At 44.9% G+C, this 72,089-nt stretch overlaps 1 protein-coding gene across 1 annotated transcript; it reads left to right on the top strand.

The window, feature by feature from the left end:
* Positions 1-53,794: 53,794 nt before the first annotated feature.
* LOC125521389 (beta-carotene isomerase D27, chloroplastic) lies at positions 53,795-55,545 on the top strand. Its single transcript, XM_048686448.1, has 5 exons — positions 53,795-54,508; positions 54,587-54,648; positions 54,733-54,839; positions 54,987-55,082; positions 55,196-55,545. Exons 1-5 carry the CDS (start codon positions 54,029-54,031, stop codon positions 55,243-55,245), a joined length of 795 nt encoding a protein of 264 aa, XP_048542405.1. The 5' UTR covers positions 53,795-54,028; the 3' UTR covers positions 55,246-55,545.
* The last annotated feature ends 16,544 nt before the right edge of the window (positions 55,546-72,089 follow it).

Raw genomic sequence — 72,089 nt, 5'->3', positions numbered from 1 at the left:
TTGCCATGCCATGCATATTTAAACCGGACATGCATCATACTTGGTTGTGCATCATGCTATGTTATGTGATGGTTGTTTACTATGTTGTTTTCTTCTTTCCGGTGTTTCTTCTTCAGGTTAGTTCCGTTAACGTCGGATTTGTGAGGATCCGTTCGACTACGTCCGTTTGTCTGCTTCAGGGAATCGTTCTTATTCCTTGCGGGATCTCAGGCAAGATGACCATACCCTCGAAATCACTTCTACCTTTGCTTGCTAGTTGCTCGCTCTATTGCTATGCCTATGCCGCGATACCTACCACTTGCCTTATCATGCCTCCCATATTGCCATGTCAAGCCTCTAACCCACCTTGTCCTAGAAAACCGTTGTTTGGCTATGTTACCGCTTTGCTCAGCCCCTCTTATAGCGTTGCTAGTTGCAGGTGAAGATGGAGTTTGTTCCTTATTGGAACATGGATATTTGTTGGGATATCACAATATCTCTTATTTAATTAATGCATCTATATACTTGGTAAAGGGTGGAAGGCTCGACCTTATGCCTGGTGTTTTGTTCCACTCTTACCGCCCTAGTTTCCGTCATACCGGTGTTATGTTCCTTGATTTTGCGTTCCTTACATGGTCGGGTTATAATGGGAACCCCTTGACAGTTCGCCTTGAATAAAACTCCTCCAGCAAGGCCCAACCTTGGTTTTACCATTTGCACTAACAACCTACCACCTTCCCTTGGGTTCTGCAGACTCAAGGGTCATCTTTATTTTAACCCCCCCGGGCCAGTGCTCCTCTGAGTGTTGGTCCGAACCGAGCTGCCTGCGGGGCCACCTCGGGGAAACTTGAGGGTTGGTTTTACTCGTAGCTAGTCTCATCCGGTGTTGCCCTAAGAACGAGATACGTGCGACTCCTATCGGGATTTGTTGGCACATCGGGTGGCTTTGTTGCTATTATTTTAGCATTGTCGAAATGTCTTGTAACCGGGATTCCGAGTCTGATCGGGTCTTCCTGGGAGAAGGAATATCCTTCGTTGACCATGAGAGCTTGTGATGGGCTAAGTTGGAACACCGCTGCAGGGTTTTGAACTCTCGAAAGCCGTGCCCGCGGTTATGGGCAGATGGGAATTTGTTAATGTCTAGTTGTAGAGAATTTGACACTTAATTTAATTAAAATACATCAACCGCGTGTGTAGCCGTGATGGTCTCTTTTCGGTGGAGTCCGGGAAGTGAACACGGTGTTGGAGTTATGCTTGAACGTAAGTAGTTTTAGGATCACTTCTTGATCACTTCTAGTTCACGAACGTGCTTTGCCTTCTCTTCTTGCTCTCTTTTGTGTATGTTAGCCACCATATATGCTAGTGCTTGTTGCAGCTCTACTTCATACCTTTTCCCCAACCCATAAGCTTAAATAGTCTTGATCGCGAGGGTGTAAGATTGCTGAGTCCCCGTGACTCACATATTACTTCCAAAACCAATTGCAGGTGCCGATGCTACCAGTGCAGGTGACACAACCGAGCTCAAGTGGGAGCTCGATGAAGATCGTGTTCATTATGTTGTTTCATTTCCAGTCGATCAGTAGTGGAGCCCAGTTGGGGCGATCGGGGATCTGTAGCATTAGGGGTGGTCTTCTTTTATTTTGGTTCCATAGTCGGACCTTGATTGTATCTGATGATGTATTGTTTTATTCATGTATTGTGTGAAGTGGCGATTGTAAGCCAACTCTTTATCCCTTTCTTATTCAGTACATGGGATGTGTAAAGATTACCCCTCTTGCGACATTGCCTTCAATGCAGTTATGCCTCTAAGTCGTGCTCCGACACGTGGGAGATATAGCCGCATCGAGGGTGTTACAAGTTGGTAATCAGAGCCTTCCCTGACTTAGGAGCCCCCTGCTTGATCGAATCGCTGGCGTTGTTGAGTCTAGAAAAATGTTTTGAGTCTTTTAGGATTATATATATCGGAGAGTAGGATTCTTTTTACTCCTGGAATCCTTTCGTCGCTCTGGTGAGGCATCCTGACGTAGAGTTTTGACTCTTCTCTCCTCAAATTTCCCGAAATTTGTTTTAGGATCACGCGGGTATCTTGGAATCGTTCCGATGGTTTTGTGAAGAGAACATTGTTCTTGGTGCCTCCTGACATTTAGGGGTTGTGGCAGTGTCCCGGGGAGTTGAGCTCCAAGGTGTTGTCATCACAATTTTATCGTTGCAATTCTGGAATACCTGAGTTCGTCGACATCGAAAATCTCTTTTATGCAGTTGTTGGTGTGATAACCTCGACGCCACCCAGTACTAGGGAGGGAGTTCGGTTGTATTGCCATAACTCGTATAACGGATGCTTTTTGAAGGTTGAGTCAAACAATTTCCGAAGGTTTCTTGGTTATGTGTTGAAGGATGGATACAGCTGGATGTAGGATTTGTTAGTTTTGGGTGAGATATTATGCTTCCCCTGTATCCCCAACACCTGATTGCATAACCAGAAAGTTTCGGGAGTTTATAAGTGGGAATTCAAGTAGCTCTTTGGATATCTTTCCGTCAGATGCATGATATGAGATTGGGGTTCGACGTCTAGTGGTCCGCCTATCCACGGTTGGTTTTACAGTGGTCTCGTTGTGTCTTAAAGAGTCATTGGCTATGCTGACTCGGGGATGCTTCGTATGTCATGTGCACTGCCTTGTACATGATGGTGCTGTACGATGCCCCACCATGAAAACTTCGGACGAAATCTCTATCATATGTTTGTTCCGGCTTATTTTGCAAGTCAATCCTTTGTTTGTTTTGAGTTGTGGTATTCGAGTCGCTTCAATGTCAAGTGTTGATCCCATACCTTTCCTAAGCGATGTTCTCATATTTCTATGTGGATACTAATCCTTCTTGATCATCGAGATTGTCATGTCAATCCTTTCAACCGACGTGTTTCTCTTCAAGTGGATCCGATCATTTAAACATCAGCAAGATCAATTATCATTTCTTCTCAACGGTGTTTGTTTCATCCGTCCCAAGTTGCCTTTGTTTTCCCACCCTCCCACCCTTTTTCTTTGAGGACTCAGATTTCTAAATCAGCTATCCATTTTATTCATGTGAAGCCTCTTCATCCTTTTTCTTTCAAGTTTCGATCCGGTGATTTATCGTGCAGTTGCTAAGGAAGCTTCAAGTTCATCATTATTCGTTCTCTTTCTTCTCCGGTGGATTCAAGTCAAGCCTTGTCGATCATATCTTTTCCTCGTTCCAAATGTTTTATCTTGCCAGTGCACCTCTTAATCATTCACCTCTCGCTATTCATTTGTTCCGGAGTGCTGAAGATTTCTCAGAAGATTCGTTCCCATTCTCAATCCGTTGAGAGATATTTTGTGGTTTTTATCGCATTCGAACCATTTAATTAAACCGGTGCATTCTCCTTTTCAAGTAATCATTTCAACGGTGTATCTTTTGAGTGGGCCCTAACCCACATGTCTTTTTCCAGGATCTTACCTGACTCTTCTAATTTTCCCGGAGCTTCTCAATTTCTTTTCCAAGTTTGACATAAGAATGAGTTATCATCAGTCAAATGCCTTCTCCAAGATCTGTCACATTCTTTTCATCATTAGTTCAACCTTTCTAATTTTCGTTCCAGAGTGTCTCAACAAATCATGATGGTGTTTCTCGTCGTCATTCTCGCGTTTGTGAAGACCGAAGAAGAGTTTTTCATCCAAATCTTATCCGTTCTATCAAAGATTGTAGTTCAAGCTCCATGTCATCCTCTCATAATTATTTCCGATTGTGAGAATTCTTTTCACCTATCCGGAGCAATTCAAGATTCTTTTCAATTTGATTCTCCGAAGGCCACCATTTCGGGTTATTCATACTCAGCTTTCAGCTATTGTTCTCCAAATCTTACCGGTGCATCATTCAAGTATTCTCTAATCAGTTCGCGATCTCTTCGTTCTCTTGCATCTAGATTCACTCAAGTGTCTTCGTCATTTTCAATTCTTACGGTGGTTCTTCCAAGATTCTTCTTCCTTCGTTTATCATATCAATTTATTCGTTCTTGCAAATCCTAATGGTGTTTCATTAAAGACCTTATCAAGTTATCGATATCTCTCTTAATCCTTTCTACCGGAATAAGTTGTATGCAATCCATTGTGTGCCATCAATTTAAATTGGTGAAGGATAAGCATGATGTAACTATTATTCTTGTTTCATCAAGGGTATTCAATTCCTTATTCCGGAGGTTCATCAAATTCTCGGTTGCAATTGTGTCAGCTTTTCTTTTACCGGAGTTCCAAGCTCTTTCAATTATATCATTTCAAAGTTTCATCTAATCATTGCACGGCTTCTCCCGGAGTTCTTTTCAATTTTACCCTTCCTTTTGATCATACTTTTGTTGTCGGAGTTCTTTCATGGAGGCTCTACATGATGGTTCATAAAGGATTTAATTCCTTCTCGAAGTTTTCATCGAGATTCTTTTCTAAGGAGCTCAAGTATTCTTCATCTTGCAATCCGGAGTGCAATTCTTTTACCTTATCTTTTGAGGTGGTGTTATGTCATTCTAGAAAATTTTCCCTTCGTGTTTCATGATTCAGTAGTTTTTCAAGAGTGACATATCTAAATCCATCATTTTCTCTTCGCTCAAGACATCTTTTCAATACCATCAATCTCTTCATTGGAGTATCTTGGGTTATATTTCACCTAAAGCTTTCCCTAAGGATTGTTGCTATTTATGGTGCTTATAAATGATCCAAGTTCTTCATCTATCTTACCGGTGAAATAAGTTTCTCTTCTTCTTGCTCATATCAATCCAATCTATTGTTTTCCGTTAGTGGCAGAATTTCAACTAATAATTTTGAGATGTCTTCCATAAGCCCACATCAAGCTTATCCTTTCGTTGTTGATAATCCAACAACTCCGTTCGAGAATATGTTGTAAGCGTGTGTAACGCCCCGGACACACCCGCCGGTGGTCGTTAATCCTGGCGGGATCTAGACTGGCCCCACATATCAATACTAGTCTTTTCTGCGCACTTTGTCCTCACTCATGCGCACCCGGGAGCAACTTCCCGGTCGGTCACCCATCCTGACACTACTCCAAGCTGAGCACGCTTAACTTTGGAGTTCTGTCCAAATGGGCTACCGGAAAAGAAGGAATTCCTTATTGATATGAGTAGTCTATCATCCCCAGTAAGCCAGGCCATCACATACACCCCCACTCAGAGGAACCGACGTCCTCGTCGGGCCACAGGAACGTTCCCTCTTGGCACATATGTCTGTGCTTCCAGTCCAGTACATGTGCCATGCCGTGTGCCACGACGGGTCACAAACGTCATGAACAACATGACCATGCACCTGTCCGCAACCATCCGTGTAACCGCGAGGGTCGACTCTGATACCAACTTGTAATGCCCCGGACACACCCGCCGGTGGTCGTTACTCCTGAAGGGATCTAGACTGGCCCCACATATCAATACTAGTCTTTTCTGCGCACTTTGTCCTCACTCATGCGCACCCGGGAGCAACTTACCGGTCGGTCACCCGTCCTGACACTACTCCAAGCTGAGCACGCTTAACTTTGGAGTTCTGTCCAAATGGGCTACCGGAAAATAAGGAATTCCTTATTAATATGAGTAGTCTATCATCCCTAGTAAGCCAGGCCATCACAACGTGCTCTCCCAAGATCTTGTTTCCTTGTTCATTCCATTCCATTCTTTCATTAATCCCGGAGGCATTGTGATGTTGCTCTCTTCAACCCATCTTCTTGTTTTGTCAACATCATTTTCTTTCCTTTGCTTATCCATTTATCCGAAGTGTTGTGCACTCTGCTCAAGTTCTTTTCTACTTATCTATTCTTGCATCTCTTTTCTATCGGAGTGTTGTCCGAATTTGTTCTTCCTTGTTCCTCTTTTCTAACGGAGTGTTCTCAACTTTGTTCATCTCTGTTGTATTCTTTCTTTCAAGTTGTTCAACCTTTCAAGGTTCTTTGGTTTCACTCGTTTGTCAAAGAAGCAACTTAGTTTTACCTCTCCTCTTCCTCTTCCGTTTTCCCTCCGGTGCCATCCTAGATCTCGGGATGAGATCCTCTCTAGTGGTGGAGTGTTGTGACGCCCCAAGACCGGAGCTTCAGATGCCTTCCAGGGTTTCCGGGTTTCGTCGTGTGAATTGTTTGGTTCTTTGCATTCATCCTTGCATCATGTGCATTGCATCATGTCATCATGCCATCATGTCATTTCTTTTCTTAACTCAACTAAATAAATGACATGGATCTTTGATCCATTTAAATCAAGGGAGTTCACATGGTGACTTCTCTTTATAACATATCCTCCCGATATTAGGGAGCTATTATAAATATTTCCGTTCTTTTGGAATTTACCTTAACACACTTGCATATTAATTCCCTTGGCCTTTTCTTCTTCAAGTGTTGACACTCTAACCTTGCCTTATATCCTTTCGTCATTTTCCGGAGCTCCACCTAAAATTTCAACATTTTTGGATACTCCTAAAACCTCGTCCTAGTTCAAACCCATTTGAATTAAATTCAAATGAGTTTGAATTCTTATCGTTCGATCTGGCCATTCCTAATTTTCTCGGACCGAGCATATTTTTGTGAGTCCAAGAAAATTACCCGCATGTTCACATTCGTTCCCTAAATCCCTCTTCTTCTTTTTCTTCTCTCTATTTTTTTCTTTTCTTTTTCTTGTCTCCCTCTTTCTTCTAAGGAGTGTAAGTGAGAGAGGTTAAGAGAGCAGAGCCCAGCGGTCAGGCGGCCTGCTTCCCCGTGGCCCATTTGGCCAAGGCCTCTCACGCCCGGCCCAACCTTCCCTCAGCCAGCTAGGCCTCCTGCTTGCACCTAGGCCCATTTGCCCCTTGGCCCAGCCGCCCTAGCTAACCCTAGCGCCAGGGGAGAGCTTCCTGCTCGATCCCCATCTCCCTCCCAAGCGCCGTCATCTCTCCTCCTCGTGTGCACCCTTCATCCCGACCCACTCGTTGAGATCCTCGATCCCCATGGTCTCTCCCTCCTCTTGATCTCTTCCTCGTTGCCAGCCCGCGACCTCCGCTGCCCCGCAAGCACCACCAACCTCCGCCGCCGCTCAAGTCCGAGAGCCCCGCGCACCCTGCCCCAGCGCCGCCCTTCTCCATGGCTGCTGCCGGCCGAGCTCAAAGCTCCGCCCCGGAGCTGCTCCGCCCCGAGGCCCTGGCCTCGACCTCTTGTTGCCTCCTCCTCCCTCCCACCGGAGCCCAAGTCCAGCGCCTCCCCATGCCAGCGCGACCCCATGCACCATCGCCGAACCTTGCCGTCCTTCTGCACAACATCACCGGCCCCGCTTCACCTCGTTCCTGCCCTGCCGGCGAGTCCCTACTCCTGCTCGACCCTGCCGTCTGTCGCGCCACCGGCAACCAGTTCCTCGGAGCAGAGCTCCTCCTTCGCCACCTCATCATCCTTCGTCGCCGGCGCGCCAAGCCCCGATGACCTGCAGGCCCCTTCTCGCCAGCCCCCTACATCGAGTAGCAGTTCCTCGACCGCTGCGCACGACCCTGAGTTTGACTCCGGGAGCACTTTCGGGTCTTCCCCCAACGCCGTGTCTTCTTTTTGGATCATGCCAAGATCAGGGCCTAGTACCACGACGACCGACGCAAGTTCCACTACCGCCGGTGTGCATTTTGACAAGTCCGACTACGACATGAACGGCTACATGAAGACCCTCGAAGACTTTGGATTCGACAAGTCCGATGACGCTCTTGTACAAGTACGTTGCCAAGTCCGGGACCGGCAAGACCGATGACACGGAAATGCCAAGTACCCCTACGCGCGAAGACGCCTAAGACCGTTTCGGGATTCATCAAGTACCGCTACCGATGACTTGAACCCCTACGAAAGCGTCTTCCACTACCGTCGCCGAGATTGCGAGTACCTCTACCGACGACCTCGGAGTGCGAACGACGACCATCGTCGAAGACCCGTGTAACGCATGCGTCAAGTACCTCTACAGAAGACCTGAACGCCTACGGACGTGTACGACTACCGTTGCCCGAAGAACCGTGATTCACAAGCATCGTGAATGACTACCGTTGAATGTGGATTCATCAAGTTCCTCGATCACCATGTACCACTACCGCTTCGCGAACAAAAACGACTACTTCCTCACTGAGATGTGTACCACTACTTCCACTACCGTCACGAGAACGTCTACTTCCACTACTTCCTCTACACCGACTTGATCCGTTTCGATAATGCATGCTTCAAAGGTATAACCACCGAGACGACGCCCGTGAACGAATGTTGTGTGTTGTACGAAATGCTCGCGTTTGCATCGTGCCCGACGTGTTTCTTGCATGTTCCCCGTTGCCATGCCATCGTCTCGTGGGACACCCGGAATCCGGGAGCGCCCCACCATATTTTGCACGCATCCGCACACTTCTCCTTTGCATCGCTATCTCAATCGAGTTACCGGAACCGGAACGCTGCAGTGGCAATGTTTTCGTTATTGTTGCCGTGGCACCCCTTTTCCTTTCCACCACGGTGACAATTGCTTCATAATGCTCTTGTCAAGTTTTTATAAGAATTGCATCAACTTGTACATGTCATCCGCATCATGTTAACAACTTTAAGATGTTTAAAATTGTTGTTTGCTTTAAATTGCTAATCCACATGGGGTTTTACCGGATTTGTTGTTGGTTATATCCGGCCCCATTTAAATTGTTTAGATGGTATAGTTTTGTTATGCTTCACCTCTTGCCTTGTTAACTAACCTTTAATATTGTTGAGTACCTAACTGGGAGAGAACTAAATAATTGATGTGGTGTTTCGTCAATATGCAACTCGTTGCATATTGAGCTCCACTTAACTTGTAGAGTTGTTTGTGCACTTTGCCATGCCATGCATATTTAAACCAGACATGCATCAAACTTGGTTGTGCATCATGCCATGTTATGTGATGGTTGTTTACTATGTTGTTTGCTTCTTTCTGGTGTTGCTTCTTCGGGTTAGTTCCATTAACACCGCGTTTGTGGGGATCCGTTCGACTACGTCCGTTTGTCTGCTTCAGGGACTCGTTCTTCTTCCTTGCGGGATCTCAGGCAAGATGACCATACCCTCGAAATCACTTCTATCTTTGCTTGCTAGTTGCTCGCTCTATTGCTATGCCTATGCCACGATACCTACCACTTGCCTTATCATGCCTCCCATATTGCCATGTCAAGCCTCTAACCCACCTTGTCCTAGCAAACCGTTGTTTGGCTATGTTACCGCTTTGCTCAGCCCCTCTTATAGCGTTGCTAGTTGCAGGTGAAGATGGAGTTTGTTCCTTATTGGAACATGGATATTTGTTGGGATATCACAATATCTCTTATTTAATTAATGCATCTATATACTTGGTAAAGGGTGGAAGGATCGGCCTTATGCCTGGCGTTTTGTTCCACTCTTGCCGCCCTAGTTTCCGTCATACCGGTGTTATGTTCCTTGATTTTGCGTTCCTTACATGGTCGGGTTATAATGGGAACCCCTTGACAGTTCACCTTGAATAAAACTCCTCTAGAAAGGCCCAACCTTGGTTTTACCATTTGCACTAACAACCTACCACCTTCCCTTGGGTTCTGTAGACTCAAGGGTCATCTTTATTTTAACCCCCCCAGGCCAGTGCTCCTCTGAGTGTTGGTCCGAACCGAGTTGCCTGCAGGGCCACCTCGGGGAAACTTGAGGGTTGGTTTTACTCGTAGCTAGTCTCATCTGGTGTTGCCCTAAGAACGAGATACGTGCGACTCCTATCAGGATTTGTCGGCACATCGGGCGGCTTTGCTGGTCTTGTTTTACCATTGTCAAAATGTCTTGTAACCGGGATTCCGAGTCTGATCGGGTCTTCCTGGGAGAAGGAATATCCTTTGTTGACCGTGAGAGCTAGTGATGGGCTAAGTTGGGACACCCCTGTAGGGTTTTGAACTTTCGAAAGCCGTGCCCGCGGTTATGGGCAGATGGGAATTTGTTAATGTCCGGTTGTAGAGAATTTGACACTTAATTTAATTAAAATACATCAACCGCGTGTGTAGCCGTGATGGTCTCTTTCCGGCGGAGTCCGGGAAGTCGGTGTTGGAGTTATGCTTGAACGTAAGTAGTTTTAGGATCACTTCTAGTTCACGAACGTGCTTTCTCTTCTCTTCTCGCTCTCTTTTGCATATGTTAGCCACCATATATGCTAGTGCTTGCTGCAGCTCCACTTCATACCTTTTCCCCTACCCATTAGCTTAAATAGTCTTGATCGCGAGGGTGTGAGATTGCTGAGTCCCCGTGACTCACATATTACTTCCAAAACCAATTGCAGGTTCCGATGCTACCAGTGCAGGTGACGCAACCGAGCTCAAGTGGGAGCTCGATGAAGATCGTGTTCGTTATGTTGTTCCGTTTCCTGTCGATCAGTAGTGGAGCCCAGTTGGGGCGATCGGGGATCTGTAGCATTAGGGGTGGTCTTCTTTTATTTTGGTTCCATAGTCGGACCTTGATTGTATCTGATGATGTATTGTTTTATTCATGTATTGTGTGAAGTGGCGATTGTAAGCCAACTCTTTATCCCTTTCTTATTCAGTACATGGGATGTGTAAAGATTACCCCTCTTGCGACATTGCCTTTAATGCGGTTATGCCTCTAAGTCGTGCTCCGACACGTGGGAGATATAGCCGCATCGAGGGTGTTACTGGCATTCTTGTCCATCCACTTAGCAATAGAAAAAGAAACCAACCAATCAAAACAACAAGTGGATGTCCTCTAATGAGTAAATTATGCAACCAACATGCTCACCCAATAAAATGATAAATGAAATATGTGGCAAAGCATGCACAAACAATTCTAGCATCTATCAAGCAATTGGTGATGACTAGGTCATCTATATATGAGTATATTGACTTAGGAGTCAAATGAGAACATTTGATCATAGGTCATACTCATCGTTTAAGCACAAGTGGGGTTACCACTTTTACATAAAGCGTTGTTGTGTTCACACCATTAGAGTTGCTTTAGCTCAATTCTTAGAGTAAAGCTCCCCCTAGATGTGAGATCCCCCCTAAGAGGGATGAACTAACCTTGGGTTTTGTCGATGATGACTTCATGTAGGTGTTGAAGATGTGGATGCTCTAAGTTGATGTAGATCATTCGGAGCTATCCTTTGGAGTGAGTTGCACTTTCAATACCTACACGGGTTAGTCCCACAAGGAACAAACAAGGATATCCATAGACATAGAGTGATGCACACACAAGATGATGTCTATGAGAGCATTAGGTTACCTTGTCCCTTGTCTTACCAACAAGAGGGTTTGTGACTCCTTGAACTAGTGCAAGATGTGGAAGTTGATTGCACTTGTTCTTGCCAAAATGATAAGAGTAAAGTATGTTGGCGGACTCACCCTCAAGAACTCTCTAGTTCTTCTTCTTCGGGATCCACACCATCTTGATGAGAATCCTCGGAGTTGTAGTTGTACTTGATGAAGTGGAACTTGATGTAGTCTTGGGAACCCACTTGACCAAGGCCTTAGGAGCTTCTTCAAATGCATCAATTTCCTCTTGAAGCTTGTCCTTGCCTTTTTCCTTGTGGTCTTGTGGTGGAAGATCATCTTGAGCTTGTGTCCCTTTGAAAGAAGTAGGATCATACTTCTCTTGTTGAGGAACAAACTTCGTCTTGGGGTATTGATCTTCTTCCCACTCAACTCCATTGGCATTGAACTTTCGTTCAAAACCAATACCTTGATTCTTACGGTGCCTTCCTTGCTTGCATACAATTTCCTCAAATTGCTTACTCCCGGCAAGGCTCTTGTAAACACATTTCTCTATGATTCCCTTCAATAAGCTATTTTCTTTCTCAAGTGTAACTTGTCTAAGAGAATCATTAGTGGAATCAAGAGAACTACTAGAAGCAACAATATTGGATTTAGCATGATTATTGTTACTACTAGAGGAAGAATCCTTCTTGTTCTTGTTACTAGACTTGACTTGAGGCATGTAAGTGGATGAGAGTAAACGCTTGGCAATGTAAGAAGAACTTTTCTTGCGAAGATCATCATTGACTACCTTTAAGAACTCATGCTCTTGCTCAAGATTGAGCTTCTCAAAACGTAATTTCTCATGAGCCCTTAAAAGTTCTCGATGATCTCCTAAGATAGTTTCATGAGCTAACTTAAGAGTGTTTAGTTCTTTAGTTAGAGACTCAATCTTCTCCTTATCATTGTCATTCGTTTCATCTTGATTAGCATGATTAATTAATGTTTCATCATAGTATTCATCACTAGAGTTGTCAACAAGTAAATCATCATCACCTAACAAGCCATCTTCATCACTATTGAAATCAACATACTCGGGGTGTGATACCTTTGGACCTTTGGCCATGAAGCATCTTCCAATTCCTTCATTTGGTGAATCAAATATGTCGTAGGAGTTGGTTGACACAAGTGCTAGACTGGCAACACCTTCATCTTGAGTATATTCGGAGTCGGAGTGATTGTTGGAGTCGGAGCCGGATACCCATTCACCAACATGAGCTTGATGTCATCATTTTATGTAGCTTCTTGATGACTTGTCCTTCCTTTCCGAATCCTTGCTTCTCCGAGAGGGTCTTTGTTCATAACGATCATCCCTACTCCTTCTCTCCCTCGATGGTGATTCTTCTCTTCTACTTCTTCTTTTGGGAGAATCTTCTCTTCTCTTGTAGGGGGTCGTACATTCATTGGAGTAGTGTTCGGGTCATCCACAATTGTAGCAGTTTCGCTCTCGACTAGAAGATCTTTTGTCATTGTAGGACCTTGACTTGGAACTTCTCTCTTTGCTTCTACTCTTGTATAACTTGTTGAAGTTCTTCACCATTAGGCTCAATTCTTCATTGAAGATTTGTTTCTCACTTGATGATGTGGGAGCTTCACATGAGGCTTTGTAAGCACCACTTGACTTGTTATGGAGCTCCTCCTTATCCTTCAGTGACATCTCATGAGCAACAATTCTTCCAATGACTTCTGTTGGCTTGAGATCTTTGTAATTTGGCATCATTTGAATCAATGTACATACGGTATCATATTTTCCGTCCAAGACTCTAGGATCTTCTTGATGATGAATTTGTCGGTCATCTCTTCACTTCCTAAGCCGGCGATCTCATTTGTGATAAGAGCAAGCCTAGAGTACATTTCAGAGACACCTTCACCATCCTTCATTTTGAACTTGTCAAGCTGACTTTGAAGCACATCCAACTTTGATTCCTTGATGGAGTCGGTACCTTCATGCATATCAATCAAAGTATCCCAAATTTCCTTTGCATTCTCAAGACGGCTGATTTTGTTGAATTCTTCGGGGCACAATCCGTTGAAGAGGATATCACAAGCTTGCGCATTGTATTGCAGCATCTTCAACTCTTCCGTGGTAGCTTCACGATTTGGTTATGTCCCATCAAAGAATTCACCTTGCAAGCCAATACACACAATATCCCAAACGGCGGGGTTATGTCCAAGAATATGCATTTTCATCTTATGCTTCCAACTAGCAAAATTAGTACCATCAAAGTAAGGACCTCTACGGTGGTAATTTCCCTCGCTAGATGCCATACTCTCCTAGGTTGTGAAACCAAGGCTATGACTTCCAAAAGCTATGAAAATCAAGGCAAATGGAGACCAAAGCTCTGATACCACTTGTAGGATCGAAAGTATGTCTAGAGGGGGGGGGGTGATTCGACTACTTGACCAAATAAAAATCTAGCCTTTTCCCAATTTTAGTTCTTGGCAGATTTTAGCAACTTTGGACAAGTCAAGCAATCTTAACACAATTCAAGCAAGCATGCAAAGAGTATATGAGCAGCGGAAAGTAAATCATGCAACTTGCAAGAATGCAAAGGGAAGGGTTTGGAGGATTCAAACGCAATTGAAGACATGAATGTTTTTGTCATGGTTCCGATAGGTGGTGCTATCGCACATCCACGTTGATGGAGACTTCAACCCACGAAGGGTAACAGTTGCGCGAGTCCACGAAGGGTCCACGAAGAAGCAACCTTGTCTATCCCACCATGGCCATCGCCCACGAAGGACTTGCCTCACTAGCGGTAGATCTTCTTGAAGTAGGCGATCTCCTTGCCCTTACAAACTCCTTGGTTCAACTCCACAATCTTGTCGAAGGCACCCAAGTGACACCTAGCCAATCTAGGAGACACCACTCTCCAAGAAGTAACAAATGGTGTGTTGATGATGAACTCCTTGCTCTTGTGCTTCAAATGATAGTTTCCCCAACACTAAACTCTCTCTCACAGGATATGGATTTGGTGGAAAGAAGATTTGAGTGGAAGCAACTTGGGGAAGGCTAGAGATCAAGATTCATATGGTGAGAATGGAATATCTTGGCCTCAACACAAGTGTAGGTGGTTCTCTCTTAGAAAAAGTAAGTTGGAAGTGTAGGTTTGTTCTGATGGGTCTCTCCCCGAATGAAGAGGAGGTGGAGGGTTATTTATAGCCTCCACACAAAATCTAACCATTACACATAACTTGCCAAACTCTGTGGGACCGAATTGGTAAACTCGGTCGGACCGATTCAGCAAATCTAGTGACCGTTATGGTTTTCGGTGGGACCGACATGCAACTCGGTAGGACCAATATGATTAGGGTTAGGGAATAACATAATCTCGGTGAGACCGATCACACAAACTCAGTGAGACCGATTTTGGTAATAAGCTAACCAGAGAGTTGGTCAGGTAAACTCGGTGGGATCGATCGCTCATTTCGGTGAGACCGAAACGTTACGAAGGGAAAACAGAGAGTTTACATTGCAATCTCGGTGGGACCAATCGCTCATCTCGGTGAGACCAAAATGTTACGAAGGGAAACAGAGAGATTATAACCCCATCTCGGTGAGACCGAGATCCCTATCGAGGAGACCGATTTGCCTAGGGTTTGTGGGAGTGGCTATGACATTTGAACTCGGTGGCGCTGGATAGAAAGAATTGGTGGGGCCGAGTCTGACTTTTGGTTTAGGTCATATGTGGATGTGAGAAAGTAGTTGAGGGCTTTGGATCATATCACTAAGCACTTTGAGCAAGATCCTCATTAAGCAACACCTCATCCCTCCTTGATAGTATTGGCTTTTCCTATAGACTCAATGTGACCTTGGATCACTAAAATAGAAAATGTAGAGTCTTGAACTTTTGAGCTTGAGCCAATCCTTTTGTCCTTAGTGTTTTGAGGGGTCCACTTTTCTCATCCATGCCATGCCAATCATTGAAGCTTTCCTGAAATAATCATCTTGGAATAGCATTAGCTCAATGAGCTATATGTTGTTATGAATTACCAAAACCACCTAGGGATAGTTGCACTTTCATCATCTCCCCTGGTTCTGACTTGATAGGGCCGATGTATCTTGGGGCGAGCTTTCCTTTGACATGGAAACGCTGGGTTCCCTTGAGAGGTGTGACCCGGAGATAGACATGGTCTCCAACTCGGAAGGTCATGTCTCTCCGACGTGAGTCAACGTAGCTCTTCTGCCTTGACTTGGCAGTTTTCAAACGCTCTCTGACAAGCTGGACTTGCTCTTCTGCTTCACGGAGGATATCGGGCCCAAAGACTAGTCCTTCTCCGGTCTCTGACCAATTGAGGGGTGTGCGACACTTGGGTCCATACAACACCTCAAATGGTGCCATCTGGAGGCTTGACTGATAACTGTTGTTGTAGGAGAACTCGGCGAAAGGGAGGGAATCTTCCCACTTAGCTCCATATGCTAAGACACAGGCTCGGAGCATGTCTTCGAGTATCTGATTCACTCATTCTGTCTGACCTCCGGTCTGCGGGTGGAAAGCAGTGCTGAAGGACAACTTGGTCCCCATGGTCTCTTGGAACTTCTTCTAGAACCTTGAGGTAAACTGGGTTCCTCGGTCTGACACAATCTCCTTGGGAACACCATGAAGGCTTACGATTCTGTTGATGTAGAGGCTGGCTAGCTGGTTTCCCTTGTAAGTCGTTTTGACAGGAATGAAATGGGCTACTTTGGTCAAATGGTCGACTATGACCCAGATGGAGTCATGTCCCTTATTTGACCTAGGTAATCCTGTGATGAAGTCCATTCCGACTTTATCCCATTTCCATTCAGGCACCTTGAGAGGCTGTAACAATCCAGCGGGTCGCTGATGTTCAGCCTTGACCCTTTGGCATATGTCACACTTAGCGACGAAAGTAGCTATCTCTCTCTTCATGCCATGCCACCAGAATCTTTCCTTTAGGTCTTGATACATCTTGGTTCCTCCGGGGTGGATGGAATACGGGGTGTCATGAGCTTCCTGCAAGATCAAATTCTTGAGCTCAATCTTGTTGGGTACGCAAATGCGATTCCCAAACCACACAATTCCTTGCTCATCCTCTGAGAATCCTGGGGCCTTGCCTGCCTTGATCTTCCTCTTGATGCCTTCAATACTCTCGTGTCCCTTCTGAGCTTCCTTAATATCATCCATCAGGGTAGGCTTGACTTCAAGGTTGGCTAAGAATCCTGGTGCAACCAGTTCCAACCCGAAGCTTTCAAGTTCTACATATAAGGCGGGTAGCCTTTCCTTAAGCATAGCATTCAAGGAACAAGCCTTCCTGCTTAATGCATCTGCTACCACATTAGCCTTCCCAGGGTGGTATTGAACACTGAGGTCATAATCCTTGATCAACTCTAGCCACCTTCTCTGCCTCATGTTCAATTCCTTCTGAGTGAAAATATACTTCAGACTTTTGTGATCCGTGTATATCTCACGCCGCTTCCCTAGGAGGTAATGTCGCCATGTTTTCAGGACATGAACTACAGCTGCCAACTCGAGGTCATGAGTAGCATAGTTCTCTTCATGAGGCCGTAGTTGCCTTGAAAGGTAAGCTACGACTCTGCCCTCTTGCATCAGAACACCTCCCAGTCCGGTTCTCGACGCATCACAATATATCACAAATTCCTTGTGTATATCTGGTGTGGCCAGAACTGGGGCGGTGGTCAGTCTCTTCTTCAGCTCCTGGAAGCTTTCTTCACACTTCGGCTCCATTCAAACTTCTTGTCCTTCTTCAAGAGCTGAGTCATGGGTCGTGCAATGCTTGAGAATCCTTCAACGAACTTGCGGTAATATCCCGCGAGTCCGAGGAAGCTTCTGACTTCCTTCACATTGCTTGGGGATTGCCATTCAGTCACGGCTTCAATCTTAGTGGGATCGACCGACAATCTTTCTTCAGTCAAAACATGACCCAAGAATCCAACTTCACGCAGCCAAAATTCACACTTGCTGAACTTGGCATACAGTTGGTGCTCTCGAAGCTTGTCTAGGACCATCCTCAAGTGTTGCTCGTGCTCTTCTTCCGTTTTCGAGAAGACAAGAATGTCATCAATGAAGACAACGACAAACTTGTCCAAATATTCCATGAAGACCTTATTCATGAGATACATGAAGTAAGCTGGGGCATTTGTCAATCCAAAGGACATGACCGTGCACTCATACAGGCCATATCTGGTTACAAATGCCGTCTTCGGAATATCTTGGGGTCTGATTTTCAGCTGGTAGTACCCAGATCTGAGGTCAATCTTGGAGAACACCTTGGCCCCATTGAGTTGATCAAACAGATCTTCAATCTTGGGAAGTGGATACTTGTTCTTTGATTGTAACTTCATTGAGGGAGCGGTAGTCAATGCATAAGTGGATGGTACCGTCCTTCTTTACCACAAACAGAACAGGTGATCCCCAAGGGGAGGCACTAGGGCGGATAAATCCCTTCCTCAACTGCTCTTCCAGTTGCTTCTTCAACTCTGCTAACTCTTCCGATCCCATTCTATAAGGCTTCTTATAGATGGGTCCTGCTCCGGGCATGAGCTCGATGATGAACTCAATGTCTCGGTCAGGAGACATTCTCGGTAGCTCATCAGGAAAGACATCGGGGTATTCGCATACTACCGGCACTTGCTCCAATCCAACTTCTGACAGACAGTTGACTTGGGCACCTTGAGCAGAGGAGGGGTTGGGAGCAACCTTAACTTCGACTCCTTGGTCATTGGTCATAGTGACGGTCCGGTTGGCACAATCTAACAAGCCTTGGTGCTTGATGAGCCAATCCATTCCTAAGATCACATCCAAGCCTTGCGATCTTAAGATGATAAGGTCTGCTTGGAAGTCTACCCCATTAATGACAATCCCGACTCCTTTACATCCTATCTTGGCTCTCATCTCTGCTCCGGGGGTTTGTACCACCATAGGGTTATTCAGGGGTGTAGGGGTCATGCCACTTTTTAATGCAAACTTTTGGGTGACAAATGAATGCGTGGCTCCAGAATCAAACAAGACAGTTGCAGGTGTTGAGTTGACAAGGAACGTACCCAGCATGACGTCCGGGTCTTCCTGGGCTTCTTCTGCAGTGACATGATTCACACGACCCTTGCCGTTGTTGGGCGGGTTGAGGGGAGCTTGGTTCCTTGGTGGCATTCCACGGCCTTGTCCTGGGTTCTGCGCATTGGGGCGCGGGGCGTCGGGCTTCTTGTTGGGGCAATTCTTGGAGTAGTGTCCTAGCTGACCACATCCAAAGCAAGTGACTTGGTTGGGGTTGCTGCTCTTGCCGGCATTGTTATTGGGGTTGTTGTAAGCTGGCCTGGGGTTGGCATACTGCTGAGGTGGATAGTTGGTGCGGGGTGCAGGAGCTCTTGGCTGCTGATAGGTTGGCTTGACCGGGGCGGGCTGCCACGGGCGAGGCTTCTGGTTGCTGGAGCTACCCTTGCTGATCATCTTGCACTTACGGGTATCATCCAAAGCACGTCGCTTGTCTTCAAGCATGAGTACCTTGTTCACCAGATCAGGAAAGGTCGGGCAGTCACACACAACAAGCGAGTACTGCAGAGTCTGGTTAAGGCCTTCCATGAAGCGCTCCCTTTTGGCAGCATCAGTGCTGACATCTTCAGGGGCATACCTTGAGAGAACACTGAACTTCTGCATGTACTCCTTGACAATGCTACTACCTTGCTTCAGGGCTCGGAACTCACGCTTCTTGATGGCCATGATTCCGGAAGGAATGTGGGCCTTACGGAATTCTGCCTTGAAGTTATTCCAAGTGATGTTTTGCTCAGCATGCATGACCTTGAATCCATCCCACCAAGCTCTAGCAGTTCCCCCGAGACAGTGAGCAGCATATGCCACCTTCTCACGGTCCTCAGTGCATCCGACTAGTTCCAATAGATCCTCAATGGTGCGGACCCAGTCGTCTGCATCCAGGGGTTCAACAGTTTCGATGAAGGTGGGTGGTGCATGCTTCTTGAACTCCACCAACGTGGAACGTCCATTGCCGTTTCCCACCGGCTGGCGATTGACAGCTTGAGCAATCATTTGGAGGGCTGCAATGTTGGCGTTCCTCTCGGAAGGCTTGGAGAAGCTGAGCCATGTCCATGTTTGGAGGTGGTGGCGGTGGTGGAGCTTGTCCTTGGGTTTGGTCCTGACTGGCTCCTTCTCCGGCTTCTTGCTGCTGGGTAGAGGTACCAGTACGAGTTACAACAGGCATCCTGTTGGAGCGGTCAAGGTCTCATGATTGGGAAAGATGGGGAAAGCAATATAGATGGGACGCCTAGTAAGGGGGTTGGTATGACACTAATTGTTTTCATGCAAGGGCCAAAAGGCCAAACACATTCATTAAAATCCAAATGGGTGATGTAGTCGCTTACAAGTTCCCGTAGGAAAGCACGACGTCCATCAAACACTTCGAAAGCAAACGCAACACTACATGGTTTCATATGAACCATTACAAGGACTCGACTTCGCATAGGGGTACACGACCTATCCTACCGTAAGGGTTACTAACGGGCATATCCGGGTTGCGAATGATGCCTAAGTGGTGGAATGCTCGGTCGCGTAGTCTGGCTCTTCTGGGTCTTCCTCCTCGTCATCGGTGGCCTGACTTTCCTCTTCACTTGAAGGGGTGGGGGAGTGGAGGAGCTCAACACGGCGTTGCTTTGCCGGTGGTGCGAAGAGCTTGCGGTATTCCTTTGCGCTCATGCGGTGTTGCTGTGGTGGTTCTCCATCCTTTGGGGGTCTTTCGCCTCTGTATGCGATTGCGGGTTGTCCAGGGGGAGCACCTTCCTTCTTGATCCTATCCGTCTTTCCTTGTGCTTGAAGAAGAAGTGCCTTGGTCTCATGAAGTTCCTTTCGGAGTTCCATTGATTCAGAGGCCAAGTGTTGTGCCAAACTATCGGCACAAAGGCTGAAGTAGGTCTGGAATCGGAGTGGAAGTCCTTCTTCTAATGGTGGAGCTGGTGCACTGCTCTCATCCTCACCTTCCTTCCGATAAGGCAAGAAAAGGGTTGCCAACTCGTCTGCCATCTCTGGAAGAAGGTCTCGGAGGCGGGTGAGTGCCTTGAGGGTTGCTGTCTCGACGGCAAGAACCAATGTTGCCATTTGGGGTCCCTCGAAGAACCAGCTTGTTGGAGAGTCATTGGCCTTCACGATCACTTCCACATGATACTCCGTCTCGGTGTCATTGATCCAATGCTCATGGTAGGCGAAAATGGGGGCTCGGTGAAACTGGCACTTCTTGAGGCTATCCTTGAGAAGCACGGGAAATCCTGTGGTCAGGAAGTCTTCAGGTACGGCAGCCATCTACAAAGGTTGAATGGGGAAGCTCAATAAGGGAAATATATCTTGGGTTGGGTAAGATTTAGAAAAGAAGAGAAGTTTAGATGGTCTCAAGCTAACTAACGCCCATGCTAACTAAGGCTTCCTACAGTCAGGATAGTTCTGATACCAGCTTGTGGGGACCCCGACTCATAAGTCGAGATCACCGAATGCACGTGTACAGTGATCCCAGAGATCAATGCTCACTGAACACACAGAAGCTGAATAACAAGAGTCTTACATCCATACATACCGTCTTACACAAATTATGACCATTATGGTCAAGTCTTACATTGATAAAGCCTTAAGGGCTGAACATCAAATGAAACACAAGCAGCGGAAATCTTCGTCGATAAGTAGAACCCATGCCATCTGCCTTAACCCTACAGGCATTCTGACTGGGAAACGTCCTAGTTCGCATGTTCGTCTCCAAAGAACTCTTCTTCGAACTCCTGTTCTTCCATGCCTGGCCAATTAAATAACCAGTGGCAAGCCAATGAGTACTTTGAATGTACTCGCAAGCAACCCATGTTTTGGTTCAAGGTACAAAAATGCATGATATAGGTAAATTTTTGCGGAAAGCTAGTTTTGAGTGCAATGACATGTTCAACAACTTGTAAGACATGCATCAGGAGAATTCAATTAACCATGAGGATAGGTTACAGATATCAACATAAATAGAGTGGGCATCAACCCAACTTAATCATGTCAAGTCCTTTGACTTGACCCAAGTAGTTCTTCCCACTTATCCAAACACACACACTGGTTTGTAAACATGTGGACGTAGCCCAAGAGCGGTTACCCAACTGTCCTTGACCGTGGACACGGCTATTCGAATAGTTTTACACTCTGCAGAGGTTGCACACTTTACCCACAAGATCCGGGGAACTTCCGTGTCATCCACGACCCGCGGTACCTCAAGTACCCGGGGTAAGCACCCGATCACTATCTTTCCCTAAAAGACACTAACATAGAGTCCACTCGATTGGCAGTAACCCCCGTGCCCAACATTTCACATCTTAAAATTGTGGAGCCTCGCTCCCATTTTCATCACATACCACAAGCACGGGGTACCAACGGTGTGTCCGGTGCCCTGTGAAGACAGTCATGGCCGCCCTACCTGGCACGACCCCGTCCCGAGAGAGAGCACCAACTCTCCCCCGTCACTAGTAATGCGGGCTCCAAGCTAGTATCGGCCTAGGTAATCAATAATGCCCTTTCCCATACAAGGGTAGAGTGGTTGCGCATGTAAGGTTGGAATAACGGTCGCAACTTAAACCAATCCGTTTTGAAAACAACACACACACTTGCCTCGGTACACCACTTCGTCATCAAGTGGCTACCCAACTCATCATCTCCCCCGGGCATAAGTGGCACCCGATGGGGTTTTCGTAAAGTCTTTTGAAAATACTTTGTCTCCATCACTATGCATATTCCCGTCCCTTTTTGCGTAGCACTACTTTAGCATCCTATCTACTCCCACCGGCATAACCCTCATAAGGAGGTAGGGTCATGCAGAATGCAAGTATCAACGAGGAAGTAACAGAGGCAACCCATCAAAGTGGTTACCGCCTCATCATGATTCCGTTGCAACAACAATATGGTGCTATATGACATGCATAAAAAGGGTTTCATAGACATGGTCAAAGGGCTGCTTGCCTGGCTCAACAAAGTCTTCTGGGTCTTCAAAGTCTTCTGGTCCAACTCCTTCGTCAGCAACGCAATCTATCGTCGCAAAATAATAACGAGAAAATAAGGCAATAATAAAACAGAAAAACCAAAGTGCTCAGAAAAATGTCAACTCATTTTTGTAAAATACTAGGTGGAAAACTAAGAAGGGGAAAATTCCTAGTTTTGGATTTGGAGTAGCAGAATAGGAGAAATGGATTTACAAAGGCATATTTAAATGCTTAAAATCACATTTAAATATTTACAGTGAAGAAAAGGTTGTTGGATTTGAATGAAAGTTGCACCATTAAATAGGTTGCAATATTTTGGGAATTTAGGAATTGGAATTAATTTATTTGGACATATATTTTATCCTGTGGAATTTTTCGAAAAGTGACAGAAAAAGAAAAAGAAAAGGGCCCTGTGCCTGCTGGGCCAGAACAGCCGCAGGGCAGCAGGCCCAGCCAGAGAGGCGGCCCAGCGCACTGGTGCACGCGCGCGCCAGGTTCAAACCTGACGGGCGGGGCCCAGGCGTCAGGGCATGAGGCTGACGGACGGGCCCCACGGCCGTTGTCGTCAACCCTGGGTCAGAGAGGGCGGCGAGCTCACCGGCGACGATGTAGGCCACGGCGAGGTCGGGCGAGGGTACGGCTGGACTCAGCGTCGAGTCGCCGTTCGGGTGGAGGTGGTGGACGTCACCGGAGTTGCCTGGCTCGCCGACGACGAGGTCTCGCGGCGGAGAGGCTTCGGGCGTCAACGGCTCCGGCCGTTTCCGGCTGCAAAAGAGGCGGGGAAGAAGGGGGAAATGGTCAGGGGTGCTCGGGGGTTCCAGATCGAGGCAGAGGAGGAGCAGGGGAGGCCTGTACCGTGGGATCGACGGCGACCCGAGGCGGCGGAGCTCGAGCTCGATCTCGAGCTCGGGCTCATCTGGAGAGGGGTGACTGGTGTAGGGGGGTGTTTAGGGGAGTGAGAGAGTGAGTGGTGAGGAGAGGGGGGCTCGGGGAGGCCTTTAAGTAGGCGAGCCACGGCTCACCATAGACCCGTGCGCCGGCGAGGTTGTTGCCGTTGCTGTGGGTCACGGGGACGCGCGTGGACATGTCTGGGGTGTTCCTGGACGTCGACTACGTTGGGAGGGACAGAGAGAGGGAGTGGGGAGAGGTCAGAGGTGCGCGCGTGTGAGCCGCGCCATTGGCATGCTCGGGCGGCCGGTGTTTGCTAGCACGGAGGCGCGGGGAGGAGGAGAGAGGAGGGGGCCGACCGCGTAGCGTGCTGCGGACGCCGAGGCGCATCGGCAGGCGCGCGGGGGAGGCCTGAGGTGGTCGGAGGCGTCGGGCAGAGGGCGGCTACAGTACGGGAGCGCACTGTAGCGCGCTCCAGAGCGCCCAAATGGCCGGCATGGCATTTTCTATGCCTTGTGGGCGCGGGCAACCGTGTCCAGTAGCTCAAGGGTGGAGTAAAGAAGTAGGGAGAGGCATTGGATGCTCTGGATGCCCAGTAGGAGAGGAGAGAGGTAGAAGAAGAGGGAGAAATGGGTTGTCTAGAGAGAGAAAGAGGTGGTTTCACCCATCCAATAATGGAGCTGTGGATTTTCCATTGTTACTGGAGGTGAAAGGGGACTAGGAGGAGCTGTGGTAAAAAGTTGAGCTCAAGGAGAATAGTTTTAATGGTCAAAATGGTGATTTTTGAAAAGTGGCAGAAGGTGTTTGATAAAGGTTTTGGCAAGCAAATGATTTCCAATTGCGATGAGACTCCACAGGGTGAAATGACACATATAATTAGGGCCGCTCACCAATTTGGAGCTTATTTGGGCAAAGTTGCCAATGCAACTTTTATAAACCCTAGAAATGAGCAGAAATAGACTTGTGTAGATCTAGTTGAGCATAACACTTCTCCTTGATGCACTACTTGGTGTAGTGGCCTCATTTGGTCATGTGAACATGCTCACAAAAGTTGGGGTTAAGGGGAGAAAGTTGGTAGTACAAACTTGCTCAAATTAGGTTCTGAACAGAAAGGGTTATGGGGCATTTTGGTGGACCAAAATGACCTTGATTGAAGTGAAGCTTTGCAAGATCATCAAAATATGAATTTGTGACTTGCTGGATTTTTCTTGAATTTTTATGGAAATATTTCCTGTAGAAATATTTCAAATCCTTGAAATGGACAGAAATGGTTTTGGGAGGTTTTGTCCAATATTTTGAACATGACCATGTGTTGAAACTCTTATATATGGGAAATATATGCCCACTGAGTTTCCCTGATTTTTGTCAAATATTTTTAAAATAATAAAATAATTTTTCCCTATTAAAGACCATTTCTGGCCTTTAGAAAAAGCTTTTAAATAAAATAGGAAAATAACTTTTAAAATTATACTTTTGGGGTTTATGGGAATCCTATATCTAATAGGTTTCAAATATACCTTTTGAAATATTTTTCATACCCCAAATCAGGTACTTGCAGTGCAAACCTCAATCCAGGGGTTTTTGGAAAACTAATTTTTGAAAATACTATTTGGCCAAATTATTTTTGTAAGAAAATACTATATTGTACTATACACATGGCATGATCATTGGGCAGAAGTTTGGGGCAAGGAGATGAAGTACAGAAGGTGGAGTAGTTGACTTTAAAGAGCACTTGAAAAAATCACAGAGAGAAAACCAACTCCAAAATAAAAGCAAAATAATGCAAAAGTTTTTGTTGGCCCAACTTTTCTTGCTTTATTAATGCAAATGACATGTTACAAAATGCAGGATTGGACAGAAATGTCAAATTCTAGAGTGGCATAAACAAAATTGGCAAAAGCTAGAGTGGCAAAAACAAAGATTTCCCTTCGGAAAATGCACAGACAAGGAACTTGGGCCGTTTGAAATAACTTGCAGTATATGGTCCAAGTATCTCTCGGTTGATGGAGATCGAAAGGTTCAAGGAAGCTGAGTAGTCCAGAGTAGTTGCGATCAAGGTTTTTTGCACTCGTGGATGAACTTGTGAATTTTATTCAGAATCTGGTCACATTTTCCTATGTACTCCAGTTGCAATCAAGTTTTTTTGCAGCAGCAAAGAAATAGGCCGGGACTGGGGATCGTCCTCGAGATCGGTGGAATGTGCGCAAAACACAAATCATCACTGTGGGGGAGGAGGGGGGGGGGCGCTGCCCCCTCAGCCCTAGATCAATTCTTAAAGGATTCTTGAAGGATGGAGTTCATTACTAGACTTTTAGTGGATGGTTGTGCAATGTGGTTGATAGGTGTACGGAGCAGATCCAACTCCAGGAAGAACTAGGGGCCGAACGATGGTGTGTGCCGAAAAGAACAAGAGATCGATGTGCATACCGTTTGGATCGTTCATCCAGTGGCTTCGCGGCTGGAAGTGGTATCCACTCCGCCAAGCATCGCGTGAAGCTCTGATGGGGTTGGCCGTGTCGAAGTGGTATCCACTCCGCCAAGCATCGCGCGAAGCTCTGATGGGGTCGGCCGTGTCGTGCGCACCTCTGGCGGCTGTCGGGGTCAGCAGCAGCAAGTGAGGGAGCCAAGGGGCGTGCTGGGGCCATTGCCCCCTCCCCCTCCCCAAAAAAAATTGTGCTAAAATCACCCCTATAGTTCTAACATTATCAACACAAAATCTCTTAGTTCTCGTGTTTCGGCCCCTCCAATGTTTGATATTTTCCATTGGCCCCCTCTATGTGGGATTTCTGGCTTCGTCCCTGGTAGCAACAACAGCAGTATCACCGCGGCCATCTCGTACAACAGCATCCCTTTCACCATGACTACAGATGCGAGTGTGCGCGAGGAGAGAAAGAATTCTCTGGATCAGTATGTAGCTTGCTTGCTAGGAATGAACCATCTCCATGGCCCTTAGCTCACAAGGCGTGAAAGCAACGTGTGGGTGGATGCAATGCCGAAATGAGAGTTAATTGCATGAAAGTACCATAATTGAGGCAATATGTGTGGATTGGAATCAACTTTGATAATTTTTACGAGTCTGTATCAAGTCGGGGGCGAGCCGCTGCAGAACGGACTAAACGGCGTATAAACACGTATTGGCGGGGAAACTAACCAGCGGGGCCTTTCTGGTAGGGGCTGACGTGGCAGGTTCTGTCACAAAAAATCCCTCAGTTTATATTTAATCACACAAAGGGCCTCGTCTGTGAAAAAACTCAAAACCAGAGAAAAACAAATCCGCGCGCACTGAGCACTACGCCAGGATAAAACAAATCGACAAATAGAAATATTGTATTGTACACCTGACCCAGCCATAACGATGAAGACGCTCGGATAAAACAGGGCAATATGTAATCTGGAACGGAAATAGCTTTAAGCTTGGTTTATTTCTGAGAACTCTGATGATGACAAAGTCAGACTTACTACTGCTAAGTGCCTAAGTGCTAACAGGAATTTATGTAACGCAGAAGCCATTAGGCACATCACAAATATATTTTGGAGCGCTAAGTGTATATCTATGGAGACAGTAAATTCAGTATAAATGTACAGTATTCAGTTAAAAAAGTTGAGCCCTATTGAGAGAGAGAGAGAGGCATGTCATCAGGTCAAGTAGAGCTTGGAAAATATAAATCCGTATTATTGTGAGGAAAAGTTCATGGAACAACGTTACGCGGGAACCTGATTTGGAGGTGTATTCAGATATTCGGAAAAAGCACAGACAAGGAACTTGGGCCGTTTGAAATAACTTGCAGAATATGGTCCAAGTGCCTCCAGCGTCTTGCTTCTGAGGTGAAGAGCAACCATCCAGGCCTTGGTGTCATCAGACTTCACCTTGGACGTGAGGTAAACAACATCTTCCGAAGGAACAACGCTCAGGGCCGGGTAAGCTGTCGCGAGGTCCCTTAATGCATATTTTCCGGCACCACCATCCGACAGCTCGGGCACATGATCAAACGAGCCATCAACATCAACAACGTGCCCCTTAAGCCAATAGTCCCAGGATTTGTGCCTGTAACATGTCCGGATCTTCCAGCCATCAGGGACAGGAATGAGTTCCGGACGGGCATGATTGCGGTGGAGGACCTCCGAGTCGTAGATAATATCTGTATTCTTGTCAAAATCGCTGGTCATCTTCTTGCGGCTCTTCTTTTTATCGTTCACGCCAAGCACCTGCCTGAAACGGCGATCTATCTCGACAAGCTGGATGAAGCCATCGCAGACGACGACATCCCGGATCAGCTGCGAGTCGTCCCAATTGTCATTGTCATGGAAGAATTCAGCCTTGGGTAGCGGTATGAGACGGAAGACTGGGTCCGCGTCCAGCACGTTGCAGATTTTGATGCCCCGCCGGAGGTCGACCAAGCCCACCTCGCCTCCTCCGAGCAGGATCACTTTGTCGGTTGGCCTGGGCAGGTCGTGATAGTTGATCTCCGGAGGTATCTTGAGTTCCAAACGTTCACAGCTGCTCCACTTCCCCGTCTTGGACGAGAAGACGCAGCGGTCCTCTTCGAAGACGTGATTCGTACAGAGGAAAGCGGCGATGAGGAATTCCCCGTCGTCACTGGGCACGATGCAGATAGACATTGGTTTATAGTAAGTATAAAGAACCGGGATGAGTTTCAGCGACGCCATGCCACGGCGGGCCTCGTAGACGAAGTAGTCGTGGAGCACACGATCAGGCGATCCAGGGGTGCCGCTTCGAATTCTTGGGCCAAAGGTGAGGGCCAGGCGGAGGAGGACGAGGTCTTTCTGAGCGGAGACGACCTCGGGCACACCTTCGAAATCCTCGCGCTTGAGTCTAGGGCCATGGACGCTGAAGTGGGAGACTGCCGGAGGATTGGCGAGGTGGAAGGTTACCCCGACGGTGTGGCCGGTGCTCGTCATGGCTTCAGCGGTAGTGACATTCCTTCCCTTGTCGTCGTCGAAGTGGGCCTCTTTGCCAATGATAACCGAGGCGGGGTAGCGGGCGGCGGCGGCATCGACGGCGGGGGGCTGGAAGGAAAATCCCTCCATGGTAGTCGACCGCGTAGCTCTCGCTTGATGGAGATCCAAGGGTTAAGGAAGCTGAGTTTATTTGTTTTTTTTTAGCAAAGGAAGCTGAGTTTGTGTTGGATTTGCTTTGGGATTTCTGTATGGGCTTTAACGTGGGCTTAATAGGTGAGATCCATTTCCTTACCCCGGCTTATCCAGTATCGTGACGCTTCGAGCGCCACAACTCGAAACCGGCGCAGCTCCCGCCGGAGCTATATCTCGCCTATCACGATCCCTATTCGGCGCCTTTGGCACCGTTTTAGGTGTTCTCGCAACATGGCGCACACCCCCGCCTCAATCAATTATCTGTGGGCCGGCCCGGTTCAAGGCATTCCAGTGGAGTTTGGTCTCTGGTTTTGGCAAGCTTTCAAAAGATTCCAGGCCGGTTTGGAAAGCTTCTTAAAGCTCCCAGCCGGTTTGGGAAGCTTTGAAAAGATTTCAGGCCGATTTCCTTTTTTCAAATTTGAAAACTTTATTTAAATTCATGATTTTTTTTCAGATTTTCAAACCATTTTTGAATTTTTGTGAACATATTTCCATAAATCTGTTATCTGTTATCATATTTGTTACATTTTCCATCAAATATGTGAACATTTAAAATCCATGCATTTGTTTTTAATACGTGATATTTTTTTAAATTCATGAACTTTTTCTTGATTTTGTGATTTCTAAAATTAGTTATTTTTTATTTCAAAAACTTTTTTTTTCAAATTCATGATTTTTCTAATTTTTGTGCAAACCAGGGAACTGACCGAACTGAGTGAACCAGGGAATTAAAAAACAAACCAAACCAGGAATTTTTTTTTGAGCGAGCGGTCTAGGAACCGGCCCAACGGTCGCAAGGTTTTATGGGGCCCGCCATGAGCAGCAGGCGCGTGACTGCCAGTTGCCTAACTGGCGCAGACGACGCCAATTAGGAACTCTCCTCACATATTGCGACATCTACATCTGCAGTGCTATTAAATAATCAAACAAAAACTTTTTTATGTGCACCTTGTAATTAGTCCCACAACCCCGCACGAACCAATCTACACCACATGATTAGACTCATAATTCTCTATCTAACAGCCATGGTGTGCATTTAGCAATTACCTAGGACTGACCGTGCTTCACCACGGGTGGAAAATATGGAACCCTGTGGCCCACGGCCCCTGCAATCACGCGAAAAAAATGGACGCCGCCATCCCGCAACCACCGCATGGATGAATTTGCAACAAAAAAACGCAAGTATGAGCCGCCATCAATCTTTCCCTCAGGCACATGCGAGAGCAGGCGGCTGCCCCCACTGTTCCAGTAGGCCGTCGCCCAAACCCTCCTCCTCTGCTAGATGCGAGCTCGGGTCGCCGCCGCCCCCACCGTTCCAGTATGCCGTCGCGCCCACCGCTCCTCCTCTGCTCGATGTGAGCTCGGGCCGCCGCCGGCACCGCCTCCGGTATTCAACGACGTGCCACAACCTCAAGGTCTTGCGTCAGATGACCCGGACGACAAGGGGTAGGAGGAGATGGCCCCTCCCGTCCTTCACGCTTCCCGGCCCTGCGGCGCGGCACCGCGCCGCGCCTCGGCGCCTCCCCTCCCTGTTGTGCTCCCTCGACATCCAGACCCTAGCGCCATGCGTACGTGAGGAGGGCATTGAAGAGGATGCCGAGGTGGCACGATCCACTTCAGGATTTCCTTCAGCTGCATCCTCCATGTAAGGGTATACACGTTCTTTGATCTAAACTTGGCCATATATGAGATCGTAACGACCAATTTGGCCTCCAGCAAAGTATTTCTCTTTGTATTTATGTGATTTGATAATACAAACATATATACGCCCTCAAAAAATAATACAAACACACAAGGGTATCTAGATCCGTGAAAGCTCGTGCTTGACTATGTGTTTCCGCCTTCAATAAATTCACACATGCAATTCTTAAAGATTGATTGAACTGTTAAACTAAGTGGATGAAGAAAATGAGTTCGTTTCTCAAACAAAAATACTGCCATGTAGCACTACGTTAAGGTCCACTATTCTAGACATGTGACAGATTTCAAGAGTACTGAGGTTTGATGTACATGTTTCATTCATGATAGCAGCCTCTTGCTTCTTTATTTTAGGTTCAATTTGAGTAAATATTGGTTGATCTCTTATGTAGGTACTCCCCTTGTTTCCACGATATGATTCTGAGTTTGAACTGTAGCATTGTGTGACAAAATTCAAGTGCATAGGTCCTGACCAAACAGTGTTGGAATCTCAACTTCGGAAGGCTGTTGCAGCTCCTCTTGTGAATCCAGTGAATGTGTGATCAATAAGCAAGAAGTTCTCCCTGCTCCACTGGAAGCTACATCTGAAGATGAAGAGCAAAGCTGAAACAATGCTATTATCAGGTTAATGTTCGATCTTGTGTTAGACCCGGGACTAATTCGCTGGTGCACGTTAGTGTCGAGTGTCTAACTGGTCGTATATCTCTCAACAGTACTTATTTATTAATAGTTTGATGTGCCAGTAGACTTCTTGGATATAAGTTTGCACATATGTCAAGCTGTTACCCAACATTAACCCTTCAGAATTGAAATACAATGCCAACAAACTATTTTTTTTCCCTTTTGGTTAAACAAATCTCATTGTAAACCAACTATTTTTTTTCTTTAGATATAGAAATATTCATTCTTGTCTTGCTCGATATATGTTAATGCTCACTTCATTCTGCTAAAAAATTTCCTCACTAAGCCTTGCATGGACGTTGATGCCTATTTGTAGATATGTATTCACCATTCGTTTTCTTCTATAAAACTTCACTATTACTCCTACCTTTGTAGTCATCTGCTAAACTTTTAGTCAAAATAGTATTTTGATAGTTGAAAATTTCTTTTTGACGGGCTACAAGAATGGAGGTTGTGTGGGAAGAGATTGTTGTTGCTGAAGGCCAACTATTGTTGTTCTGTCGTGTTGATATTGAATACGCAACTATTTACCCATGCTTGTCAAGCACAAACTACATTTTTTCTTCATAGTTCACTTCCCTTCGGTGTCTTGGCTCCCGGGAGCACATGCACCCGGGTGAGCAGTAATGCAAAACAAATTTAATTTTTTTGTGGGTGTTAGTGTTAGTGTCACAAGTATGCTGGACAATTTTCATGCAAAATGGAATAGCGGTGTTTCGCCGGTGAAAAAACAAATTTAGGGTGACATTTGGTGTTTAAAAACAAATTTAGGGTGACATTTGGTGTTCATTTTGTTTATTTTGCACAAGCCAAAATGCTTAACATTTTTGCCTCAAAATTTGCATGTAGCATTTGGATGTGACTAGCAACACATAAAAAAATTGTCTTGATTTTTTGGGCCCAGGAGCATGTGCTCCCAGGAGCCGAATTGAATTTCTGACTTCTCATCTTGATACATAAAGATGTGCTAAAATTTATTGTTTTTACTTATAATGATAGTACCATGTCATTTCATTTAGAACGCTGCCAAATCATTTATTTAATTCAATGGGTACATTGCTATGTTGCTTAGAGCGGCTGTTCCCCTACTTCATGAAGTTGTGGCACTCAATGGCGTTGGTTGAGACAATGACGTAAAAATAGAAAGAAGATTATGGAAAGTTGGACTCATAAGAAAATAACCATATTACCATAGATCTATAGTCGATAGATAGAAAGAAAAATAATGATTGTAACTGAGTACTTGAATATGTTATTCAAGATTCATAGAATAAAAAGGGTACTAATAGTCTGAAATGTGAATGTAGTGGCTTTTTTAGGAGAAAATGAACCTTTTCTATAAAACAATTCATTTTAAATATTTTTCACTACTACTATCAGATTATCCTTTACATACAAGTGAACTTTCACATATGGTTGTAACATTAGGCAATACATGCGTTGCACGTGCACGCTTACTATATGCCTAAAAAAACCTATCGATATGTTATTGCGAAATGTTGTAAGTATGACTCGCATCTAGAGTGTGCAGGTATGGGCCGGTCCATTAACGCGTTTTCTCGTTCTGTCATTGTTAATTCGCCCACTCGCTCGTTATTGTAGATTTTTCTTCTTCTTTCCCGCACACTGCTGAATTGATCTGGTTTTCCTTTCTTTCGTTTGTGTTTTTGACTTTTTTCCCTTTGGTTTTTTCTCTTCTGTTTTCATTGGTTTTCAGAGTGTTTCACCGTTTTTCATTGTTTTTCTTATTTTTTCTGTTTTTTCTATTTCTTACTCTTTTGTTTTTTCTTCGTTTTCATCTATTTTTATTCAGTTTCTTTGTTTTTTTTCATATTTCTTTTCCTTTTTCTTTTTCTATTGCTTTTTTTCTTTCGTTTTCAGTTCTTATCGTGTTTTTACCTTCTTTTCTTTTTTGTCAGCACATATCTACTTTTTACATACACATCTTTACATTTTTGTACACAAGAGGGAAAAATCTGTAAAAGATTTTTATTTTTCCTTTTTTCAGCACATGTCTACTTTTTCACACAATGTAACTTTTTTGTGTTTAACATTTTTTAACACATGATTAATATTTTTATATTATATGTTCCAATGTCTACTTTTTTCATACATGTTGTATATTTATACATATACAACATTTCTATTAGACATGTTTAACATTTTAAAATACATAATTAACATTTTTTTAAAATATTTTTATTTTTTCATTTATTGTATACACAAGATTATTTTTTATACATGTTGAATAATTTTTAAATATATGATTAAATTAAATATAATGATTAATATTTTTTCAAAATACATCTTTTCATGTCTACTTTTTTCTTACACATGAAGTATTTTTGTATACATGAGGAACATTTTTTCCATAAATGTTTAACATTTTCTAAATACATTTTTAATGATTTTCAAATTATATTTTTATGCATACTTTTTACATGTACATTTGTCATATATATATTAGAAACTATTTTAATACACTTTTAACATTATTTTAAATATCATGTATAGTTTTTTGAAATACTTGCACATTTTTTTATTACAACCACTATCAGTATTTTTTAACAATAGACAAACATTTTTCAAAATTTCCTTATTTGTTTCTGCAATATTTTATATTTTTTATGAAAATATAAAAATTCTTTTTTAAAAAAAGAGAAAGAAAAAACGAAACTGAGTGGGGAGATGAAGAAAACTGTTACTGGGCCGGCCCACCCGGCTGTTCCTTCACGCGATGTTAACTTTCGTGTCGCTACAGTGACACATAGCCAAGCCCCAACCACACCCTCCTTAGCCCCGGGGGAATTCAGCCTTAGGCGGCGGGATGAAATGGAAGACTAGATCCATGTTAAGCTTGCTGCAAATTTTGATGCCTCTCCAAAGGTGGTCCAAGCCTACTTCCCCTCATTTGAGGACAATCACTTTGTTAGTGCGCTTGGGATCGTCTCCTCGGATAAAGAACTCATCCTCCTCCCTCACCTTTTTGCCTATAATTCCAATCAGCACGGTGCCTCATCCCCTGTTTCTTTGGTGTCCCACGACGTCTTCCTTCTCCGCCATCGTTCATCGCAGGAAACTCTACGTGAGCTCCTATACACTGCCTTTAGCATCCCTTATACAACAACCATCTAAAGCAAACACTTAGTGAGTCAAACTCATCGCAATCACATTCCCCTATGGCATTGTTGTCCCCGTGTCCCGATTATTGCCGATGGGATAACTACCGCCACTCATCATGGAGGCATCACTTGTATCTGGCTTGCTTCCGCCTCACCTCCTGTCAGCGTCCCAGCTCCACCCACTAAGACTTTCAGCAAAAGTGCTGCCATGGCAGCAGAAAACGCCATGGCAGTGAAATGGGCAACGACACTTGAAGGCACAACAATGCTAATCAAAAGCGCTACCTTGGCAGATAAAATGTTGCCATGGTAGAGGAATCTGTCACACGGACAAATCCGGGAGAAGGGCGCGCCAACTCGCCCATGCGGATGGCGCCTGATACGTCCATTTTGAATCATGCTTTTATATCGATATTTATTGCATTATGGGCTGTTATTACACATTATGTTACAATACTTATGCCTATTCTCTCTTATTTTACAAGGTTTATATAAAGAGAGAGAATGCTGGCAGCTGGGATTTTGGGCTGGAAAATGAGCAAATATTAGAGACCTATTCTGCACAGCTCCAAAAGTCTTGAAACTTCACGGAAGACGTTTTCAGAATATATAAAAAATACTCAGCGGAAAAAGTTCCCCAGGGGGGCCACACCCTGCCCACAAGGGTGGGGGCGCGCCCTACCCCCCAAGGCGCCCCCCTACCTCGTGGGCCCCTGGTGGCCCTCCGGTGGCCATCTTCTACTATATGAAGTCTTTCGATGAGAAAAAAAATAAGAAGCCATCTTCTCGGACGAAACTCCGCCGCCACGAGGCGGAATCTTGGTGGAACCAATCTAGGGCTCTGGCAGAGTTGTTCTGCCGGGGAAACTTCCCTCCGGGAGGGGGAAATCATCGCCATCGTCATCACCAACGCTCCTCTCATCGGGAGAGGGCAATCTCCATCAACATCTTCATCAGCACCATCTCGTCTCAAAACTCTAGTTCATCTCTTGTATCCAATTCTTATCTTCAAGTCCGAGATTGGTGCTAGTAGGTTGCTAGTAGTGTTAATTACTCCTTGTAGTTGATTCTAGTTGGTTTATTTGGTGGAAGATCATATGTTCAGATCCTATATGCATATTAATACCTCTCTGATTATGAACATGAATATGCTTTGTGAGTAGTTACGTTTGTTCCCGAGGACATGGGAGAAATCTTGCTATTAGTAGTCCTGTGAATTTGGTATTCGTTCAATATTTTGATGAGATGTATGTTGTCATCCCTCTAGTGGTGTCATGTGAACGTCGACTACATGACACTTCACCATTATTTGGGCCTAGAGGAACGCATTGGGAAGTAATAAGTAGATGATGGGTTGCTAGAGTGACAAAAGCTTAAACCCTACTTTATGCGTTGCTTCATAAGGGGCTGATTTGGATCCATATGTTTTATGCTATGGTTAGGTTTGCCTTAATACTTTTGTTGTAGTTGCGGATGCTTGCAATAAAGGTTAATCATAAGTGGGATGCTTGTCCAAATAAGGATAGTACCCAAGCACCGGTCCACCCACATACCAAATTATCAAAGTACCGAACGCGAATCATACGAACGTGATGAAAACTAGCTTGATGATATTCCCATGTGTCCTCGGGAGCGCTTTTATCTATATAGGAGTTTGTCCAGGCTTGTCCTTTGCTACAAAAAGAATTGGGCCACCTTGCTGCACTTTATTTACTTTTGTTACTTGTTGCTCGTTACAAATTATCCTATCACAAAACTATCTGTTACCACTTATTTCAGTACTTGCAGAGAATACCTTACTGGAAACCGCTTATTATTTCCTTCTGCTTCTCGTTGGGTTTGACACTCTTACTTATCGAAAGGACTACGATAGATCCCCTATACTTGTGGGTCATCAAGACTCTTTTCTGGCGCTGTTTCCGGGGAGTGAAGCGCCTTTGGTAGGTGGAATTTGGTAAGGAAAAATTTATATAGTGTGCTGAAATTTATTGTCACTTGTTACTATGGAAAGTAATCCTCTGAGGGGCTTGTTCGGGGTATCTTCACCCCGACCAGTAGAGCAAAGAGTTGCTCCTCAACCTACTGAACCTACTGAGAATGAAAATGTCTGCTTTGAAATTCCTTCGGGTATGATAGAAAAACTGCTAGCTAATCCTTTTGTACGAGATGGAACAAAGCATCCTGATGAGCATCTAATATATGTGGATGAAGTTTGTGGATTATTTAAGCTTGCAGGTGTACCCGGAGATGTTGTTAAGAAGAAGGTCTTCCCTTTATCTTTGAAGGGAGATGCATCAACATGGTATATGCTATGTGATGATATGGGGTCATGGAACTACAAGCGACTGAAATTGGAATTTCATCAGAAGTTTTATCCTATGCATCTTGTTCATCGTGATCGCAATTATACATATAATTTTTGGCCTCGCGAAGGAGAAAGCATCGCTCAAGCTTGGGGGAGGCTTAAATCAATGTTATATTCATGCCCCAATCATGAGCTCTCAAGAGAAATGATTATTCAAATTTTTTATGCTCGACTTTCTGATAGCAATCGCACCATGCTTGATACTTCTTGTGTTGGATCTTTTATGATGAAGACTATTGAATTCAAATGGGATTTATTGGAAAGAATTAAACGCAAGTCTGAAGATTGTGATCTCGACAAAGGTAAGGAGTCAGGTATGACACCTATGTTTGATTGTGTTAAATCTTTGATGGATACTGATGTTTTCTGTAAATTTAGCACTAAATATGGACTTGACTCCGAGATAGTAGCTTCTTTCTGTGAATCTTTTGCTACTTATGTTGATCTCCCCAAGGAGAAGTGGTTTAAATATCATCCTCCCGTAGAAGTAATAGTAGCTGCACCTATTAAAGTTGAAGAAAAAATTGTCACTTATAATGATTCAATTGTTCCTACTTCTTATGTAAACCACCTTTCCCTGTTAGGATAAAGGATCATGCTAAAGCTTCAACTATGGTTCGTAAAAGCAATATTAAAACTTATGCACCTCTGAGAAAATTAAAGTTGAACCTAATACTGCTATTGTTAAAGATCTCTTGTCTGATAATATTGATGGGCATGTTATTTATTTCTGTGATGAAACTGCTAGAATTGCTAAACCTTGTGCTAAAGATATACCTAGACCTGTGGTAGGCATGCCTGTTATTTCTGTTAAAGTAGGAGATCATTGTTATCATGGCTTATGTGATATGGGTGCCAGTGCTAGTGCAATACCTATTAGCCTATATAGAGAAATCATGCATGATATTGCACCCGTTGAGTTAGAAGATATTGATGTCATAATTAAACTTGCCAACAGAGATACTATATCACCAATGTGAATTGTTAGAGATGTTGAGGTCTTGTGTGGTAAAACTAAATATCCTGCTGATTTTCTTGTTCTTGGTTCCCCACAAGATAGCTTTTGTCCCATTATATTTGGTAGACCCTTCTTAAACACTGTTAATGCTACCATAGATTGCAAGAGGTATGTTGTTACTATCAGTTTATATGATATGTCTCATGAATTTAATTTCTCTAAATTTAGTAGACAACACCGTGAAGAAGAATTACCTAGTAAGGATGAAATTATTGGTCTTGTTTCTATTGCCGTACCTCCTAGCGATCCTTTAGAACAATATTTGCTAGACCATGAAAATGATATGTTTATGAATGAAAGAAGGGAAATAGATGAAGTATTCTTTAAACAGGAACCTATTCTGAAACACAATTTTCCTGTTGAAATCCTAGGGGATCCCCCTCCACCCAAGGGTGATCCCGTGTTTGAGCTTAAACCGTTGCCTGATACTCTTAAATATGATTATCTTGATGAGAAAAAGATATATCATGTTATTATTAGTGCTAACCTTTCAGAGCATGAGGAAGAGAGATTATTGAAAACTCTGAAGAAGCACCGTGCTGCTATTAGGTATACTCTTGATGATCTTAAGGGCATTAGTCCCACTCTATGTCAACATAAAATAAATTTGGAAGAAGATGCTAAACTAGTTCGTGATCATCAACGACGGCTGAATCCTAAAATGAAAGAAGTGGTAAGAAAGGAAATACTAAAGCTCCTTGAGGCAGGTATAATCTATCCCGTTGCTGATAGTCGGTGGGTAAGTCATGTCCATTGTGTCCCTAAGAAGGGAGGTATTACTGTCGTTCCTAATGATAAAGATGAATTGATTCCTCAAAGAATTATTACAGGTTATAGCATGGTAATTGATTTCCGCAAATTAAATAAGGCTACTAAAAAGGACCATTACACCTTACCTTTTATCGATCAAATGCTAGAAAGATTATCCAAACATACATATTTTTGCTTTCTAGATGGTTACTCTGGTTTCTCTCAAATACCTGTGTCAGCCAAAGATCAATCAAAAACTACTTTTACTTGCCCTTTTGGTACCTTTGCTTATAGAAGTATGACTTTTAGTTTATGTAATGCACCTGCTACCTTTCAAAGATGCATGATGGCTATATTCTCTGACTTTTGTGAAAAGATTTGTGAGGTTTTCATGGACGATTTCTCCGTCTATGGATCTTCTTTTGATGACTGTTTGAGCAACCTTGATTGATTTTTGCAGAGATGTGAAGAAACTAATCTTGTCTTGAATTGGGAAAAGTGCCACTTTATGGTGAATGAAGGTATTGTCTTGGGGCACAAAGTTTCTGAAAGAGGTATTGAGGTTGATAAAGCCAAGGTTGATGCTATTGAGAAGATGCCATGTCCCAAGGACATCAAAGGTATAAGAAGTTTCCTTGGTCATGCCGGATTTTATAGGAGGTTCACTAAGGACTTCTCAAAAATTTCTCGGCCTCTGACTAATTTATTATAAAAAGATATACCATTTGTCTTTGATGATGATTGTGTAGAAGCATTTGAAATACTTAAGAAAGCATTGATCTCTGCACCTATTGTTCAGCCACCTGATTGGAATTTACCCTTTGAAATTATGAGTGATGCTAGTGATTATGCTATAGGTGCTGTTCTAGGACAAAGAGTTGATAAGAAATTAAATGTTATTCAATATGCTAGTAAAACCCTAGACAATTCTCAAAGAAATTATGCTACTACTGAAAAAGAATTCTTAGCAATTGTATTTGCTTGTGATAAGTTCAGACCTTATATTGTTGATTCTAAAGTAACTATTCACACTGATCATGCTGCTATTAAATATCTCATGGAAAAGAAAGATGCTAAACCTAGTCTTATTAGATAGGTTCTCTTGCTACAAGAATTTGACTTACATGTTGTTGATAGAAAGGGAGCTGAGAACCCCGTTGCAGACAACTTGTCTAGGTTAGAAAATGTGCTTGATGACCCACTACCTATTGACGATAGCTTTCCTGATGAGCAATTAAATGTCATAAATTCTTCTCATACTGTTCTATGGTATGCTGATTATGCTAATTACATTGTTGCTAAGTTTATACCACCTAGTTTCACATACCAGCAAAAGAAAAAGTTCTTCTATGATTTGAGGCATTACTTTTGGGATGACCCCCATCTTTATAAAGAAGGAGTAGATGGTGTTATTAGACGTTGTGTACCTGAGCATGAACAGGAACAGATCCTACGCAAGTGTCACTCCGAAGCTTATGGAGGACACCATGCTGGAGATAGAACTGCACATAAGGTATTGCAATTTGGTTTTTATTGGCCTACTCTCTTCAAGGATGCCCGTAAGTTTATCTTATCTTGTGATGAATGTCAAAGAATTGGTAATATTAGTAGACATCAAGAAATGCCTATGAACTATTTACTCGTTATTGAACCATTTGATGTTTGGGGCTTTGACTATATGGGACCTTTTCCTTCCTCTAATGGATATATACATATTTTAGTTGCTGTTGATTACGTTACTAAGTGGGTAGAAGCTATTCCAACTAGTAGTGCTGATCATAACACTTCTATTAAAATGCTTAAAGAAGTTATTTTTTCCAAGATTTGGAGTCCCTAGATATTTAATGACTGATGGTGGTTCACATTTTATTCATGGTGCTTTCCGTAAAATGCTTGCTAAATATGATGTTAATCATATGCATCTCCTTATCACCCACAGTCTAGTGGTCAAGTAGAATTGAGTAATAGAGAACTCAAATAAATTTTGCAAAAGACTGTTAATAGGTCTAGAAAGAATTGGTACAAGAAACTTGATGATGCATTATGGGCCTATAGAACTGCATATAAAAATCCTATGGGTATGTCTCCGTATAAAATGGTTTATGAAAAAGCATGTCACTTACCTCTCGAACTAGAACACAAGGCATATTGGGCTATTAAAGAGCTCAACTATGATTTTAAACTTGCCGGTGAGAAGAGGTTATTTGATATTAGCTCACTCGATGAATGGAGAACCCAAGCCTACGAAAATGCCAAGTTGTTTAAATAAAAAGTTAAAAGATGGAATGATAAAAGGATACAAATTGTGAGTTTAATGTAGGTGATTATGTATTGCTATACAACTCTCGTTTAAGATTTTTTGCAGGAAAATTTCTCTCTAAATGGGAAGGTCCTTACGTTATTGAGGAGGTCTATCGTTCCGGTGCCATAAAAATCAACAACTTCGAAGGCACAGATCCGAAGGTGGTGAACGGTCAAAGAATCAAACATTATATCTCAGGTAATCCCATAAATGTTGAAACCAATGTTATTGAAACCATAACCCCGGAGGAATACATAAGGGACACTTTCCAAAACGTTTTAGACTTCGAAAAGGAATATGTATGTGGTACGGTAAGTAAACCGACTCCAAAACAGTTTTTAAGGCAATATTTCTCCGTTTTAGAATATTTAGAAAAATAGAAAAATAAGAAGCAGTCCGGGAAGGACACGAGGGCTCCACGAGGGTGGAGGGCGCGCCCTACCCCCTGGGCGCGCCCCTACCTCGTGGGCACCTCGTGTGCTCTCCGGACTCCGTTTTCGTACACGACACGTATTTTGGTCGGCAAAAATTCATTATATAATCTCCCAGGGGTTTTGACTCCCGTATCACGCAATTATCCTCTGTTTGTGTTTCGAGCTGTTGCTGCTGCAAATTAGAGCAAGATGTCTTTGCAAGAGTCAGTCGGGCAGAGCCGGATGTCTCATCCGGCACCGAGATCAATGACAAACAAAAATCTTGACCTCTTTGGGCCAGCCACGGAGGAAGAGATGGAAGACGATTTGAAGAGGATAGATGCCATGGGAGAGGATCAAGAAGTCACTTCCCGCTTCCGAGCTGGATTCCCAATGGGAGAACTGCAGAGCTCGGCTATTCCAAACTCGGTTATCCCTTCCAATGTTAGATTTCTTTCTTATGAGGATATGAAAAAGAGTGTTACTGGTTCTCCCGCAGCTATGCAGCACCCTTGGGTGCAGGGAGCTTTGGCTGTTACATGAAAACTTCGAAAGGAAATAATGGACCTCAAGGAGCAAGTCAATAAGCTCAAGGAGGAGAATCGTATCCCGAGGGGCATAATCGCCAAGAATATCACATCACCACCCCTGAAAAGAGAGACATAATCACATGGGTATGGGCACTCCCCTTGGCAACTGCCAAGCTTGGGGGAGTGCCCCGGTATCGTATCACCATCACTTTTATCTTTACCGTTTTTCTTAATTCGATCCTTTTGGTAATATCTTGATCTAGTTTTGAGTTTTGCTTTATAATTCCTCTATGTAATCGAGTCCGTGAGCTATATAATAAAGATTAGTGTTGAGTCAAGGGCTTGATTATTTTGCCATGATCCTAAGGGAATAAAATAAAAGAGAAAGAAATAAAAAGAAATAAAGAGATCATGTGAATCTTATGGAGAGTAATGAGCTCACATAGAAAAAGTATGATGAATAAAAGTTGTTGAGAGTTGATAAGCATAGTTTTGGTCATCGTTGCAATTAATAGGAAGTAATAAAGAAAGAGAGGTCTTCACATATAAATATACTATCTTGGACATCTTTTATGATTGTGAGCACTCATTAAAATATGACATGCTAAAGAGTTGACGTTGGACAAGGAAGACAACGTAATGGGTTATGTTTTCTTACATCTGAGATAAATTATATTGTCATGGATCATCCAACATGGTTGAGCTTGCCTTTCCCCCTCATGCTAGCCAAATTCATCGCACCAAGTAGAGATACTACTTGTGCTTCCAAATACCCTTAAACCAGTTGTGCCATGAGAGTCCACCATACCTACCTATGGATTGAGTAAGATCCTCCAAGTAAGTTGTCATCGGTGCAAGTAATAAAAATTGCTCTCTAAATATGTATGACTTATTAGTGTGGGAGAAAATAAGCTTTATACGATTGTGTGATATGGAAAAAATAAAAGCGACAGACTGCATAATAAAGGTCCATATCACAAGTGGCAATATAAAGTGACGTTCTTTCGCATTAAGATTTTGTGCATCCAACTACAAAAGCGCATGACAACCTCTGTTTCCCTCTGCGAAGGGCCTACCTTTTAATTTTATCTCCCACCTTGCATAAGAGTCATGGTGATATTCACCCTTCCTTTTTACATTTTATCCTTTGGCAAGCACAGTATGTTGGAAAGATCCTGGTATATATGTCTAATTAGATGTGAGTTTTCATGAACTATTATTGTTGACATTACCCTTGAGGTAAAACGTTGGGAGGCAAAACTATAAGCCCCTATCTTTCTCTGTGTCCAATTAAAATTCCATACCCATAAGTATTGCGTGAGTGTCAGCAATTGTGAAAGACTATATGATAGTTGAGTATGTGGACTTGCTGAAAAGCTCTTATACATTGACTCTTTCCTATGTTATGATAAATTGCAATTGCTCCAATGACTGAGATTATAGTTTGTTAGTTTTCAATGAAGTTTACAATTCATACTTGAAATTGTGATTGGATTATTACTCTAGCATAAGCAATCATATGAAAAGAATTATATAAGTTGTTGTTCTAAGAATGATCATGATGCCCTCATGTCCGTATTTTTATTTTTTATCGACACCTCTATCTCTAAACATGTGGACATATTTTTCGATTTCGGCTTTCGCTTGAGGACAAGCGAGGTCTAAGCTTGGGGGAGTTGATATGTCCATTTTGCATCATGCTTTTATATCGATATTTATTGCATTATGGGCTATTATTACACATTATGTCACAATACTTATGCCTATTCTCTCTTATTTTACAAGGTTTATATAAAGAGGGAGAATGCCGACAGCTGGGATTCTGGGCTGGAAAATGAGCAAATATTAGAGGCCTATTCTGCACAGCTCCAAAAGTCCTGAAACTTCACGGAAGACGTTTTCAGAATATATAAAAATACTCAGCGGAAGAAGTTCACCAGGGGGGCCACACCCTGCCGACGAGGGTGGGGGCGCGTCCCCTACCTCATGGGCCCCCTGGTGGCCCTCCGGTGGCCATCTTCTGCTATATGAAGTCTTTCGATGAGAAAAAAATAAGAAGCCATCTTCTCGGACGAAACTCCGTCGCCACGAGGCGGAACCAATCTAGGGCTCTGGCAGAGCTGTTCTGCCGGGGAAACTTCCCTTCGAGAGGGTGAAATCATTGCCATTGTCATCACCAACGCTCCTCTCATCGGGAGAGGGCAATCTCCATCAACATCTTCATCAGCACCATCTCCTCTCAAAACCCTAGTTCATCTCTTGTATCCAATTCTTATCTTCAAGTCCGGGATTGGTGCTAGTAGGTTGCTAGTAGTGTTAATTACTCCATGTAGTTGATGCTAGTTGGTTTATTTGGTGGAAGATCATATGTTCAGATCCTATATGCATATTAATACCTCTCTGATTATGAACATGAATATGCTCTGTGAGTAGTTACGTTTGTTCCCGAGGACATGGGAGAAGTCTTGTTATTAGTAGTCATGTGAATTTGGTATTCGTTCAATATTTTGATGATATGTATGTTGTCATCCCTCTAGTGGTATCATGTGAACGTCGACTACATGACACTTCACCATTATTTGGGCCTAGAGGAACGCATTGGGAAGTAATAAGTAGATGATGGGTTGCTAGAGTGACAGAAGTTTAAACCCTAGTTTATGCGTTGTTTCATAAGGGGCTGATTTGGATCCATATGTTTCATGCTATGGTTAGGTTTGCCTTAATACTTTTGTTGTAGTTGCAGATGCTTGCAATAGAGGTTAATCATGAGTGGGATGCTTGTCCAAGTAAGGACAGTACCCAAGCACCGGTCCACCCACATACCAAATTATCAAAGTACCGAACGTGAATGATACGAACGTGATGAAAACTAGCTTGATGATATTCCCATGTGTCCTCGGGAGCGCTTTTCTCTATATAGGAGTTTGTCCAGGCTTGTCCTTTGCTACAAAAAGGATCGGGCCACCTTGCTGCACTTTATTTACTTCTGTTACTTGTTGCTCGTTACAAATTATCCTATCACAAAACTATCTGTTACCACTTATTCAGTACTTGCAGAGAATACCTTGCTGGAAACCGCTTATCATTTCCTTTTGCTCCTCGTTGGGTTCGACACTCTTACTTATCGAAAGGACTACAATAGATCCCCTATACTTGTGGGTCATCAGCGCCTTACCGTTAAAAAGGGTGAAATAATTTCCAGAGTGGCATGTTTGGGAGACGTGTTAGAACCCCAAATTTCATATCCCCACATGCGGATTACTCATTCATATGGTTAACTCTAAAGTCTAAATTAATGCTAAGTCCCGCTGCATGTCGTCCTCCATGCTGAGGTGCGCCACCTCGATGTATGTCATTCGCATGCCATTAAAGATGTGGCTCTTCCTCTTTTCCAAACATTCCATGCAATGTAGATGATGTGGACTCTATGACGCCTCCTAGTGTCTTTGTTGGAGCCCTTTAGGATATCCTCCCACCAGGCATCAATAGAGGGGTAAGTAGCCACTAGACCCAGATTTGGGTGGACGTCCATCCATGAGAGCACCAGGGACCGACGGACCATGGAGGTGAAAAGGAAGTACTTGCATAGATGGGTGACCATTTCGGTTAAACTCAAGCAGAGATGTCATATAGGGTCATGTTGCAAGCCCTTCAAGGCCAGTCTATCGGCGGTGAGGGTCCTGTTACAGAGAACCAACTAGGGGAACAACCTGCATTTTGGCTGTGTGTGGGCACGCCAAATCTTTGCCCTCAGGAATTTGCAGTGAGACCCAATGAACTGGGCAAAGTAGGCGGAGCTCGTAATGTATTCTCCACTTGTAACCTGAATCCAGGAAATGAAGTTTGACCGAAGCAGGTCCAGGAGAAATGGGGAGATAATGGTCGCCAAGTAAATGAACTTTGGAAGAAGGTCTAGCATGCGCGAACATGCGATAGAGTGAATTCCATTGTTGTTGAGAATCTCCTTGTGCATCATCACATTCTTACGCTTCGTGATGGCAAATAGTTGCGGACAACAAATACTGAGCGCACCAACCCCACTTCAATTGTCCTTCCAGAAGGAAGCCTTCTTACAATCGCCTAGGAAGATCTTCACCGAGGCCCTAAAAAGGGCCATATCCCATGATCGGCATGGGAACCGGGAACCATCCCACAAGCGAACCCGGTCAATCCACCATAGCCATGGCCAACACAGTCTAAGCTAAGTGCACGGTCGGAGTGATCCTAATCTGCAATATGCCAAGCCCTTTCAAGAGACTTGGGGCGGCAAACCGCCTTCCACTTGACAAAAGACTGGCCCGCACAAGCGGTCTCGCTGTCGTCGCCACTCCAGATAAAAACCCAAAAGATATTTTATCGTATAGTTGGGCAAACAACTTGATTTTGGAACATGTGCATTTTTAGGGCAATATATATATATATATATATGAAAAATTACAGTTAAATTCAAACGTATCTTCTAAATAACCATGATATTAGTGGAAAAAAAAATATATTCATACGACGGCTGAATGCTATTCTAACCGTTTGTCATACTTCTATTTCAGCCTGCATAAATGTATTCACATTTGACGTTTGTAACATTTGTTTTTTCTGTTGACTTCGGTTATCATATTTCTAGTATTGAACTAATCTCATGACCTAATAACTCCAATGAATCACGAAGGAGTGAGTATAACTCAAAATTGGCTCTCTCCCCTGCTTTATAGGTAATACACAAATCTAATACACGGCCGAACGATACACGTCAGTGAGGAAGCCCTCTTACAAAAAAAATCCCAAGATAACTGGATAACATAATCACACGCGTCTACGCTACCGAGAGATAACATAGTTAGCCTAGAATACAACGCCACGACACGCCCCAAAGACATCTAAGCTCCACGACAATGCCCTCAGAAGGGTCCGAGATGGATAAGGATCTTCAGACGGAATCCTGGCATAGAGAGGAGAACCACAACGACTTCCTCGAGAGGAGAGCGGCAGCCATGGGCGCCACTGCTGTCGGTGCCAAAGTGTGGAGCTTTTTCTCGATGGCTCACCCATGCCATCGCAAGGCACCTAGGACTACCGAGTCGTGACCCAGCCTTCAGATCCGGATCTGGGTGTCACTACTATTAAGGACAGAGAGAGAGCCCGAGCCACCCGCCACTGCACCCCTCACCGCCCACACAACCAAGAGGCATAGCCGTCATTGCCACCATGGTTCTTGCCGTAGAGCCAACCATGCGGACTGCCATCCGGGGCCACCGCGCTGACATCCATGTCCGAGACACTGCCAACCATCCACATGACAACAACCTAACTCCGATGGGAGTAATAGAGGGCACATCTTCCACTTCTAGCCTGACATTAGCCCTTCGGTCTCGGTCCACACCTCCACAGTAGGAGGCGTCGATGCCTGCATCCCCATCCAGCCCCGGTGGACCGAGGGGAACACGACCCCGAGACTGCCGATGGCCGCCGCTGATTAGGGCCTAGCGAAAGCCCTCTGGTTGGCCGAGACGAGCTCCCACGACACAAGTCCTTGGCCATCAACGCCTATCAGCCCGACGATGTATTAGTGTCATGACAAAGCGCCCACGAGCACAAACCACACCGAGCCCACCCTCACCTACTCGGGGCAACAGCCCCGATCCGCCTCGGGCCCAGATCTGGCCCATCCAAGCACAAACCCTAGATCAAAGCCACTGTGGCCGCACGTCCAGCCAACACCACCGGCACCCAAACGCCGCCCGCTCTGACGCAGGCGAAGGGAGGGCGCCACGTCCATCTTGCGCCGCGTGTAGTCCGACGGAGGCCGCGCCACTGTAGCGAGCACACGTGCCCAACCCACATTGGCACCACACAAGGACCAAGCACGAGCCAAGGAACCACCGCCGCCATCAACCACCACCCTGAGGAGGCGGGGCAGCAGTCTCTGGCCCCTGCCGTCGCAGCCAGCGCCGCCTGCCGACCAGATCTGGCCCCGCGCCACCCTCGCTGCTCGTTGCACTGCAACCTCTCCTGCACGCCGCTACCGCACTCAAGTGATGCCGGCACACCAGAGTACCACCGCACCGTGCCCTAACCCGGGGAAGCCGTCTTGCACCACCTCCCATCCGCGATAGGACGCCAACACCCTGCCGATGCCGGTCGGGTTTCGCCCAGCCGCGCCCCTGGCAGCAACGAGGGAGGAGGGTTGACGACGACAAGGATCTGGCAGAACCCTCCCAGTCGCCTAGCAACGGTGACACGGAAGGGAATGGTTAGCTTACCATCGCCCGACGGATAGCAGCCACCGTGTCCGCCACCTCCCTGTATCACACACGTCCAAGTGACGGCCCAAATACCGTCCTTCGTCGAACGCACTTCTACAACATGAACTAATGTTTCTGAAACATATACGGTGTTGCAATGGTCTATGACGGGCCTATGTTTTGCAACAAAACCTCTATTGCGGAAATTTGCAACAAAACCTCTTGCAATTTTTTTTTAAACAAAACAGTTATTAAAAAAATCTACAACAAGACTTATGTTGCAGAAATAATTCTGCAACAAGACATATGTGTTGTAGAAATAATTATGCAACAAGACTTGTCTTGCAGTGTTGAAGGCGTACTAGGCTTGCTTGGAGCGGCAAATCTGATGGCTCGTGACTCGACTGATCAGCCGGCAGATGCGTAGCACGTCCCTTTTATTTTTACTTTCATGAGGAGTATCTATCTAACACTTGATTTGCCCATTACTCAACGCAGCCCTGCAAACACTAAAATAACATGTGCATCATCCCTTCGCCAACGGTGAACAAGCAAACTTAACCATCAGCACGAAACACAACGGAATAAGCCACCCAAAATTTTGTAAGCCCGGCAGAGCTTTGACAATTAAACCACCAGAGCTATCTAGCAGGATTACCATGAAGATGCAACACCACCCCGGATCAAGGACGCCAGCGGCCATGGATTGCCACCTCTTCCACGGGGAGGAGCAGCGGCTGGCGGTGTCCCGCGAGGCGGCCTCGGTCGCCGTGGACACGTGCATGGTGGCCGCCGCGGTGACCGGCGCGTCGCTGCTTGCGTGGTGGTCCGTGGCGTTCCACCCGTCCAACAGCCGGCTGTGGATGGTGCCCGTCGGCCTCGTGCTGGCGTGCACCCCGGTCGTCGTCTGCCTCGCGCTCACCCTTTCGGCCGAGCCGCGCGTGCAAGACGCCGGTGCGAAGACGGCGCCGTTGTCAGCCGTGGTCGTGGAGATGTAGCAGCCTGGCTGTGCAAACATAGTACGTGGGTGCATGCAATTTAGTTGTTCTTCCATCGATAAACCACGTTGTTACAAATTCTCAAAACAAAACAAAAACGTCGTTACAATGTATGCATATTCTTTGGTTCGTGTTCGTATTGTTAGATTATTATGTCAGTTCTAAATATATGCGCAAATAAATTACTCCCTCTTTAAAACTGAGACACTTTTTTTCTGATCGGAGGGAGTATGTGCTATATGAGTAGAGTAGATCATGCAACTAATGTAACAAATGTATTTAAATTGTTTGTGTGCAAACTCCTTTTTTGTCTGGCTAAGCCATATGTATTTTTTGGGCTTGTATTTCTTAGAGCATCCGGTGATGGATCCGCTAGTGAGGTCCATTAGGACGCCTGGAATGTCCGAGCGGACGCCCGGTCAGTGATTTGGCACGAGAACACGGCTCAATCGTACCCCTAACCAGATCTATATGTTTTGGTTGACCGACACCCACCATATTTAGCCCATATCTGGCGTGGGATGGGGCGGCCTAGACACATACGCCACGTCAGACGGGCCCAAGCTGGCCCACCCCGTCCCAACATATACCCTACCTTGGACAAACCTTAGACCATGATCAACACTCTCGAACTCTCTACTGCATGTCTCCTCCCTTCCCCTCACCTCTTCGTCTTGTCCCTTCCTCTCCCCAAGTCAAGTAACGGGAGCGCATCTAGCGACGGATGCGGCATCAAGGTTGATTGGGACGCCCTGCTGCGCGACGAGCACGGTAAGGACCTTGTCTTCCGCGTCGCACTTGCGCGGGTGTGAGTGGACAGGGGAGGGAGCTTGAGCTCCGATCGCCCTTGTCGCCCGACGGCGCAATGCGAACGACGGAGTTGTCATGCCATGCCACGTTGGTGCAGATCCATCGGGCGCGCCCTTCTCCCACACCTTCGGCCCTTGCTCTTCCCGGTAGGCGCTGTGTGCTCGTGCCCGCGCCTGCTCAACTCCCGCGGCAGAGGATGCCCAAATTGGAGGTGTGCGCCAGACACCACAAGACGTAGCGTGCGAGGTAGATGGCGGCGACGGCAGAGGCAAGTTCCTCCCACAGGACCCGCATGTCAGCGCCTGCGCTAGTCATCCCGGAGGAGCAGCTCCTGCGTGCGATCCTCCACGACTGCTGACCACGGCGGAGACAGACGCGGGACACCTCCGCCGCAAGAACGTGAAGGCGCTTTGGCTCGACATCGAGGAGTCACAACAACTCACAGCGGAGAGGGCAGTAGGCCATGCTAAATCGGCCTAGCTCGTGAAGGAGCAGGCCCACGCCATCCATCGTCTCGTGGGCTTCATCTCGTCGTCCTTCAACAGCAACACCGCACTGACGACGCCCCTCCGACTGTCAACTCTTACGCGGAGGACTACTACCGTCGATTAGGTAACCACAACAGGAGGGAAACGACAAGGAAATGGTGATGTCTGGCGCCTCTCTTCATTTAGCTAGCTATTATTTATCTATTCTCTGGTTTATCTATGTATCGAGGTGTCCTGTGATGAACTTTTGGGTCCGAATGTGAAAACCGTTATGCCAAATATATATGGTTTTTGTTATGTTTGTGATGCCCGAATGTTGCTATGTTTGTGATGTCTGAATGATGCTATGTTTGCGCTATCTGAATGTTGCTATGTTGATCTACCTACTTTATATCATGTTGCGTGGCTAGTATGGATTGGTGGGGAGGGGGACAAATATTATGGGACGACTGTGGGCGCGGAGAAATGAGGGGTGACCGTTCACTATCAGCAGAGTATAGGGGCCCGAATTTGTGAAGTTTGATTGTATATGCTTTTAGAGGACCTAGAAACAAATATTTCATATCATTTGTCACAAAATTTTGATCTTGACATTCACTTTAAGTTTCTGTGTGCTGAATACCCCCGCGCCCAGCCCCTCCCCCACTCCAGCGATGTTAGTTGTCATATACTCACAAAAAATGATCTCATCTGTCCAGTTTGGCTGGTGGAGTAGACTTTATTTTACATTGACTCGATGGGATCGTTTTTTTATTTGGCCCGCTGAACATCGACTGTGTTCACTTGAGTTAGTAACAGAAAAATGAACCACAATGGAGGTAGAGGTTTATCGTCCTTTCGCTTCCATTTTCCCCCTATAATTTTCCCCTCGTACCGCCCACAACGGAGTTGTCCCCTCGGCCAAATCCTCCCAAGCCAAGTAAAAAGGGTGCTTCGTTGCTTCCTCAAGATACCATGCAAGCACGGCTCGGTGGCGGCGTCTGGCCGGGGCAGTAAAATCAAAAAATCTGAACCTTTGTCATGGATTTTCTACACCCAAGTACATTGTACCCGTGATGAACAGTAAAATCAAAAAAAAAGGAAAAAACAATCTGAACCTTTGTGGCTTCAATTATAACCAAACATTTTATGTGGTTGAAAATTTTGGAGGCCAAATGACATCTAAGGAACTCTATACAGAAGATAACAAAATTTGTGTTCAAACTTGTGTGCACTTTTGAGCAGAGTTTTGTATTTTGTTTATATGAGGTTCATTTGATGTTAGTGGGCAACCAATTTTGCAAGTAACTAAAACATTTTGTCATAATCAAAATCACAAAGTTCATGATCTGTTTTAGTTTTTACTATTTGTTATGATTTTACTATTCATTATGGGTGCCATGAACTTCGGCGTGAGCACAACTTTTCCCCATCGTTCAAAAAAAGTACATGTAATTAAAAATATATTTCGGTCCATAAACTAATTACATTACATTTAGAACAATGTTTATGTGTTTAAAGGAAAATGTTTCTAGCATTGAAAAATGTTTATCCAATGTAAAAAGAATGTCCGCATCGTTAAAAAAAGCTTCGACGTGTATTTGCAAAAAAAACAAGTACTTCATATGTTTCAAATTGTAAGATGTTTTGGTACGCTAAATGTCTTATAATCTCGGACAGACGTAGTATTAGATAAAATGTTCAACACAAGTACTTCAAAAAACTGTCCAATCATGTATGTCAATATGTTAAATATTTATAAAATATGTCTTAGATGTATATGATAATGTACAATGTGTATGAAAAAATAGACATTTAAACATATATTTTGCATACAAAAATTAATCATGTATTTTTTATTTCTTTAGAAAAGGAGGATGACCCCCGGCCTCTGTATCTGGAAGATGCATGCAGCCATTTTATTGATTAATCTTGAGGACCTTGCAAAGTAGAATAACAATATGCCTGAATCCGCCATCTTGGCAACATCCGCCGCTACTCCTATCCAAATGATGAAGGGGTGCAAGCTGGGCCACATGCCCTGACCTCTCATCTAAACCTAACATCTAAAGCCGGAGGCCCCGCCCGAGCCATCTGTCGGGTCCGGGGCTCAAAACGGTCCGACACACTCACATGTGTCGTCGCCGCCATCTTCCACTGGTCCAGCTTTAGAGCAGATTGAGGTGACAACCTTGGCAGGTCCTCCGCCATCGACGCCATCACGACAACAAACGACGACCTCCACCTACGCGAGTCTTGGCAGGTCCTCCGCCATTGACGCCACCACGACCCCAGACGACAACCTCCGCCTACGCGAGTCCATCTCCAAGCAACGGGCGTAAATCCATGCTAGCATAAGGCCGCACCACCACCGTCGCCCACCACCCACAAGCGTCACCCAACCCCAAGGTTCCCAAAGCGGCGCCTTCAAGAAGGGAACGACGCCGTGAGCGCCGCCGCCCAACAAAGTTAGGGCTTTCGCTCGGGAGACCAAGGGGAGTCCATGCCGACGCCTCCAAGGAGGGGAACGACGCCCTGAGGCGTCGCCGCCGGCGCGGCCGGTCATGGCCGGCCAGGGATTTCGCCCGAACTAGATCCCTGCCACCAGCAACGCCTCTTGTACAGAACCGACAACCAAGAGGAAGCGCGGCCCGACCAGGTTGGCCCGCACGCCGAACAGGGGAGGAGGGGAGGCGCCAGATCGCGCGCACCGTCCGCCGCAGAAGCCGCCGCCGGCCGCCAACGACCACCGGATCCCGCCGCCCGTGCAGCCGAGACACCAGATCCACCGCCCGCATGGCTGCTAGCCGCCCGTGCCTTGCCAATGGAGCCGCCGCTCCAGATTCGGGGTTCCCCACGCAGAAGTAGGGCAACCGAGGCCCCGCAGCCACCATCCTTGGAGCCCCAGACTTGCTCGGCGACTGCCTCAGGCGACAGCGAGGAAGGGAAGAGGAGGAGGAGCGGCTAGGGTTGGGAGGAGGAGGGGCAGACGAGGGTTGGGAGGAGGAGGAGGAGGGGCAGAGGAGGGTTCAATTAATTATGTATTCAAAAAATGGGTACAACAAAAAGGTTTTTGATATATAGGATACGTATGAAAAATTTAGACATGTGTTTAAAAAATGTTAATGGATTCAGAAAAAGTCCATGAATTTAAAAGTTGTTCACAAATTTCTAGAAATGTTTGTGAATTCAAAAAATGTTCATGAATTCAAAAGGTATTGACAGATTTCAACACAAATACCAAAGTTAATAAATTGTACACTGATTGAAAACTGTTTTCGAATCCAAAATATGTTCGGGAATCTGAAATATTGTTCCCGAAATTCAAAAAATAGTCACTGGATCAGAAAATGTTCACAGATTGAAACAATTGAGCCAAAAATTTAGAAATGGTGCACAAATTCAAAATATGTCCGTGAATTTCAGAAATTATTCTCAAATTAAAAAAAAACGAAATTAAAAATGGAAAATAAGCGAGAAAACCAAAAGAAAGAAAACACATAGAAAAAGAAAGACGGTTACCTGAATATAGGCCGGACCATATGCGAAGGGGCTTCGTGTTTTTTTTTGAGCATCAATACAGACACAAGCGCTCATATACACGCGCATACACTCATCCCTATGAACGTACACACACACACACTCTATCCCTATGAGCACCTCCGAAAGACTGAGCCGACACATCATCTTGAGATTTACGAAGTCACCGTAGATACCTCGTCGTCGACGGAAACGTCTCCTCCCACTGAAAGCGCATCGCCGGAAATCCTGAAATAAATCCAGGAATAATGCGACCCTGGTGGGTTGAGGATACCACTGTCCACCTAATCATCTCAACCACAGGTTGATTCATAGGGGCTTCGTGTTTGCTTGCTCTATTTTCCGACACCCGTGCTAAATTGGATCTCCCTGGGCCATGCTCTGCCAGGCCCTTTTACAGCCAGGCGGGGCCAGCCCATGTGGCCAGGTTTGGCCTAGTTCGACGCAGAGGCTATCGGGCCCTTATAGCCTCGATCGTTAGGCCTAGTTGAAGACATGCCCACGCATGGTCCAAAAGTGAGCGAAAGATCGCGCGCACCCGTGGATGGCATAGGTAGATTTCCCCTCTCTGCGTACCATATCCAGACCACATTTATTGTGGTCGTCGTGCTTCCCGCCCCCACGGCCGGTGAACCAGCCGCAACGACGGCGACGACGACCACTGGTCCATGAGAACCCTGTCCGGCCGTACCCGTACGTGTCATCCCGGCAGCCTCGAAACGACCGCGGTGGGCGCGTGCCAACAAGGCGCGCCTCAGGGCAAGGCAAGCACCACCACCGCTAGCTTAATCGTGAGCGTGAGAGCCGGCCGGACACAGGTGGACACCAGTTAGCGCCACCAGCGCGTCCGCAAGATCAAAGCCAGCAAATGGCTTTGATGCCCGTGGAGCTCTGCTACGCCACGGTCGCCTCTCCGGTGGCGGCGCCATCGGCCAGGAGGGCGCCGAGGCGGCGGGCGGTGGTGCGGTGCGCGGCGTCCGCGCCGGCGCCGATGGGGGAGAAGACCGAGTACAGGGACGGGCCGCTGGAGCGCGCGTTCATGGGGCTGTTCGCGCGCAAGATGGAGAAGTTCGCGGGAAGGAAGAAGAAGCCGGGCCCGGGCGGCGAGGAGGAGAAGAAGGCGGTGTGGGAGTGGGACTACGAGAGCTTCGTGGACGTGTCGCGGCGGGTGATGGTGGGGCGGTCGCGCGCGCAGCAGCAGGAGGCCGTCCGCGAGGTGCTCCTCTCCATGCTCCCTCCCGGCGCCCCCGAGCAGTTCAAGAAGCTCTTCCCGCCCACGCGCTGGGCCTGCGAGTTCAACGCCGCCCTCACCGTCCCCTTCTTCCACTGGCTCGTCGGCCCGTCAGAGGTAAGAGACCGAACACCCCACACCGCCTCGCGTCAATTTTCAGGCTTATCATCACGCCGCGTGTGATTGATTAATCAGGTTATCGAGGTAGAGGTTGACGGGGTGAAGCAGAGGAGTGGAGTGCTCATAAAGAAATGCAGGTATGAAAGAAATGCAGTCTAGGAAATGCGAGGAAACCTTTGATTTGATTTGATGTCACAGTCACGTCATGGGAATTCATGCAGGTACTTGGAGAACAGCGGGTGCGTTGGGATGTGCGTCAACATGTGCAAGATCCCCACGCAGAGCTTCTTCACCGACGAGTTCGGCCTTCCCCTCACCATGAATCCAAGTAAGTCCACTTGATGCAGGCCAACAGAATGAAATGAACCACGAATTTGTTCTCTCAAATACTGTACATGCTTTCTCTAGACTGCCTTTTCCATCTGAAATTCAGTTAACCCTGGCTGATGATTATCTTGCTCACTGTCGACCCAAGACTTTGAAGACATGAGCTGCGAAATGATATATGGTCAGGTGCCCCCACCACTGGAAGAAGATCCAGTGTCAAAACAACCCTGCTATCCCAGCCTCTGTGAGTGCGCCCAGATCTGGCAACACTTTTCAAGTACTGAACCAATCTAGCACTGAACTTGCACTAACATGCATCATCTGTCACAAATGTGTTGTGCTGCTACAATTTTTTAGGTTCCATATCGACGCCCTCCGCTGCAATATGTCCCAAAATTCAGAACTAGAGAAAGCACCGAAAACATTCCGGAGTTCAGATCTTGGTCGCTTTCAGTTTCTTCTGCAAGCGCTCACAAGGGTTTTGATACATAAATGATTGTGCATGGTATCCGATAGGCCAGAGTTCCAACAGGGACAATAGATAGTGCATTGGTAAATTTTATATATACACTCAATGTATATAATGTAGTCCATATCTTACAGGAAATGCAAAGATACATGATCCGAACTACTAATTTTGTAATTGCTGCACCTTTTCGCTGCATGACTAGAGTTTTCGGCTATCTATCATTTTGTAAAGAGTAAAATATGTCTACTGTATGTTGTGACTTGTGAGGGGAGCATGAAGCAATTGTCTATCTTCACATTCAAACACATGGAAATAGAGGATGTTGGGGAGGGTCCCCTGCCTCCACCCCTGGTATTTGGTTCGTTTATTCATTGGACGTTAATACTCGCCCTATCAGAAAACCCTGCTCCGTGCCTCTCTTATCAACATTCTTGCCAACCACGGGGTTGTTTGGGTTGTCAAAGGTTGCCACATCTAAGGTTAGGCAAATTTGATCAACTTAGATGTATGTTTGGTTCAAGCCACATCTTAAGAAGGCCACACTAGAATCCCACATCACATACACTTAAAAAGTATGGCAAAATTCTCTCAGGCTTGCCAACTTGTGATTCTCATTTTGAAAAACTAATCTTAGACCTAATCGGCCAACAATGTCCAGCCCACCAAGCTTGGCTTCAACGGGAGGGGAACAACGGTGGCCTTCCTGGGACCTGAGCGGCGGCGACCTACCATGTACTACTCTTCCTTGTTGGCGGCAGCCCCCGCGGATGTGCCGACTTCGTGGTCCTGGCAGTGGGGTGCGGTCGGGGCGGAGCTGGCGATGTCCTCCCCGTTATCGCTCTTACCCCACACCTCATCCACCGCCTTGTCGAACTCCCTGTAGGCGGCTTCCAGTTCCGCTTGACTGAGGCGGTACCGCCAGCGGTCGAGGCGGATGTCGGGGTGGTGTGGTAGGAGTCGGCTACCGCTCCTCCTCTCTCTCCAGCCGATTGTTACTGCAAATTTGTTGTACGCACATCAGCAAGTCTCGCGATTGCCGCTAACCGCCCTGTCGTTCTTAGTTGGCCGTTGCTGCCCCGATCCACTTGCTTCCGCCCGCATTGGGTCGCCTTGATCCGCTCGATCTGCTTGGCGCTTGAACTGCTCGTGTGTGACGCCGCCCGCTTGTCTTCTTCTTCACTCGTCCAGATATCTCTTATCCAATCCATATTTTGAGTCAGTTTGTCTCTACTCCGACTTTGGTTCACTTTAGTCACCTCCTTCGTGTTCTCCGATATCTTCATGGCATGATTTCTCATTGTCCGTTCTTTCCTCACTCCAGTTCATTACAACTTCAGTCCTATTCGGATGCTACATGGGTTAGTGATCCCTTGGATTGTCGTTCACTTTTTGCTTAATGTGTTTTTCTTGATGGTTCTCTCATTGTGCGGAAGAAAAAGAAACAGACTATTGTTTCTCATTCGAGTGTAGAGGCTGAGTTGTGAGCTACGACTCTTTTGACGGCAGAGATGATTTGGTTACGGTGGTTACTTCAGGATTTTGGTGTTTCTGTTACTACACCTACTTTGCTATTGTCTGACAGTACATGTGCTATTAGCATTATGCGTGACCCTGTGATCTGTGAAGCATGAGCTCACCAAGCATATTGGTGTTGACGGTTTTTATGTGTGCGTTGGTGTGTAGGATCAGTTTATTGCTCTTTAGTATGTGCCTTCCAAGTTATAGTTGGCTGATTTCTTTATGAAGGACCACACTAGAGCGCACCATGGCTTCTATCTCTCTAAACTCAGTGCTAGTAATCCACCATGAGTTTGAGGGGGCGGAGGTGTTAGAGTACTATTTATATAGCCATGTAACATTTTATATTTACCCCATTGTATAATGGGTTTTCTGTATATTTCCTACAGAGAAAACCACGGTGCTCTTCAGGGTTTTTAGGGCGGTAGGCCGGAATGACAAGAAGCCCGTCTTGCTCATGTGCATCAGTCCCGCTAAGCAGTGGCGGAGCTACACCAGAATTCCTAGAGGGGGCACAAAATAGGAGCGTTTGAGGGGGCAAAATACTAATTTTTCTTTCAGCTAGGCCCTCTACTTAATATTTCTACAAACAACTGTCCAAAGTTTGGGGGGAGGGGGGCACAGCCCCCCCCCCCAGCAATACACTAAGCTTTGCCAATGCCACAAAGTATGCATTGGGGCACTCCCTCCCGAGCAATACAGTAAGCTCCACCGCTGCCACCAAGTATGCATTCTAGCTTCTCAATCATCGCACTCACTTTATAATTTGTAAAAATAATGTTATAGCACATGTGGCCCGTCACAAGATTTTCGTGTAATGACTTGTGATTATTGCATTGTTTATCATCACGACGCGTGTTGTTGATTAAGCAGGTTATCGAGGTAGAGGTTGACGGGGTGAAGCAGAGGAGTGGATTGCTCATAAAGAAATGCAGGTACAGTATGAAATACAGGAAATGTGAGGAAACCTTTGATTTGATTTGATTTGATGCCACAGTCACGTCATCGCAATTCATGCAGGTACTTGGAGAACAGCGGGCGAGTTGGGATGTGAGTCAACATGTGAAAGATCCCCACACAGAGCTTCTTCACCGACGAGTTCGGCCTTCCCCTCACCATGAATCCAAGTAAGTCCACTTGAGTGCTTAGTTAATGCAGGCCAACAGAACGAAATGAAGTACAAATTTGTTCTCTGAAATACATGCTTTCTCTAGACCGAGTTTCCCGCCTTTTGCAACTGAAGTTAAGTTAGCCTTGGCTGATGATTACCTTACTCACTGGCCCCACAACATATCAGACTTTGAAGACATGAGATGCGAAATGATATATGGTAGGGTGCCCCCACCACTGGAAGAAGATCCAGTGTCAAAACAGCCCTGCTATCCCAGCCTCTATGAGTGCGCCAAGATTTGGCAACACTCTTCAAGTACCGAACCAATCTAGCGCTGAGCTTGCACTAACATGCATCATCAGTCGCAAATTTGTTTTGCTGCTACAATTTTTCAGGTTCCATATTGACGCCCTCCACTGCAATATGTCCCAAATTTCAGAACTAGAGAAAGCAACGAAAACATTCCGGAGTTCAGATCTTGGTCGCTTTCAGTTTCTTCTGCAAGCGTTCACAAGGGTTTTGATACATAAATGATTGTGCATGTTATCCGATAGGCCAGAATTCCAACAGAGACAATAGATAGTGCATCGGTAAATTCTATACATACACTCAATGTATATAATGTAGCCCATATCTTACAAGAAATGCAAAGATACATGATCCGAACTACTAATTTTTTAATTGCTGCACCTTTTCGCTGCATGACTTGAGTTTTCGGCTGTCTACCATTTTGTAAAAAGTAAAATATGTCTACTGTATGTTGTGACTTATGAGGGGAACATCAAGCAATTGTCTATGTTCACATTTTTTTGAAACGAAATCTATTTTCACATCAAAAACATGGAAATAGAGGATGTTGGGGAGGGTCCCCTGCCTCCGCCCCTGGTATTTGGTTCGCTTATTCATTGGATGTCAATATCCGGGGAACATTCCCCATGGGAGATGGTCCTAGCGAACTGATGGTTTGTGGTTCGTGTTGGACGCCAAAATCCAGCAATTCCGTTCGCTAGCAAAAACACTCTCCCACGAACTATCCTACTTCCTCTATTCTGAAATGTAGGTCGCTGGGATCTTTTTCCGACCAGGTGAAAAAATGGCAAAAGACCAGGTTACCCCTGGCTAATTTGAATGTCCCCCACCTCCACCGTCTCCTACCTCCGCCCCCTTCACTTCCACCCTCTACCTCCGGCTCCCCACCTCCGCCCAGGTTCTCTGCCCCCAGGCCCTCTGCCCAGATCCAGCGGCAGTTCACCAACGACAGTTGCGCAGCATCAGATAACCAACAACTGCAAAAGATCACCAGCAGCGGCAGTAGATCACCAGCGCAGCAGCAGATGGTTCCGAATCATTGCTTAGGTTGACATGTAGTAGCAGATCACCAGTGATAGCTGCCTCGTCTTCTCGCCTAGTAGCATGCCTGGAGAACATGGTTCTCCCATACCTCAACAATACTCCACCCGCAAAAGATGAGATGATGGAAGATGAGATGATTCAAGATGCAGGAGATGAAGATTTTCAAGATGTGGGTACATTTATTTCATGAACTTGTTTGTATCCAGATCATGATCATGAAACAACACAAACTCCATGAACTTGTTTGTATCCAGATCATGATCATGATCATACACTACTGTCCAATTAACATATCCATATCATGATCATAAACAAGTTTATTTCAGTAAGTGCAGTACTCCAGGAGTGAAATTGATCATGATCATAAACCTGTACTTGCCGACCTTCACGGGTTTTGTCAATACTGAGATGGCAAATTGCAAGATATCAATCCGAAGTCTGGTATACTACTCAACTAGTTGCCTTTCTGTTAAAGACTATTTCAACACATGCCTTTGGAAATTTAGAGAAACTAATGTATTTAAACATTTGTAAGACTAACATAATCATCACATAAATGCATTGTCCCGGTTGTTCTTACCTAATTCTGATTAATCATTTTTGTGGCCGAGAATCTTGTTATGCTTTTCTTTTTGGAACTTGGTAGTATTGAAGTTCACAAATAGTTTTCTATTAAGCTTGTGTGTTCTTTTACTCCTTTTGAGATCAATAGATCTGTTATTGAGAGCTTTGGAGAAAGAGGGGAAACATGCATTTTATCCAAAGTTTACCCATCCCTCGCCATAGGCAAGGAAGCTCACTTACACGTCTTCAACAATGGGAGGGTGGATATTAAGGTGTCAAAACTCAGTGCATGGGAGATGAAGAAACACTTTGTGGAGCTTGGGGAGAATTGAAGGAGGGGGCAAAGAGATTTAATCCTCTAAAAATGTATTCTTTCAGTAAATATGCAAGGTCTAGGGGGGGCAGTGCCCCCCTAGTTTGTATCCAGATCATGATCATGACCATACACTAATGTCCAATTAACATATCCATATCACGATCATAAACAAGTTTATTTCAGTAAGTGTAGTACTCATGGAGTGCAATTGATCATGATCATAAACCTGTACTTGCCGATCTTAACAGGTTTTGTCGATACTGAGATGGCAAATGGAAATATATCAACCCGAAGTTTGGTATACTACTCAACTAGTTGCCTTTTGTTAAAGATTATTTCAACACATGCCTTCGTAAATTTAGACAAACTAATGTTTTTAAACATTCGTAAGACTAACATATAATCATCACAGAAATGTATTGTCCGTGTTGTTCTTTCCTAATTCTGATTAATCATTTTTGTGGCCAAGAATATTCTTATGCTTTTCTTGTTGGAACTTGTTAGTATTGAAGTTCACAAATTATTTTCTATTAAGCTTGTGTGTTCTTTTACTCTTTTTGAGATAGATAGATATGTTGTTGAGAGTTTTGTCGCCATAGGCAAGGAAGCTCACTTGCATGTCTTCGACAATGGGAGGGTGGATATTAAGGTGTCAAAACTCAGTGCATGGGAGAAGAAGAAGCACTGGTGGAGCTTGAGGAGAATCGAAGGGGGGCAAAGACATATTAATCCTCTCAAAATGTATTCTTTCAGTAAATATGCAAGGGCTCGGGGGGGGGGCAACGCCCCCTAGCCCTTGTTTGTATCCAGATCATGATCATACACTACTGTCCAATTAACATATCCATGTCATGATCATACACTACTCTTGATCATAAACAAGTTTATTTCAGTAAGTGCAGTACTCCTGGAGTGCAATTGATCATGATCATAAACCTGTACCTGTCGACCTTCACATGTTTTATCGGTACTGAGATGACAAATGGCAAGATATCAATCCAAAATCTGGTATACTACTCAACTAGTTGCCTTTTGTTAAAGACTATTTCAACACATGCCTTTGGAAATTTTGACAAACTAATGTGTTTAAACATTTATAGACTAACATAACCATCACAGAAATGTATTGTCCCTGTTGTTCTTTCGTAATTCTGATTAATCATTTTTGTGGCCAAGAATCTTGTTATTATTTTCCTGTTGGAACTTGGTAGTATTGAAGTTCACAAATTATTTTCTATTAAGCTTGTCCGTTCTTTTACTCTTTTTGAGATCGATAGATCTGTTGTTGAGAGCTTTGAAGAAAGATGGGAAACATGCATTTTATCCAGAGTTTACCCATCCCTCGCCATAGGCAAGGAAGCTCACTTGCATGTCTTCAACAATGGGAGGGTGGATATTAAGGTGTCAAAACGCTGTGCATGGGAGATGAAGAAGCACTGGTGGAGCTTGAGGAGAATCGAAGGGGGGGGGCAAAGAGATTTAATACTATAAAAATGTATTCTTTCAGTAAATATGCAAGGGCTGGGGGGCCCCTCAGAACTACACATAGCTTCATCGTTGTGAAGAAGCCAATAATGAACGGTGCCTAGCTACTTTAGTTGAACACCTGTGCGTTGCCATGACCGTGTCACATGTCATACTCTACGTAGTTGTTCTGGTGCACTTTCATCTCTTCACCTTTGAAGTTTCTCTTATGCTGTTCAATTCCCCTTTTGAAGGCCCTTCTGTCAATCAAGAATCCTTATTCAACAGTGCAATAAATTGCCTTCATTGTACGTTACCTACATTAGAACACCATGCTGACTTGTTGGGAGAACAAATCAAGATAGCAGAGCATGTGTGATGTTGTAGATCATGTGACTGTCCGTCCTTGCCCGCTCAAAGCTGAGCACTCCTCCTGTCCCCTTCTATTCTTTGGACTTCAGTAAACATGACTAATAATAACCAATACCAAAACTAAGACGAAGGTGGTTGGCCTGTCAGGGAGGTCGAGGGTTCGTCCCATTTCAAGAAAACTAGGAGGTTGAGAATGCATTTCATTTCCATTTTTTGGGAAAAACATATCACTACGAGAAAATTCAGTTGTCATTCACAACATTGAAAAAAAAGATGAGACCAACCAGGACTAGCCCTTAGTGTATGTTAGGAAATATGCAACTAGTATTCCCATGTTGTTTTCTCCCCAGCTAGGTATGATTCGGGGTAGACATAGAACTCTGCTCAATGGAACTCTTTGGCATTGTACATATGACATGACAGTGACATTGGCAATTGCATATTGTGTGTAAAGTACTTTTGTGTAACCGACATGTTCTATGAAGAACATATCATTTGCTAGCAGCAAAGAGTCTTTTGAAATTTTAAACCCTCAAGATTTTGGATTCTACTAAGAGCAAGTATAATAATGTGCTTATAGCCCGCTTACATGCCACTTTTTCCTACGTGAAGGAGGAGATATTAGTGGGAGTGAACTCTCATGCAAGACCCTAGCTATATGCGTACTAGATTCTCAAAAAAAACTATATGCGTACTCTAGGCAATTGGAAAAAATATGAAGAAAGAGATAAAGATAAAGTGAAGAAAAGTAGTACTTTTATAACCAACCTTATATCTAACCTTGTTGTGTGAGCGACTATAAGTGGTGACTATATATGATATGACTAAATCATATAACCATCAGTTGGCTATACTATTAACCATCCTCTAGTGAGAGATTAAATGCTTATTCTTGGACAACTAATTTGACTGTTAAGAATAAAGACAGATTAAATGCTTATTCTTGGACAACTAATTTTACTATTAAAAATAAAGACTGCACATGACTGCACTTGTGTCTGGAAGTGCATCTAGTGCCACCCCTTGTTGGTTTTGGAGTATTGACGACAAACTTGGTTGTGGGACTAATGTGTTTGTGAGAATTGCATGATAACACAGGTAGTAGTCCCTTATTGATTCGGTTTACCTACCAGAGATGACCCCTAAAAATGTGTGAAGACATTGAAGACAATGGTGGTCTGTGAAGATATTCACTGTGAAGACTATGACATGAGAAGACATTCACATGAAGACTATGGAGTGCGAAGACATATTTGTCTTGTAGTTTCCTTTTCTTCCTTGTTGAGTCATAGGAACCATCGTACTGATAAGTGGGGTCTAAGTGAACAAAGTTAGAGTGACTGATCTTGAGAGGACAAAGCCCTAAACACCCAGAGCCAAGGAGTGTTAGGCATAACTGAAGTCTTTCTGTCTGTGTGACCTGAAGACTTGTTACACTTGAGGACTGTGAATCCTCCAGCCGGTTAGGCGTCACGTTTTGAGCATCCAAGAGTCATTGTTGATCGCCGGTGAATGAAGTCTGTGAAGGTTTGAAAGTCTACCTTGAAGACTTACCAGAGTGATTGGGCGAGGACTGGGTGTCCTTAGCTCAAGGGGAATAAGGTGAAGATGCGGTCTTCTGAGTTAAATCTCAGTGTCCCTAACCAGACGTACAGTTGTCACAACAACTGGAACTGGTCTAACAAATCCTTGTCTTCACCAGGCAACTGGTTCTATCCTTCCCTTCCCTTTGCATACAGTTTGTCTTCATGAAGTCATTGCCTGATTGTATGATCTGAGTGTCTTCACTACTTGAAGACTATTTACTGTTAGGCTTCATACTATCTTCCATCATGATCCATACTACCTAGCTGCTGATAGTCTTTGTGCTTTCACTTCATTGCTTACTTGACTATGGCCTGTCTAGTGTAGTCTACCTTTCCCTGCATATCAATAGGTTCATTTCTACTGTTTGTCTTCAAAGCCCTCGTGTTTTGAAGACTTTGATAAAAATCGCCTATTCACCTCCCCTCTAGTCGACAACTAGCACTTTCAATTGGTATCAGAGCAAGTGCTTCCTTGTTTTGTGTGATTCAGTTTAACCACCTGGAGTTTTAGCTGTGTCGACTGCAGGGATAATCAAGGTCTCCGCTGTGTGCCCTGTCTTTGATGGCACTGATTACCCCTATTGGAATAATAAGATGCGTATGCATCTTGAAGCCATTGACGTCGACCTCTGGTATGTCGTCAAGAATGGTGTTCCCAAGGTCGGTGAAGGTGTCACCGTTGTTGATGTCAAGAGGTTCATTCAACTGGACTCGACCGCCAAGAACATCATCTGTGGTCATCTGACCAAATGACAGTATGGCCGTCTGAGTGCTCTGGAAACTGCAAAGCTAGTCTCGGACTGGCTCTCCAAGGTCAACGAAGGCGTCTCAACCCAGAGAGACTCAAGGATTGATGTTCTTCACAACCTCTTCAACCGCTTCAAGATAAACGACAATGAGAATGTCCAGCTCACGTTTGATAACCTCACTGATATCACAAATGAGCTTCACACGCTTGGCGCCACTAAGATCACCAAGCACGAAATCGTCAAGAAGCACCTGAGATCACTTGACAGCTCATTCGACACCCTGGCCCTGATGATTCAAGAACGTCCTGACTTCAAGACTCACATACTTGAGGGGCTGAACACATATGAGTTCCAGTTATCTGAGAAAAGAGATATCTATGGTCCCAACTATGGTTGAACTCGTGCTTTGAAGGCAAAGGTTGTTTCCTCATCTGAAGAAGAATCCGACTGCAGTTCTGGTGATCCTAAAGACATTGGAAGGGAGCTAGCTATGCTCGTGAAGAAGTTCCAAAAGTTCTCCAAGAAGAAATGCTTCAGAAAGTCTTCAAGATCTAGTTCAAGGAATGGCGAAGCTTCCTCTCGTGACTACAAGAAGAGAACATGCCAAAAATGCAAGAAACCTGGTCACTACATCTCTGAGTGTCCACAGTGGGACAATGAGATCAATAAGAAGAAGAAGAAGAGCAAAGAATATGATTCTGATGACAAGAAGAAATCCTCAAAGTCTTCTTCAAAGTCTTCATCGAAGCCTTCATCATACAAGAAGAGCTCATCAGGCAAGGCTCGTGCGTTTGTTGGCAAGGAAATGGATTCAGAGAAGGAGTCTGCTTCTGAGGAGGTGGAGGTGGAGTCGGCTGAGGAGTCAAATTCAGGCATGGCAAGCCTGGCTCTAGCTTCAGCATATGTCGCCAAGTCCATCTTCAACACTGAAGACAATGACATCATCGCCAACGCTGAAGCTGATGATGAGGATGACTCTGCTCCTACCTACTGCTTCATGGCACGAGGTGCCAAGGTAAACTCACGTGATGCTTACTTTCAAACATCCAATGAAGATGACTCTAAATGTGAATCTAAACCTAGCTACAAAACACTTCCTAAAATTTCAACAAAACAACAAAATGCTATGGAACACATTCAAAAGTTGCTAGACAAAAGCGATGACATGTTGGACGCGGAAATGACTCGAACTCAGTCCTTAATTGAAGACATTAAAAATCTTCATGTTAAGTACGAAGAACTTGAAAGTCGTCATGAAACACTCTCAGCCACTCATGAGAAGCTTTCCTATGATTATCTTCAAATGAAGCAAGAACTTGAGAACCTGAGAGCGTCTCATGAAGATATTCAAAAGGAGAATGAGTCATTTCGCGCTCAACATATGGGTACCGCTCAGGAAGACTTTGAGCCACCATGTTTAAAATGTCTTGAGCGTGATAATGTTGTCTCTGTTGCTGAATGTTCTACTGCTGCTACTATTGCTATGTCTTCAATTGCTGATGTGGAAACTAACCCCTCTTCTGAGGATACCACTACTATTACTGATGAGAATTCCAGGTTGAAGACATTGCTTGAAACATGAATGTACAAAAGTCTCAAAGGGCATCAGACACTATGTGATGTCCTCAAGAAACAGATTCTGAACCGAAACCCTAGGAAAGAGGGTGCTGGCTTCGAGAGGAAAATGAATGTTGATGGTTCTTACTGGAAGCCTGAGTAGTACCCCAAAACCACATGGGTTGCTGCAAAGGGACCTTCAGTGGATCCATCTACTTTATCTGGCTTCACTTGTGCTAACCCGATTATCATTGATGAATCCTTTGATGCAAACTATAAACTGTTTAAGAATCAGAATGGTGAAGTGTTTGCCAGGTATATTGGTAATAATTGCAGGAACAGACCACCTTTGAAGAAGATCTAGGTGCCCAAAAGTTGTCTTGAGAAACTTCCCATGAATGTCATCATGACACCACCTAGGAAGAAGACAAACCCTGGTCCAAAGGCTTCATACAGACATAGGACTCACCAGAGTCATCCTAACGCCAATGTTTTGCAGGGAAACCATACTCAGCCTTATGAATATGAGCTTGTTTTGTCAAACCGCTATGTTCATAAGACCAAGAACTTTTCTGCTTATTCTTACGAGTATTATTCACCTCCTACTAGGCTATTTGCTAGGGCTCCAAAGCCGAAGTTCTCAGATGCTGCACTTAGACTCATTGCTTCTAAGCCACCCCTGAAGATGTGGGTGGTTAAGAAAAATTAACTCTCTTTTACAGGGCAAGGTCTCAAGCCGAAATTCAAAAGCTTCTAATGCTTATGCTGGGGACCTAAAACATCTTGTGGGACGCAAGATAAAATGCCAAAATGGTCTTACTATGTATTTCGTGCCAGGATTCCTTGACAATCATCCTATTTATCCTAACCATGATCTAAAATTTTATAATCTGCTTGTTCGTCAAATGTTTGTGCTTCACAATACTCTTGGTGAAGCCTATCCCCCAAACTGCACTGTAGGGTATGACACCAAAGGCTTCAGAATGGATTATGGACAGTGGATGCACTAACCACATGACTGGTGATCGGAGTCTTCTCATGGATTCAACCCTACGTCCATCTGACAAGATTCACATCACATTTGCTGACACTGGTAAACACAAGGTATTAGGTCTAGGTAGAGTTGCAATCTCAAAGGATCAGCACATGGATAAAGTGATGCTTGTTGAATCCCTTGGTTTCAACTTAATGTCTATCTCAATGCTTTGTGATCTGAACATGATTGTGATATTTGCAAAATAACATTGCCTTGTGCTTATGGAATCTGACAAATCTCTAGTCTTTGAGGGGTATCGAAAAGACGATCTGTATATGGTAGATTTCTCAGCAAGACCACAGTTGGCCGTATGTCTTCTGGCAAAAGCCTCAGAGTGCTGGCTCTGGCATCGGAGGCTAGGGCATGCTGGCATGAGGAACCTGTACACTCTCGCGAAGAAGAAGCATGTCGTAGGCATCGAGGGCGTCAAGTTCAAGAAGGATCATCTATGTGGTGCGTGCGAAGCTGGAAAGATGACTAGGGCCAAGCATCCCTCAAAGACAATCATGACGACAGCTCGTTCTTTCGAGCTGCTTCACATGGACTTATTTGGCCCTACTCACTACTCTACACTTACTACCACTGCTTGCCTCCATGGCTTCGTCATTGTTGATGATTACCCAAGATATACATGGGTGCACATGATTCTTTATAAGAATGAAGTGCAGGATGTCTTCAGACGATTCGCCAATCGTGCCATGACGAACTATGGCATCAAGATCAAGCACATCAGAAGTGACGATGGCATAGAATTCAAGAACACCGGCCTCGACACTTATCTTGATACATTGGGCATCACACATAAGTTCTCAGCTCCATACACACCTCAACAAAATGGCATCGTGGAGCGCAAGAACAGAACCCTCATTGCGATGGCACGAACGATGCGTGACAAGTACTGAAAGTGCTAGTTATCGACTAGAGGGGGGTGAATAGGCGATTTTTATCAAAGTATTCAAAACACAAGGCCTTTGAAGACAAACAGTAGAAATGAACCTATTGATATGCAGCGGAAGGTAGACTACACTAGACAGGCCATAGTCAAGTAAGCAATGAAGTGAAAGCACAAAGACTATCAGCAGCTAGGTAGTATGGATCATGATGGAAGATAGTATGAAGCCTAACAGTAAACAGTCTTTAAGCAGTGAACACACTCAGATCATACAATCACGCAATGACTTCACGAAGACAAACTATATGCAAAGGGAAGGGAAGGATAGAACCAGTTGCTTGGTGAAGACAAGGATTTGGTAGACCAGTTCCAGTTGCTGTGACAACTGTACGTCTGGTTAGGGAGGCTGAGATTTAACTCAGAAGACCGCATCTTCACCTTATTCCCCTTGAGCTAAGGACACCCAGTCCTCGCCCAATCACTTTGGTAAGTCTTCAAGGTAGACTTTCAAACCTTCACAGACTTCGTTCACCGGCGATCCACAATGACTCTTGGATGCTCAAAACGCGACGCCTAACCGGCTAGAGGATTCACAGTCCTCAAGTGTAACAAGTCTTCAGGTCACACAGACAGAAAGACTTCAGTTATGCCTAACACTCTTTGGCTCTGGGTGTTTAGGGCTTTGTCCTCGCAAGGATCTCTCTCTCAAATGCTTCAGAGGTGGGTTGCTCTCAAACGACAAAAGCCGTGCACTAACTCTGAGCAGCCACCAATTTATGGTGTAGGGGGTGGGCTATTTATAGCCAGGAGGCAACCCGACCTGATTTGTCTAAAATGACCCTGGGTCACTAAGGAACTGACACGTGTCCAATGGTCAGATTTCAAACACATGCAGCAGCTTGACTTGGGCTAAAAGTAAAGATGACTCATCCAGCTCTGGATAAGATTTGCTCTCATTGTCTTCGCTCGAAGACATAGGATTTGGTTGAGCATCACATCAGTCACTCTGACTTTGTTCACTTGGACCCCACTTAACAGTACAATGGTTCCTATGACTCAACGAAGAAGAAAAGGAAACTACGAAACGACTATGTCTTCGCACTCCATAGTCTTCATGTGAATGTCTTCTCATCTCATAGTCTTCACAGTGAATATCTTCACAGACCACCATTGTCTTCAATATCTTCACACATTTTTAGGGGTCATCTCTGGTAGGTAAACCGAATCAATAAGGGACTACTACGTGTGTTATCCTGCAATTCTCACAAACACATTAGTCCCTCAACCAAGTTTGTCGTCAATACTCGGAAATCAACAAGGGGTGGCACTAGATGCACTTGCAATCTCCCCCTTTTTGGTGATTGATGACAAACTGGTTGAAGTGTTCAATGGGGATAAAAGTATGTGAAAGTTAAGGAATAAGACATTGTCTTGATATGTAGCAAAAGGCTCCCCCTAAAGATGTGCATATAAGTAATTTTCTTTTGAATGCAAATGCAGATGGCATGTTTTACTTTGTGGAGATCCTCTTGAACTTATGAAGACAATTCATCGTGCATATAAACAGATAATGAAGATAATGACATGCACAATAAAAAATGGACGTCTGTAGAATGACTTCATGCGGAATTTATCATCGCATCACAAGATAGCAGAAAAAGTAGCAGATGACCATCGAGTTTAAGTGTTACAACTCAAAAACCAAATTGTTCAAAAGACGAGAGTTGTAAAGACTTAGCAAAAAAATGCAACCACCCATAATGACCCGCTTGAAGACTATCAACTCATATGCTTCTCCCCCTTTTGTCAGTAATGACCAAAAAGGTTTGAAGACATAGAGTATCTACTCATTCCCAAAAGGAGTCGATGATGGAGTAGGGTCGACGTTGGAGTTTGGTGGTGCAGACGGGCCTGATGCAGTATCATGATGCAGTGCAGACAGGGTCAGTGAAGTGGCGTCGTCTTCTTCATCGATGACTCTCGCAATAACAATTGCAGCCGAAGACGAATACTCAGATTATTCAATAGATGGAGTGCGACGCCAATTTGCATTCTGAGGAGGCCTTGAGTCAAACTTGAAATTCACTGTGAAGCCATCTTCACGAAGATCATCTTCAGGACAAAGCATTGTGAGACTCTTCCAGGACCGCTGACATGCTTCATGTGCAACAAACGAGTTCTTGGTGGCCAAGTTGCGAATGTGATTGACATCCACCAAGAGACTCTGCATCTGACGCTTTAGCCAGTCATGATGCTTATCCTGCTTCTGATGCAATGCCACAAGAAGCTCTCGATCATTGAGTACACGAGAACGCTTCCGAGGCCTTTGGGCAATCATACTTGCAGTGGCTTCAGTGTTAGCATGGTGTGGCACTCTCATGTTTCCAGCCAGACGATAAGCGGGGGTTGCAACATTGGGAACAAGGATTCCTTTGATTGGTTGGGAGAAGCTCTGATATTCAGCATTCTGAAGATGTAAGGCCTTCTTGGTAGGCTCGGGGTAGATGGCTTCAATAGACAGATCAACCTCAAGCAGAAAAACAATGTGGTTGCGCGCTGAGGGCTGATAGTCAATTGTGGAATGAAGCTTGATCAGGCGCATCACCCATGGAGCATAAAACTTCAGGCCAACCAGATCAATCCTAGAAGCACCTAGTTGTCTGATGAAGAAATCCTGAGTATTGAATCTGATGCCATGGATTTATATAAAATACCAAAGTCTTCATGGCTCCTCAAGTTTAGCTTCATAAGAACATCCCTTGATCGGCCATAGAGTACGCCTTAGAATATGGTATACTGTGCGTGGCAAGTACTCGAGGTCCTTCACAAAGAACTCCTTTGGGTATTCAACATCTTGAGGCAATGGCTTCATCATACTGAGCATCTAACTCATGTTTGGTTCGAGCCTCTGAAAGATACTCTATAGTTCATCTCTATGACGGTGACAACCAGGTTCATAGAACTCACCTGGAGTGGACAGGGAAGTAAGCTCAATAATGTCTTGAGCTTTGGCTTCGTGATGTACATCAACTGGCATCCACTTAAGGACCCAAGTCTTCGGGTCCCTGTTGTAGCCGCGAATATGGAGGGTAGCATAGAACTGCAGGAGAAGTTCTTCATTCCAATGTTCTTTGCCAGTCACAAAAGGCAGAAGACCAACATCCCTAAAGCAGTCAAGAGCTTCTTCAAGACAGGGCAGCCCAACCATGACATGCCAATCCAGACGCTTGTGCGGATAAATCCAATCTTGGTTGTAGAGGATGCACAAGTAATAGCTTCGCTGCAGATGACTCCGAAATCTGTCTAAGGAGATCTTGGGCTTCGTGTATGGGTTCTTGGCGCTGTCAAAGAAAGTGTTATGTGCCCCGAAGCTTTGCACACAGAATGATTCCTGGGTTGTGGCAGCACTTGGAAGCCTTGGCAATCTGGGCTTTAGCTTCTGCACTTGAGGCCTATGATCCACATGATAATCATATTGTGGCCCGGGAGCAGTAGGTGGAACCATGATGGGCCATCTGAGAGTTACCAATGCACCCTGATTGAATGCGTGTTCAATGGTGTGAGGCCTTGGAGGAGGAACAATGTCTTCAGCATTCTCATTAGCTTCAGGCTCCACATTGTCTTCAGCCATGACAGTGCCATTGGCTTCAGTGGCGTTTTTGGTGGTAGCCTCAGTGTTTTCAACCTCCATCTGTTCAAGAACTGGAGGGTCAGGCACAATCACATTCTCTTCAAGAACGACTTGATCAATAGCTGGGGGTGTGGCAACTCTTTCTTCTTCTTTCTCTTCTTTGTCTTCATCGGCTGATGCGGCTGAAATGTCTTCAGCTACTTTGGCTTCAGACTCAGAGGCATTCACTATAGGTGTGGCTTCAGGAAACACTTGACGTGCGACTGAGCTTTGTGGCACTTCCCCTTCTGGAATGCTTGACATGGTGACCTGTGGCCTGGGCCTTTGCGAAGCCTGCGAAATGCTGGCAACGCCTTTGGTGAGGGGTGATCTGTACCATGTAGTTGTCATCAATAGCACCAGAGTGGTGACTTGAGGTGGTGGTGTTCTTGGTGTCTCATCTTGTACCGGGGTTTCTTGCTATTGGCGCCCGACCCATGAGTCATCCCGAGAGATTGGCATCAATGGACAACCAATGCTGATAAGTTCACTGCTCGTCAGAGAAGGCGATGATACCGATTGGGGCTCGAGCTGAGGAAGGACTACATCATCATCAACATTGTCTTCATGACCAATGTATTCAGCTGTGTTGGG

Source organism: Triticum urartu, chromosome 7, assembly GCF_003073215.2.
Source record: "Triticum urartu cultivar G1812 chromosome 7, Tu2.1, whole genome shotgun sequence".
NCBI classification, from domain to species: Eukaryota; Viridiplantae; Streptophyta; class Magnoliopsida; order Poales; family Poaceae; genus Triticum; species Triticum urartu.
This window is presented reverse-complemented; position numbering and strand designations above follow the sequence as displayed.

Bases quoted from the DNA above. Each gene is read 5' to 3' on its own strand.
- LOC125521389 (XM_048686448.1), top strand. From the start codon at position 54,029: ATGGCTTTGATGCCCGTGGAGCTCTGCTACGCCACGGTCGCCTCTCCG. The intron at 54,509-54,586 runs GTAAGAGACCGA...TTGATTAATCAG, and splicing joins GGCTCGTCGGCCCGTCAGAG to GTTATCGAGGTAGAGGTTGA. The intron at 54,649-54,732 runs GTATGAAAGAAA...GAATTCATGCAG, and splicing joins GTGCTCATAAAGAAATGCAG to GTACTTGGAGAACAGCGGGT.